We start from the raw sequence: 70,935 nt of genomic DNA on the forward strand, positions 1-70,935 counted from the left end.
GTCATGGGTAGCAGAGTTAAAAACCCAACTCATTTTATGAGATCAGGTGAGGTGTGTGTAGTGTGTCCTCTGGGTGTACTCCAGGGTGTCCAGTCAAGGTTAGGATCCACAGGATAAAAAATCATGGAATGGTTTGGGTTGGAAGGGATCTTCAAGATCATAGAGTTCCAACTGCCCCACCACGGCCAGGGAAACTTTTCCCTAGATCAGGTTGATCCAAACCCCATCTAAGCTGGCCTTAAATACTTCCAGGGATGGGGCAGCCACAGCTTCTCTGGGCAACCTGTGCCAGGACCTCACCACCCTCACAGGCAAGAATTTCTTCTTCTAAACCCATCCTCTGTCAGTCTGAAGCCATTCCCTGTCGTCCTGTCACCCTAAGCCCTTGCAAATTCTCTCTCCAGTTCTCTTGTAGCACTGAAGGTGCTCTAAGGCCTTCCTGAAGCCCTCTCTTCTCCAGCCAGAACAAACTCCCCCATACACTTCCACCCTTGGCCAGAGTTCAGCTCTGCCTTTGCCTCCCACATCCTGACAATTCCCATTAGCAGCACCAGGCACACAGGGATGTACAAAACAGTGAACGCTTTTTTATTTTGCTGCTGGAGTGTAACCACCGTAATTTCATAAAACTCAAAAAACCAAAAAAAAAAGTGATTACGGAAGGCATACATTTTTTTTTCCTTTTTACACAAGACATTAAGTAAACAGACAAGTTTCTTTTTAAAAAGGTTATAAAGTGTCAAGATCCTATACCTCATCTGCATATTCAAAGTGATGCCATCTGATACAAAAAGCATTGGGTACAATAATTTAGCTATGGCTCAGACCAAAAAAAAAAAAAAAATCCCAAAAAAAAACCCCCAAAAAACTCAACCAAAAAAAAAAGTCATCTGGGCTTAATCTACACACTGCTATGGTTGCTCAGGGGGTTAAAAAGGAAAATATGCAGTTCTTTGTTGCACAGAAAGGAACAGCAGGGAAGTGGAGAGTTCATTGGGAGATCATAGTCTGAAGGGAAGCAGCGGAACGCCCCCTCCCCGGGAATGTCTGCAAGAGGCCGGCCCAGGACTCCCCTCTGTGCCAAGAACCAGCCACATTTGTCTCCCACCAGACAGAATCCCATCCAAAGCCACCCGCCAAGCTGCACCTACCCAGCGTGCTGGCAGCAAAATAGATCCAAGACCTTGGAAACTGCATGGAAGTCACGAATCTCCCTGTGAGCTTTCCCACTGGGACTAATAAAAACCAAACAAACCCAATGAAAAAAAATAAAAAAGGAAACGACTCGTTCTGTTGTGGGTAGAGCCAGACTCTGCTTTCTCGGGAAATCTGTTCCACATAAACCTCTGAAGCTCCCAGCCCAAGCACCACAGTGTCAGCCTTACTGCAAGACTCGTAATATCAATTTACAAATGTGAAGTCTTTACATGTGTGTCACCAGAACTTTCTGAAATTAAGAGCTGGACATTCGTGATGGCCACATTTCCTGCCTTCCCACCATCCCACCCCCTCCACGTGCTCCATCTGATTGGAAAACAAACAACAGAAGGGATATTTGAGGCCATATGTGTGCTGTGTGCCACTGGTGAGAGGACACAGCTACAATTCCTGCTCAGATTTATTCCCTCACACGAGGCTCAGACATGACTGACTCCTGGGTAAAGGCTGCAGGCTCTTGGTTTGATGTTGGGGCACCTCTGCTTTGCCATCCCTTGGGTCTCTAAAGTTCTTGCACCAATTTGGAGCCTTGTCCCTGCAAATTGTGGGAATTCCACGGAAGGTGAGGAGGTGGATAAGAGGGGGATAGGGGTGAGAAATGATTAAAACCCAGTTTGAGCTTTTGCTTCTGGAGAAAAGGGCAGGATGAGGTGGCTGCTTTGTAGCCAAAGCCATGGGGGTGTCTGCTCCCTGTGACATCTGCCAGGACTCGATGGAAACAACCAGAGCAGTGACAGTGTTGGCAAATACATCAGGTTTTTAAGGCTCTCCTTTCAGCATCTTGGCATTTGAGGTGAAATGAGGATTAGTGCACAAGGAGAGAACCCAAGAGCAGCCCAAACCATGAGCCCTTGTCTGGTGTTGTCTACTGAGTTTCAACCTTCCCCCTTGCCAAACTGTCTCAAGACTTTTGAGCTCTTTGAGATTTCTAACCCAAACCCCCCTTGGAAGACCTCTCAATTTCCCCAGTCTGTTGCTTCTGTAACCTTCTCTAGGCTGAAACATCGAGGAGCTGGTACCTCAGAGGAAGGAGCCCAAGTCCATATTAAAAAAAAATCCCAAATATTTGGCAGTCCAGCCCAGAGAAACTTTTGAATTCAGCCCTTCATGCAAAACAGCAGCTCTTGGGCTGCCAAGGTATCCTTTCCATGGAAGCAGCCCATTTTAGGGTTAAGGGGGAGATATCCATGAAAACAAAAAAAAGGAAAAATATCTAGGACAATTAAATCGGCATGATTTGTTGGTTTTTGTAGTTTTTTTTCAGTGAATCATAAACTGAGGAGGATCAAGATGCCACCCTGCCAGCCAGATGCCCTCAGGATTTGGCCACATGGCCAGATCAAGGACTGCTTTTATACCAGAAGCTCCCTAATTTTAAGGTGATTGGGTTGATGCTACATAAAGCAAAGCCTGTCCCCCTCATGTTCCACCCAGGCTGAGACCTAAGTGAAGTCTTGCTCAAGAGTGGCCAAAGGAGGCTGAATTCAAATCCCTCTGTCCCCAGCCTGAGTCCAGCTCAAAGGCATCGTGGCTGAATCCCAGGACCTCCTGCCCCGGGCAACGTTCCAGGTGATGCTGCCAAGAGCATGGGTGAGGAAAACTCATCTTGCCAAGACAGAAAGGTCTGCAGGCCCATAAAGCAACAGTTCCCACAAGGAAGGGCATGGGATTGGGAGGTTTCCTGGCTAGCAGGGACTGGGGCTGTCACCACCACAATGCCAAGCCACCTCCTATGTCCCTGGGGAAGGAGCAGCGCCTATTTTAGCAGCAGGAGGACAGACCTAAGCAGGAAGGGGATGGTGACCCACCCAGCAGGGTGCTCTAATACAGGGTCAGGCCTGTTTATCAGCCCAATCCACACTATTCCCAATCAACACAGACCCTTAAGCCTTCTCCACGAGTCATGGGAACCAACAGCCTGGGATAGAGCAGGAGAAACTCAAGGGATTGAGGGCTGACCCACAATGTTGGACAGGCCCAAGGTGTGGGGTGTGACAACTCCAGGGCCACATGTGGAGGGTCCCCAGCTGACTCAGCGCCTTCCCTGCCCTGCAGTGGGGTCGGCCTCTATCAGGACCAGTGAAGTGGTGCTGGAAACAGCTCCAAACACCTCAGCTGCTCACCCATGTGGTGGTACAAAGCAGGCCCCAGCCTCCTGCAGGTACTGAAGGTGTCTAACCAGCCTTCCTCACCACCTGTCCCAAGAGATGAACGCCCTGAAGCCAATGTCTCTGCATATCTACGTTTTGGGAGGCACACAAACCTTTGGAGAGACCCAACTCAGGGTCAACAGGACACTGAGGGCATCTCAAGCTGCTCAGCCTAAAACCCCAAGAGGTGGAAGAAAGATCAGCCCTCCTTGTCCCAACAACTGTGATCCTCTGCAGCTGAGGTGTGAGCAGCAGTGGGCCCAAAGGACACCTGGAGCATCCCCTGGGCCACATGTGTGTCCTGGTGGTAGTGGATGGCAGCCAGCTGTGACACAGTGCTGGGGATCAGTCTGGGGGACCATGGGTCACCTCCTGGGCTCTACTGGGCAGTGACAGGAGACAGAATGGCCAGAGGATGTGTGGAAGACAAACAGGGTATTTTTTTTTAAGTTTTTTTTTCCTTTAATTAGCAAATTTCTTGTTATCCTCATTTAAAGAAAAAAACCCACCCCCACACCCCCTACGTGCCCACTGCTCCAGCTGCTGCAAGCGTTCAAAGGCAGAAAGTTGAGAGATGTTTCATGTCCCAGCTCAGGGGCAGCTCTGAGCCCACCCCAGCTGGGTGTGTGCCAGGTGCCTTGGTACAGATATGGAAAAGGCAGGTGCAAAATTAGGTGATGTGCTCTTGCCAGGAACACCCCAAATGCCCTAGGAGAGCTGCAGCCCAGCCCCTTGGCCAGCAAATGCAGTGGTGGTGGAGGACATGGATGTGCCTTGAGAGGCACACTGTGTCCCCAGGGCACTGCAGCCAGAATTGGGGTTTGTGCCACAGCTCAGGGGTGGGGACAGGGCAGCAGAGAACCCACCACCCTGGGCACTGAATTTGGAACCTGTAAATAAGAGCACCCCACACTTTGGGGGACCCAGTGCTGATCCAGCACCCAAGCAAAGCTGAGTGCCTCCAAGCCCTGCTGTGGTCCCTGAGGTTCCCAGCAGCTCTGCCTTCACTGGAGCAAGCTCCCAGCAAGCCCCATCTGCAGCATCCTGGCTGGCATTGAGGCAACAGGGAGGTGGTGAGCTGACAGAGGGGCCAGGAGAAAGGGAATGGTGCTGGGGGTCTTAGCTCAGCCCTTCCCCTGGTCACAAGGGTCACTGAGCTGAGAGCCCCTGTCACCTCTCCCTGCTATCACCACCTTTCCCCCCGAGGCCACTGTGCCATCCCCACCTCCATCCCTGCTGCTGCAGCCCTTATTTATGGGGAAGAGGTGGGAAAAGGCTTTTCTGGGGGTGCTCTGGCCCTTCTGCACCCCATCCCTTCTCAGCTGGCAGAGCCCTGCCTGCATCACCCCAAACCAAGCACCCTTTGCCCACCACTCTCAGTGCAATGGGAGGGGAAAGGGGAGAGGAGGATGGTGATGAAGAACAGTCACACGAGCTCATTGCCTGCTAACACCAAGAGTCTAAGGGCAGTGCTGCCTTCCCTCCTTGGGGCTGCAGCTGGAGAGAGCAGCCTTTTTTGGGGATCCAGCAAGACGAGTGTGCTGTGAGTGCTGGAACACACTGGAGATGCTCCATGTCCCCAGCCCAGCCCTGGCAGAGGGACAGCATGTGGGGAGTGCAGGGCTGGGCCAGGAGGTGAGGGGTGGGATGTGTGCGAGTGCCTGGGGGTCTGTGCACGGATTTTGGCAAGAGGTCATTGAGGTTACATGATGCAGCATTTGTTCTTGTGGTTATGAGGGTCCTTAAATCGGAGTCTCTGCTTTGGTCGGTATTTTTCCAAGTACGTCAGCTGCTTGCTGTTGATGGCTCCTCTGCGCTTCCTGCAGGGACAGAGAAATGCCAGAAGAGTCAGAGGTGTGGCATGAGATCCCTCCCACCCCAAACCACTCTTGTTGGGGGGCTGAGCTCCCCTGCCTGGAGCAGGAAGGGATTTTGGAGGCTGAAGCCAGGTGCACCCTCCAGGGATGGAGACAGGCACTGAGCCCAGCAGCTTTCCTTGCTCATCCACCCTTTGAGTCCCAGGACATGGAGAGCTGGGGAGTAAACACGTGGGGCAGAGGTGGGGCGACTGCCAAAATCCCCTCAGGGATGCTCCATGCCAATGCATTGTTTTCCCACTCGCAAAGGAGAGAAAAGCAACCCTGGTGTCACCAAAAAAACCAAACCCTGGGACATGCCAGATGTCTCCATTCCCTCAGAGAGGGACATTCTACCCTAACACCCCAACACTGCTCCACTTACTGTCGGATGAACTGGATGGCATCTTCATACTTCATCCCACTCTCGATCAAGGCCAGTGCGACAAGGACAGGAGCACTGAAAGGCAGAAGCAGTGGCTGTCACTCCCCAGTCACACAGCCCAGAGGCTGATATCCATCGTTTAAAGTTCAAGGAGAAGGTCAGGTAGAAAATCCCCCCCATCAACACCTATTCCCACTAAAGTTTCACAAAACCGTGCTCAAAGAGGGACTGGGAAAAGGAAGGAGGAGTACTGGCATGGTTGTCCCTCTCCTCCTTCCTGGGGAGGTGGCAGCTGGGACAAAACCCTGCTCAGAGTGGGGCTGGGGAAGGGGAAGAGGAGAGCTGGCATGGTTTTCCCTCTGCTGCATTCATGAGGGCTGGCAGCTGAGGTGCTGGGCTTGGACTCACCGCCCCAGGCCGGCCACGCAGTGCACGGCCACGCAGCACCCGGGGTCCTCGCAGAACTTGGTCTTCAACAAGTTGAGCCAATCTTCCACAATCTTGCTGGGAGGAGGTGCTCCATCATCAAATGGCCAATCCTGCAAGGTTGGGAAGAGAGAAATGTTGTCAAGTCTCTGGGGAAAACCTTTCAGGGGCTGTTTTTTACTCAGGGTGATGATGTTTGGGGCCTCAGCTGCAGGGAGGTAGAAGAGTGCCAGAACTGGGCTCACAGAGTAGCTCTGTGGGGATACAGTGGTTTTGTGGCATCATCTGGCATACAGGAATTCCCTGGCTGCTTTGGCTCAGGGTTTGAAGCCACACAAATCTAGGTCTGGAGTCCTCTGGACTCCTATGGACAGGTTCAGCCTGCAGGAGCACCTGTAGGATGTGCAGCATGGTCCCCATGACCTCCTGCTTCTGCAGACCAGGATGGCCACCTCATGCTCCATCCCCATCCAGATGAGCTCACTGAGCTTTGGGGTGATGCAGTTCCCATCCTCTTCCCTGCCAGCTCCTAATTCCAGAATTTGGGAGCACACTGTAGGGGATTTGAGCAAAGGTGGATTGAAGAAGGTTGAAATCTCAGAGCTTGATGAGGTGCTGAAATTCAGCTTCCTGCAACACATGGAGGGGAACACCAAAAGAATGGTCTGGGGACCCACTAACACAGCCCTAGAGAGAGAGTCAAAGGAAGGGAGATCACTCCAAATGGGGCCATTCAAATACCATCCTTCAGGAAAGGCTATTTAGAGATGAAAACAAAAAAATCTCATCTCCTTCTGAGCTTCATCCTCAAATTGCAGGGGTTCAAAATTGGAGCATGGTGAGGAAGTTGGTCAAATGGATTCTGCATTTGATATCCCTCAGCCCTGGGCTCAGTTATGAAGGTTAAGTATCCCAAAATGGGGATTTCTTTCCCAAAACAGATTTGTCAGGAGGAGCATGGCCACTGGCTATGCAGCACTGGCAGAGAGAGACAGGAAGGGAAGCATCCCTTGAGAGGATGTGGCTTGGTGAGCCCTGAAGGGTGGGGGGTACTGGGCCCTAATCCTAGATTTTGAGGAGTGAGTCACTAAGCTGCTGTGCTGGAGTCACCCTTGGTGTGAGATGGCAAAATAAGCTGCTTCACTTCAGTGTTTGAACAGGTGGTGAGATTTCTGTTGGGATTTGATAGCAAAGGAGCACTCTGGGCTTCAGGGTATTTGCAGTGTTTGAGCCAGCCTCCCTGGCTGGCCTGTGCCTGTCCTGCAAGGCCATCTCCTCCTGCAGGGCCATGTCCTCCCTGCAGCCTTGAGTGCAGGTCAGGGGCTCACACCAGGGATGACACAGCACCCTACAGAATCATCCCCTGATGGAATGGTTTGGGATGGAAAGCACCTTCAAATATCATCTAGTCCAACCCTCTGCCATGGCAGGGACACCTTCCACTACCCCAGCTTGCTGCAACCTGGCCATGAACACTTCCAGAGCTGGGGCAGCCTCAACTTCTCTGGGCAACTTGTGCCAGTGTCTCACCACTCTCATGATAAAAACCTTTTTCCTTATGTCTCCTCTAAATCTGCTCTCTGTCAGTTGAAAGACATTGCCCCTTGGTCTATCACTACATGCCTGTGTAAATAGTCCAGCTCCCCTGCAGCCCCTTTAGGGACTGGAAGAGGCTTTAAGGTCTCCCCAGAGCCTTCACTTCTCCATATACAGACCTATATATGGTCTATATATAGAAGCATGGAATTGTTTAGGTTGGAAAAGCCCTCTAAGATTGTCAAGTCCAACTGTTACCCCAGCACTGGGCAAGGCCACCACTAAACCGTGTCTCCAAGTGCCACATCTACAGCTCTTCTAAACCCCTCCAGGGATGGTGACTCCACCACTTCCCTGGGCAGGCTGTTTCAATGCTTGACAACCTTTTCAGTGAAGAAATTTTTTCTAATATCCAATCTAAACCTCCCATGGAGCAACTAAATGTCATTTCCTCCTGTCCTGTTGCTTGCTACCTGACAGGTAGCAACCCCCACCTGGCTACAACCTCCTTTAAGGGAGTTTTAGAGAGGAAAGATCTTTCCCAAGTCTCCTTTTCTCCAGGCTAAAAATCCTCAGCTGTTCCTCATCAGACTTGTGCACCAAGATATATTTATATGCCAGATATATCTATGAGGATACAGATAAATAGATGAGGATACAGATAAAAACATACCAAACTGTGTATATCAAATAAAAATATATACCATGATATCTCAAAAATATACAGAGATTTGATATAATTATAGAGATATTTCTGTATCTGCAGAGATACATCTATCTATAGAAAACCAGATTATAGATATCTCTTGATTTGCCTTATATAGTTTCTGTATGGTTATAGAAATGTTGATATAGAAGCTATTTAGCTTCTATACAGTGTCCTGTATAGTTTCTCTAACTCTCTATACAAAACACATCCTAGATATGTATCTCTCCACATAAGAGAGATGTAAGAGATGTAAAGAGGTACATATATCCTAGATATAGGAACTCAGACTGGAGGCTCCAGTTAGAAATGGGGTAAAATGCAGAATTTGGTGTGTAAGTGAGCAGATATGATCTCAAACATACAGATTCATATATGCAGGATACAGTGATATTTCCAAGATACATCCAGTAGAGACAGAGATTGCATCTCTATCTAGAGACATCTGCATCTGGAGGATCTGTATCTAGAGAGCCATGGGATTATCCACCCATATCCCTGAGGATCTAAGAGCCTCCTCTCTCTCTAGGATATACATTATACAGACAGAGCTATATTAAGAGGTCCTACACACAGACGACCACCCCAGGAGACACAAGGCATTTCCAAACCCTTCCCTAAATAATAAGCAGAGCCTCACTTCCCAGCTGGAGCTGAACTCCCTGGCAAGGCTATCACATCTGACATCATCTTCAATTACCTATCAGCCAAGATACAGCCCCGGCAGCTGCGTGCTCTGCCTTTCCCAGCTTGCTGCCTGCTCCCTTTCATCCCCCCCAGCTGCACCAACCAGCTGCTGGAAGAGCTCACAGCACCCCCCAGGATAAGATAACGCCGGGGGGAATGGGAACCACGTGCATCTTCCTCGTGGGATCAGGAGCTCTCATCCCTGGATGCTTCAGAGCCTGAGCAACAGGCAGGGAGGCAGCTGCCGACTCAGCCAGTGAGTCACAGTTTCGGCTGCGTGGGCAGCACGGCTCTTTTTAAAGCACCAGCCTCAGCTCAGCTCAGCTGGGCTTCCAGCTCTGCTCCTGCCTCAGTGTGATGCTGTACTGGGCTGCCAGGGTGTTTAACAGCCCCAGGGGATGAGATTTTTAAGGGTGGTGTTGGGGCAGCCCCTCGGTGCCCATCCTGCTGCCCACCTACCATGACAGTGATGCCGTCCTTCTCCAGGGGGGTCTTGTCATAGGTCACTTCACACACTCGCACGACCGTGGTGGCACCATACTTCTTCAGGTCCTGGGGAGGGAAGGAGAAGGAGGGGTCTGAACAGACCCTGCCAAATGCACCCCACTTAACCCTGACACATCCAAGCCCTGCTATGACCATGTGGAGCAGTGTGGACCCTTAAACAGTGCTGTGGCCCTTCTCTGAACCCTTGACTCATGGTCCATCCCTGGCAGGCACAAGGAAACACAAAATCCCAGGACACTGAAGCCACGTGGCCTTGTAGGATTTTTAAGCAGCATCTTCATGACTCCTCAGAGTCACGAGTACCAATGGGGCCATTTATTTTTAAGCCCTGACAGCCTCATCAGCAGGGATTTTATACCTCAGGCAAAGAAACATCCCTGACATGGGTGCCAGTCCTCTGAAGGAGAAATTGTTTGTGCCTGCTGAGGTCACACTCCTGGTGCAGAAATGCATGGAGGCAGCAGTGTGGGAGTCGTAGCATGCCCCGCCAGCCGAGCTCAGCATCTCACAGATGGCTCAGGGGCTCCTTCTCCACCTCGCTGCTGTATCCCATCATCGCTCCAACCCGCTGCAGGCTCAGGCGTGGGCCTTGGGATGCTTCCAGCATGGCTCAGTGCCCGGCGCGAGGATTGCCCCCGGATTACGCGCCCGGTGCGCCGGCCTCGCCGGGAACCATGAGATCATCCCCAGTGATCCACCTCCTTTGTTCCCCACGGCCGCTCACCAGACCGTGGCGAGCCCCACATGCTCAGCAGCCTGGCCAAAAGTCTAAGAGACTGGAGAAAAGGGGAATTTTTCTCCCTTCCCACTAGTGTGGTCCCCATCGCCCTCTGCAGCGAGTATGGGGTGGCTGTCCCCAAATTACAGCCACCTTCACAGCCACCCTGAGGAGTGGCACTCACACAGCTGCTACCAGTGCTGGCTCTTTAACAACAAGCTCTCCAGCACTACCCAACATACTCTAGGCACTGGAAATACCCTGGGATATTTGGGATCAAAAGCCATTATTGAGGTGCTGGGAGGGACGGAGCAGGTTGTGTGCACCCATGTGCATCACTACAAAACCCTGTGACATGATGTGCTAGTGGATCTGGCAAGGGATGCAACAGGAATGGGGAAACTCTGCTCCATCTCTACCGTGCCCAAACATCACACTTGGCCTGCTGAAAATCATCCCATTCCAAAAAGCTGGCAATGATTGGATCCACTGCCCCAGGATGCCACCAGGGGCTGTGGTACCAAAGGGGATGTGCTGCCCTCTCATCGACATCAGTTTTTAGCCCCAAAATATGCAATTGGACCCTGGTCCACACCTTCCAATCTCTCCTCCTTACCTCCAAAAAGGTGCTGAGCGTGGCATTGGTGGGGTTGTGGGTGATGAGGAACCTCATGTTTTTGTAGCAGACCTCCACAGGTGCAGGGCGGTTCATCCGGGCCATGGTGGGGACAGTGGGAAGGTGAGGTGGTGCTGACAGTGGCAGGGGACAAACCCAAGAAAAGAGTGGTGTGGAGGGGCAAAAAAAACCAAAACCAAACAAAAACCCAACGACCCCTCTGTGCTTCAAAAATAAAAATAAAAGAGGATCGAGAACTCAGACGTTGTGCAAATAATCCCAACTCCTGGGAGCGCACCAGCTTCCTTGACACACCACAAGCCTCCCAGGGGGAAAAAAAAAAGCCAGATGGGGGGGAAAAAATAATATTAATGAAATAATAATAATAATAATTAAAAAAAATCCCTTTGCTGTAGTGTTGGCGTCCTCTGTGTGTGTGTGACGGCAAGCGGCTGCTGCCTCTGGTGCCGCGCGCTCCCGGGCGCTCTAGAAAGGCCTCTGCATATGGGGGGTGCTTGGTGGTGGCGGGAGGGTGGCCCCGTCACGTTACCCCATCGGGGTATGTGGAGTACTTGGGGGCGGCACGGGGGGCCGGGAGCCTACGGGGCGGCGTCGGCGGCGTCGGGCAGCGGTGCCTCGCTGGGGCGATCCATGCACGGGAGCCTTGAATGGTTGAGTCGGAGGGTCGGGGTGCTGGGCGGGACGAGGAGAGGCGGCCGGGGGCTGCTGCTTCACAGGGCGGGCTGCTGGGGGTTGTGGGGCTCACAGCTGCTCCTCAGCACCTCCATAAATCCCAGTGCAGAGCGAGGCTGCGGGGGAGAGAAAGGGAAATGTGGTGGTGAGAGTGTGCTCCTCCCCAAGGAAGCCCCTGGCTGGTGTGGGCGCCCCTGAAGGCACCATCACTTTCTACATCCCCTGTGAGCCTCCCTGACCATTCTCATCTTAACAGGAGATCACAAATTAGAAAGTGAGGTGGTATTTAAAGCTAAAGCTGAAATATCGTCTGGAGAGCTGAAATGGCACTGGAAAGCCAGAGGGGGCAACTCACATTTCACCTGCAGAACAGAAATCACATGGCAGGGAAGGCCTTGCTCCCATATACCACCCAACACCTGCACCTGCTGGTGGAATTAAGCACCCAATTCATGCCAGCTGACCCCCCTGACACCCATCCAGACCCCCCCAGACCTCACCTTTGTGTCCCCAAAAAGCACGTTGAGTATCTCCACCCCAAATGCACGCTGTGCCCGAAACCAGCTGCCGCTGCTGCTAATCGGCCACATGCTCCTGGCGCTGGGCTCATGTCCACTAAATGCACCTCTAATGCTCTTAGGAGAATTAAGCTGCCTGCAAATGAGCTATCTTGGGGAGGGGGGGGGGGCAAGGAGGGGGTTGTGTGTGTGTGGTTTTGCCAGGGTTGGTGATGGATGTGTCTCCCTGCCTGCTCATCCACATTCCCACACCGCCGGCACATCGCTCCCAGTAACGGAGCCCGGCCCCTCCACCTGTGGCATCTTTGCTTTCAAGGATGGCACTGGGAAGAATTAAGAAAGAAATCAACTCCCACTGTGCAAATACTCAAATCCATGAGATGATGGGCCCAGCAGGGAGGCAAGGGCTCTGCCAGCCCCACTCAGAGCTTAGGGAAACCCAGCCAGAGCCTCCCCAGGTTGTTCCCCACTGGACTCTTGTTTTGAAGCTGGTCCTTCCCCAGGTCAGTGGCTGCTTAGTGCTGGGTGGCCAGAGCCTCAAAATAGACCATAAGCACATAAGTAACCCGAGCCAGGCCAGCAGGCACCCCTTTAGCTCTCCTCATAGCAGTCAGAAACTTTCCCCTCTGGATTGTTTAACCCTTATGCAATGAGACAAGGTGGGAGCAGGGAGATGAGCTGAGCCCTGATCAGCTCATAACAGCACCTGGGTGCTGACAATGGGTTTGTCCAGGCCTGAGCATCATTTACAACGTGTTTAACACCTCCTGCTTCTTCAGTGGTACCCAGGAATGAAAAAATTAAATAGCAACAGGAAAAAAGCCAGGTGAGGTGTCAGGGGAAGCAGAACTGCTCTGCTGAATGTGCCCAGTTTGGCTGCTAAAATCACAGACTCTTCCCAACAACCATTTTCTATCACACCTGACTTCACACTTTTTTGCCCACAAAGAAGGGGATAATGCTATCCCAGAGTCCTGCAAGGATGTTCTGCAAAGTTCAAACCCTGCCTGGGCTGCAGGGGATGAGTGGGACATTCAGGGGGGATTACTTTCCAGTCCCCATTGAGAAATCAGAGTTTAGGGTTCCATCAGAGCTGATGGAGGCTGGGACCTTGGCTGAGGCATGGAAGTGAGGTGAGGGCTGCCTCTCTGCAGCATTTTAGGTGTGATTCAGAGCAGCTCAGCCCACAGATGATGCTGAACCCCCCAGGGTAGCTGATCCTCCCCACCTGGACCACAGCAGGTAGAATTTTTCCTCAAAGCTTGCAATCATCCTGCAAGATGGGCTGGGAAACCTGCTTCCCCCACAGTGTTCACCCTGCTTTTTCAGTGATGAGCCCACCTATCACTTTGTCTGTGGGGTCTGCTTCTTCCCAAGACGATCTCACCATGGCTGGGTAAGAACCAATTTGTTATTTCTGGAGGGTGATTCTGGGCTGGTTTTGGCTGTGTGGCTCCTACATGTCCAGCTGCCAATCTGCTGGCCAACATAACCACAAAAAGGGATGGGAGGTGGGAGAGATGGGCAGCCACAGTTGCCTGCTGTGGGGCAAGGGAAGAGCTGATGCAAAGTAGGAATTGCCTCAAACCATCAGCTTGAAAGCCCAGTGAAACAAAGGAATTGAGGATATTTTGCTTTTACTTTTCATGCCTTTGCTCTTCAGGCTTCCAGTGTGTTTAATGCCATCTGTCCTAATGATTCGATCTGATCCTGATGATCAATCTGATCTGACATACCAGCACCAGAGGTGCACATGAGAAAGCATCAAAAAAATGACTTTTCTCCCTCCAACCAACCTCATACCTCGTTTTAACCAGCTGCCAGGGACATCAATACAAACTGTGGCCATGTTTACCCATGTCCTGGATTAAATCCCACCTGCTGAGCAGCCCCGTGGGGCTGGGAGCTGCTGCCAGCACCAATGCCAGCGCTGCCCCCTGTCATCATCCAGCACACAGTTCATGCTCCATTGGTGCTCTGGATCCTGGACAATTTTTTATTGGCTTGGGCGTGCTCGCTGCCAGTAAGGGAGGCTCAGTGGGAACCGCCTGCCTACGAGAACAGCGAGTGCTCCTTTCCCACAAGGTCTCCTCTCTCCAGTGGAAGCGTTTCAAGTATTTTGGCAATCACACATCCCAGCAATTCAGTCCCAAAGCCCATAAATCCCTAATGGGTATTCAATCACAAATCATCCCCGGCGGTTCAGGCTGCGATGCTGATCTCCATATTAAGCGTGGCAGAACAATGTGGAAAAGGGAATTTCAGCTAATATTAATAACCTGCCAAGTGGAATATAAATCCTTCTCATTTGAGCGCTCCGGGGGATGTAGAGGAAGCATGTGAGGACACAGTGAACAAGCCCTGGATGAGGATGCTCAGCAATGCAGTGCTGGCCTGTCAGGCTCAAACCCGTCTTGGGGAACCTCGATGAAGGGAGGCTGTAGCCAGGTGGGGGTTGGTCTCTTCTTCCACATAACAAAGGACAGGACAAGATGAAACAGCCTCAAGCTGTGCCAGGGGAGGTTTAGATTGGGTATAAGGAAAAATTTCTTCACTAGAAGGGTGCTCAGACATTGGAGAAGGCTGCCCAGGGAAGTGGTGAAATCAGTATCCCTGGAAGCGTTCAAAGATGGAAGTGTTCACAGATGTGGCACGTGGTTTAGTGGTGGACCTGGCAGTGTTAACAACTGATTGAAGGCTGCTGCTCTTAGGGAAAGGGACCACTGAGCCATCATCTCCTTGTCTTACACCCTCACAGCTGAGGGGATCACAGGGCTCTCTGAAATATTTGCAGTGTGGCAAGGCCATTACAAATGTCTTGGCCTCATCCCAGATGTCCAGGGACTGAACCTGCAACAGAGGAATGAGGCTGATCTTCCTCAGGGCAACTTGATGGAAAATAAAGGTCAGATCTTCTTCACCCGGTGACTGGAAGAGCTCGGTTGGAGCGGTGAGCAGCTGCCTGACCTGATGGCTGTGCTGCTGGTACCCGGCTAGCAGGACACAGATGGTGGAGTCAGGTTTTCCTAAACACAGCACATCCCCAAGAGAAGGAAAAGGAAGCTCTGCAGAGCCAAAGTGTCGCTCCACATGAGCTTTAGCAGCGGGACTCGGAACAAAGGCTCTCACTCACCCAAACAATGTGTATCTCACCCGTACATAAATACAGCGATCTCGGAGTGAGCACATCTCCTGTTCAAAGTTCATCTTCAGAGAAATCCAACAAAACATCCAGCTGTATCACACTTTCTTGACCTCTCTCCTGCTTTCAGCTCACGTAGCAAATGAAGTCCTGCTCTCCCTGCTCCCAACACGCACTTCCATCACCCTGAGAATTGAATCCAAGTTTCTGAGTATTTCCAGTTACGACCATGCAGAAGTTTCTGCACACATGCATTGCCACTGACATGAGTAACCACTGGGAGCAGGCCTGTGAGGCTCAGCTGCACACGTAAAATTTGTACCAGCAGTACCACCACTGTCACCATTGCCACCAGTGTCACCACTGCCACCACCACCACTGCAACCAGAATCAGCAGCACCACCACTGTCTCTATTGCCACAACCACCACAATCACCACTGCCATGAGCACCACCACTGCCAGCAGCGTCACCACTGCTATCAGTGGGAGGAGCACCACTGCCATCACTACCACTGCCACCAGCATGACCAGCACCACTGCCACCAACACGACCACTGCCACCAGCATCAGCAGCGGCACTGCCATCATTCCAAGCATTGCCACCAGTGTAGCTGCTGCCACCACTATGAGCAACACTACCACTGCCACACTGGGTTCCACCAGCACGAGCAGCATCACCACTGCCACCGTCACCATCACTGCCAGGGAGAACAGATCCCAGGACACAGAGAGCCACAGTGCTGTCCCCAGCCTGTGACTGCAGCTGGGACACAGCCAATGTGCTGAGATTTCCTCCAGTTGCATCCGCACGGAAGGAAACAGGAAAGGTCCGTGAGGAGAGCGACGGAAACAAAACACCCAGCAGGAGCCAGCATCTGTGGGGAGAGGTGCAAGCAGCACCAGCACATCCTGCTCCAGGGGCAGAGCTGGACAGAACAGATGGGATGTCCTGGAAAAGCCATGCTGGGTACCGTGGTGGCTGTGGGGTACCTGCTGCCAGGAGTAAAGCAGTGCCTGGCACCATCTGCCAGGGAAGCATTGTGGGGTTTTTCCTCCAAGGGGTTAATTTTTAGGTTGTTTTTCTTGCTGCACGTGATGTTTTCTGAGCAAAACACAACAAGGAGGATTAAAAATGCACAGGTGTTGAGGCAGAGTGATGGGGGGCTCTTGGCAGCCCATGAAAACACACCTGCAAGATAAACCAAGTCATGCATCTTTCCCCACATCCTTTTTGGTGTGCAGTAAATACTGGCTAACACAAAATTTTGCCAAAGAGAGCTGTGCAGCCCTTGATTTTACAGCTCCAGTTGGACTTAAAGAGTTTGGTAGCATTTAGAGCAGGGAAAGATGCCAGCATTTGCAAGCAGGAGGCACTCAGGACACCAGGAAAGAGAGAGGAATGGGGAAACTGAGGCAGCAAGCCAGCCAGCCAGATAAAAAGAAGAGCAAAGTCTTCCCAGCACTGTGCAAGCTGGGAATGCACCAGAAGCACTGGTAACATGATCAACCCTTTCTTATCTTGTATTTGCACCTTTTGTCTTTGAAGAGAGGCTGAGGCACAGAGTGGAAAGTGTCTCCAAAGGTCCTTTGGGAGTTGTTTTTCCCTCTCACCGAGATTCATAACCCCTGGACATGGACCCTGTGCTCACACTGGAATTCCTGTGATGCCACCAGTGTCAGGACTGCCTCTCCTGTCCAGAACTCAGAGGGCAATGCCCTGGAGGAAACATGATGCTTCAAGCACCCCTTCAACAGCCCTGTAGCTGGAATTTCAGCTTTTCCCTTCTCACGCAGCCCCCAAGCAACTCGAATTTGAGGTCTCCATGGACAGCTTTTTAACCTAATTCCATCTTGTACCAGAAGAGATTCAGCCACCAGAGAATCATAAAAACCACAAAAAGGCACTAAACCTTCTGCACTGAGGGGAAAAGGAACCCCCCCAGCTGAACAAAGTCCCCCATCCATCCCTCCCACCCTGTCCCCAGCAGTGGACAACTCACAGGCAGCCACCGGTGGCCCTGCTCACAGTGAGATCCTGGTTTTATGGTCTGGGATATTCCCTCCACTGCCTTCCCCCAGCAGCCACGAGGAGCTTGCAGCCGTGTGCCGATGTCAGAGGCTTTTCCTGGCTTGGATTTGAAGGGAAAGGAGAAAAAAAAAAGAAAAAAGAAGGGGGAGGAAGAGAGGCCAACTCCATGGGGAAAAGTAATAACAGGCTTGGGGCTGGCTGCCTCCCAAATCTGCAGAGGGTGTGCCCTAGAGGGTTTTTTTGGGGAGGGGTGAAAAGTTTGGTCATTTGGGGATGGATGGTCCCCACGCTCCGGCGCCCAACTCACAGGGAAGTCAGGCACCCCAAATACTGGGGGCCAGCTCCCCTCATCCTTCAGGGATTTCTTTTGGCCAGAAGAATCAGGGGAAAAAAAAGCAAATCTATGTGTGATTGGGCATTTCCAGGCTTCAAGCCTTGTCCAACAGTATCTTAGGAAAGAAAAGAATCCCAAAGCAGCATCCTCGCCCCAAAACACACACTGGGGGCAAACTGACCCCAGTGGTCCCCCCCAACAAGTGCCACTGCCACGTGTCTCTCCCACCCTGAAACTCTGGTGCACTTGAACATCTGTTCAGCTTTTTTCTTGTGGTTTCTCACAGTATTTTGAGCCAATTTAATACTTGTGGCAGGTGGCAAAGCCTGGGGGTGGGGGTGCAGAATGATGTGTTTTTTGGGGCAAACATGAGAAACAGCAGCACACTCCTAGGAAGGGCAGGGAGGAGCTGCCATGACCTCCCCTTTGAGGTACAGTTTGAGCCTGAACCTCTGTCCCACAAGACCTGAACTTTGCTATTTGCAATGTCCCTCCTCAGAGGGGGGATTCTGATGGGAAGTTGTCCCTACATTACCTGGTCAGGCCACCAGGAGCCCTGACCCAAGGCCACCAGAGCCCTGCCTGCGTCACTGGCGCCTCTTGCACAAGCCCCAGCCTGGACAGCCTGCGGTGGCTTTGATGGAAGTTTGCTGATGAAGGGGGCTCCGAGGGACTCGAATCTACCCAAAGGGTGGATTTTGACCTGCAGACAATGTTGAAATAGTGTTCTGTGACATGCTGGGCATGCAACACAGGACAGAACATGCTCTGCCTGTGATGTGTCCCATGGAAAGATCTCTGGTGGCATCAAGCTATGGTCAGGATTGTCCAGAGAAGCCAAGCTCTGGAGAAAGGCACCTCTTCCAAGTCAATGGCACCAGGTTTAGATGGTGTTTGTGGGTCTCTGAGCTTCCTCCACCATCGAGACCCTGTGCTGCTTGGGTTTGGGGTTGTCCTCCCAAACCATCTTGCTGTTGCTCTGCACTTTTTGTTGTACACATTTCACCCCATGGAGACAGGGTCACACAGATCATAACAGGCTGCTGGGACGTGGAAGCACCACCAGCCCTCTCCTGTGTGAAGGACATCAAAGCACTTCTGAAGGCAGCCACCAAGCCCATGGGGACAGTGCTGAAAGGAAACCCCCTGGGTTGTCTCCTTCTCATCCTCTCCAGCCACGGCTATTGTCACTTTAACAGCAGAAACTGTCTCTTAAAACAGCCCCTCCAGGGATGTCCCTTTTCCAGCAGGATGGGACAGAGATGCTCCATGTAGGTGAGAAATGTCCCCTCAGGAGTATCAACAATACAGAGAGGTCCTGCAGGAAACACAGTTGAGCGTCAGCCAGGGTAATTAAAAGCCATGGAGCAAGTGAAGGGAGATGGGAAAACAGGCTGCTCCTGGGTAGGATGTAGCAAGGTCTGGCGATGTTATCAAGACCCCACAACACATCATGCTCAGGTCCTGCAGAGATGTTTTTCCCTAAAACCCTCTTCCAGAAAACTCCTTAGCTCCAGCACAAAGCCACAGCAGAGCTCCATGGTTGCCACAGGACAAGTGCTCTGCAAAAGCAACACGTTGATAAAGCTCTAGGGACAAAGGTGGGTACTTCCAAGCTGCCAGTTTAGGATGCATGGCTACAGCATAGCTTGATCCTGTGCCCTCTCCTGTTCCCCTGCAGCCTCTCCTACCCTCCTGGGCCCAGCCATCCTCAGCAACAAGGACAAAATCCCTTGGCCCTGCCACTCCTGATCAAAACCCCAAAGCTGTGCTAAGAGTTGCCCTCCACCCATGGGAGCTCGCAAAGCAAATGAAGGTGGTTTTCTTTCAAATAAAAGATCAAAGGGCATGAAATGCTGAAAGTCACAGCTGTTCTTGCTGGAGGGACAGCAATGTCTCCACTCTCTCTGCCAAGCCTGCCTGGTGTGTAAAGCACTGCCTCATGTCCTCAGCCTGATTTGCACCTTGTCCACATGGGAGATGGGGGACTAAACTGGAAGGAGGAGGAAGGAGGATCAAGCATCACTTGGAGGAAGGAGAATAAGGCAGTGGAGAGCTCAGGGTCTACAAATCAGAATAACAGAACTGTTGACAGAATTAAAAAATCATTCAGGTTGGAAAGGATCTCCATGCTCATCAAGTCCATCCTTCAACCAAGTACCATCCTGCCCCACCAAACCACATTCCTGACTACCATGTCTACCCATTTTTGAACACTTCAAGGATGTTTTCCATCAGTTCCCTGAGCAGTCCATTCCAATGCTGAGTCACTCCTTCAGTGAAGAAACTCTTCCTGATATTCAACCTGAACCTCCCTTGGTGCAACTTGAAGGTCTTTTCCCAACTACAGAACTTCTGAAACCCAAAGCCCTTTGGAAATGCACCTTGCAGCTGGGCTCAGATGGGCATAAAAAGATGAGGATTTGGCAGTGGCTCTTTCTCCAGCTCAGGAATTGGTGATCAGGGAGACTTCACTGCAGGCTTTCAATGTATTAAAGAGAGGTTGAAAAAAAAAAAGATTCAAAAAGACTTTTACATGGGTCTGTAGTGATAGTACAAAAAGCAATAGCTTTAAACTTAAAGAGGGCAGGTTCATATTGAACATAAGGAGGAAATTTGTTATGGTGGGAGTGGTGACACACTGAAACAGATTGTCCCCAGAAGCTGGGGCTGCCCCATCCCTGGAAATATTCAATGCCAGGCTGGATGAGGCCTTAAACAACCTGGTTTCAATGGAAGGTGTCGCTGTCCATGGCAGCATGGTTGAAACTAGATAACCTTTATAAAGGTCCTTTCCATCCCAAACCATTGCATGATTCTCTGAGTGTCTGATGGCCAGAGTGGTTGGGTGTCACCATGACTCTTCCCCTGGGTTCTCCACATCAGCTCCCACCCAGCTTCCCACTTGCAACTTCATCACGTGGGGTTCAAACTGGATTCAAGTTTAACCAAGGCATTAAAAAACCTTGCTGGAACAGGACACTCAGAATTAGGAAAATGGGATGAAAAATTGAAAAATCCTTTGGGGTGGAGCCCTACAATGCTGCAGCTTGGGACTTGGTGGTTTTGGACTGCAGAAATGGGCTCCCCAATTACCATCAAGCCTGTCCCTTTCTGGGCTGCACACCAGAAACAGGGAGCAGCTGCTGCAGGCCCAGATGAGCAGATTTTAAATCACATCCTCACTTGTCACACAAGAGATGCTCTGGCATGCCAAGGCTGCTCCCAGCCGCTGTTGGAGGCGAAACCAGCTAAAAAAAGATGGCAAACTATACAGATCCTGGCACTTCTTGAACTTAAATGAACTGTCTTTTGATACAGAAGATGAAGAGTCATCCAATCCTGTTCCTGTCATTCACAGGAAGGATTTCCAGCGGTGGCTTTGTAAAAGCCAGCAAACGCCCTGGTATTTCAGGAAGGGAAACTGCAATGATTTGCATGAGCAAAAAGCTCATGTCAGAGCCACTGTTGGATGATGATACTTGGTGCTCTTCCCATCCTGTCAGGGAAAGCAAGGAGAAGGTCATGCAGCACAGCCAGCTGGCTTTGATGGACTGCACCCAGGTGATTTTGGAGATCACTGAATGAGAAGGACCACATTCTCAGGGGAATGGCAGGAAGAGGAAGAAATCCATCCTGTCTAGAGAGGAAACACCACCTGAACACCATAACAAGAGGGAATGGTGCACCCAGGAAAAGCAAATCCAACAGTGGGATGTCATAACCTCAAAGCACCTTTCCAGACTGATACCACTCTTGGGACAACATGGAGGTGAAGTGGTCATCACCAAGTGTTTTTGGGGCTGGAGGAACCTGCAGTCAGCATCACTTCTCCCCAAAATCCCAAAAGGTTGGAAGGAGAGGGTCTGACTGTTCAGGAAGTACCCAGGAAAGCTTACTCACCAGCATGCCTTGCCTTTCATCTAGATTTTTGCATAAATCTGGTGCTGCCTTTAGGGAAATGCAAATTCCCTGGAGAAAGTGGAGCGTTTGAAGGTGCTGGCTGCTCTGACGCGCCAGGCAAGGAAGCGACGCTTTTATCACCTGAAAACTAAATAAAGGCTGAGATGTGAAGCCTCCCCACCCTGCTAAGCAGGAAAACTTCCTCAGCTCCTAGGGCCGGATCCAGCAGGGATGGGACAGGCAGGATGCAGCGTTTCATCCGTGCTCTGCACATCCTCCCCAGCCCCAGGGGTGAGCTTTAATGGCCTGGAGACACGCAAGCTGCTCCAGCTCTGCTTGGCTTCCCGGCTCTGCTTGGCTCCCGGATGGTTTCTGAGGCATTTTGACACCCTGGCGTGGGTGGCATTTCCAAGCCACCCTTGCTGTGCTGGAGCAGGCTCTAATCAAGCTGAAAGCAAATGAGCTCCCTGGGTAAAGGAAGCTGCAAGCTCAAATTCATCATTTATGATGAAGCCGACTGATGATAGTAAATGTTTCTGGGAATGCACACACACACACACACATGCTCTGCCTCTCAGCAGGGAAAAAGGGAAAGGAGGTGAATGAAAAAGCAACACCAGTAACCAGATGTCTGGGTTAAATACTGGCTTTGAAATCCGTCCAGAATGGTCCCTGTCCCTCTGCTCCCAGAGACACATAAGAGGGTTTCAGCCTGGGGAGGAGGCAGACAGACATTCCCTGTTCTGTTGGCCATGAGTGTATCCTGGGAGGGTTTTTCTCCACCTCTTTTTCATGCTGCTTCCTAAAGAGCCAGGCTGCTGCAAACAGAAAACAAAACATCGAGGAATATCTATGGAGACTTTGCAGAACACCCAGTGCTGAGTTAAGGCTCAATTAATTCCCCCATTGTAAGCTCCTTTGGTACAGAGAAAAAGCAAAATTAGGGCATTCCTATTAATATACCTGGTTCCATGCTAAAATCCATACTATTTCACTATCCTAGAAGAAAAACCCTACAGACACAGATGTGTACAGTACTTCAGCAGCCAGCACAAAGGATGTTTTGCTGCTTCACAAATAATTTAAATTTGGAATTGCACATGACAACCAAGAGCAAAACAAGCCTGGTGTGGGCTGGACCACAGTGGGACAGAGGGAGTGGAGAGGGACTGAAGATGTCCCTTCCAGCCACATGACATGGGGTTCATCTGCTCCAGTGAAAAATCAGCAGGTACTGGTTTGGCTCAGTTCTACCAGCACGAGGCTGTCTTGGCAAAGGCACCATGGAGTCGATCATGCCTTGGGGGAGTTAAAAAATAAATAAAAAAGTTTATTTTCAGCTTGATCCGTTCCCAGCCCATGTCTCTACAAACAGGCAGCTGTACTGGCAGGGCACTGTGGGCAGCACTGGGACAGGCAGCCAAGGGTTGCTAAACGAGCACTGTAATTCAATGCTGAGCCATGGGGTGAAACTCTGTCGTGTATTCCCATAGGGGAATTTCCCTGGCATTTTCTTTTATCAGCTGGTCAATAAAACATCCCCATCCTGTTTCCAGATCTCCTGTAAGTGTCATTCGTCACACAGATGGAGCACATCCTCTCTGCTGTCATTAGCACGTCCTGGTCTGGCATTTACTAGAAACAGAGGGACTTCCCTCAAGCTCCACCAGATAGTGGCACCTGAAAGGTTGTGGGGACCTCAGCAAGAGACGTCCCTGCAAGGTTTGGAAATTCCAACCAACCTGTCCCATGTGGCTGGACCCACAGCCTCCCTGTCTGAGCCTCACAAGCTGGCAGGACTGTGGTGATCTGCATCTGGCTGGGTGCACCCATGGAGCCATCACCTAACTCAAGCACAGAGGAACTCCTGCCCCAAATCTGCTCCCAGGAGACTGGCACAGTGTAAGAAGAGGAGCCTTTAGTTAATACTAAGGATCAACTCTGAGCTCACCCACTTCTCCAGCAAAACTGCAGGCAGGAGCATCATTGCGGCATCGCTGCCTCCAAAGCTGGTGACAACACCTCCAACTCCTCACCAGGAGCACATCCCAGCCACCCTTCCAGCTTGCAGCCACAGCACCCAGGATGAGGAACATTCACAGCATGCAGGACCAGTAGTGCATCCCTCTGATGCCAGGGCATTGATAAAACCCAGGTCTTCAACCCGTCCCCTTCAATAAAACAACAGCTCCATGAAATTCTCCCCTAACTTTAGCAGATACCAATTTTAGCCCAGCTGCCTGCATGACGCCTCTGCTGCATTTTTATGCCTAGCTTCAGGCAATATTCTGATTTTTGTAATGCCTGAAGACAGTTGTGGGGAATACACAGCCATTTTTAAAGCAACGGCAAAAATAAATCGGTGTTTTAAAGGGAAACAGAGTGGAGGGAAAATAGCCTTGTTCTGAAAAAAAATAAAACTACTAAGATTTGCTGACAAAAACCACCAACATGTGAGACACTCCTATTCTGATCCCCATCTCTGAGCCATGAAATCACAAAGCTGGACCATGGGCTGCCCCACTTGTCCACAGCTCACTGCCACTCTGTGCTTGTTATCTTGGGGGAATGGAGTGAGGTTACATGGCTGTCCTGTGCAAAAGCTTTTTACACATTTGTTGTCATTCAGATGAGTTTAAAATCTGATTTGTTTTTTTTTCAACTTTCATTTTTGGAAGTGATTTATCATGCCTCTGCATTTTAGCAGAGAGCACTAAATGGATGGAGGATGCTCAAGAGCAACTCTGGGCTATACAGAAGGTATTTCCATGTCACATTAACCCAGCCTTGTACAAGATGAGAATTTGAGACAAACTTTGTCTCCAAATCATGCCTTTCTCAATGAGTTCATTTTCAGGAAGCTGTCCCATCCACTAACCTCAAAAAATGTCTCTGGCTCACATCCATGAAACCAGATAAATGAGAGTTTGTAAGTTCATAACTTGAACTGAAGTCAGAAAGTTTTGTCTTTCGTTTTCTAGAGCTGATTCACGGCCAGCCTGACCCGAAATGTGGGCTTGCTTCAAGTTTCTTGTCATTTCAGGGTTCATTTGCAGTTTAAAGTGATGCTCTTTTCCTGCCTGAAGTCTCCTGTGCTCTCATCCCAGCTCAGTGCTGGCACAGCTTCTCTCTGCACTCCCCAAAGCTTGTGTGGACACACTTTTCAAACTTGATCAAGTGAAATGCCACTGGATTTGCTTCTTTGCCAGAAATTCAGAGGGATGTCAGGCAGGAGAGAGCACCACCTTGAAATTATTTTTATCTCTAGAAAGACATTTGAGCTTTTCCAAATTGAGCTTTTCCTCTCTTTTCTACACCAGTGCAAGAATTGTGAGCTTCCTTATTTCACTGAACCCAGCTGTATTTCTGGTCTGCAGAGTCAACAAGAGGAGCAGCCAGCTTTTTGGCTTCCTTGGAAACTCTGCAGTCCAAGAAAATCAGACGAAACATTTGAATGTGCTCAAGCTTGTTCGTCAACAGTCTGATTTCTGAGGGACCTGACCCCGCGCCCAGGCCGGCCGACGCTGCACCGACAGCAAGATTTTTGGGTCCTGTGTGGAATACTCCTGCAACAGCCCTGCTGCCAAGTCTTGCAAAAGTTCCCAGGCTGAGGAGCTGGACTTGAGGAACATCCACTGCAGGGTTCATGTGAGTTGCTGAAACATCTCAGCTCACGGGGAAGGGTCAGAAGTAGGGAAGGACGTGCATCGTGTTGACTACAACTCAATAAAAGCAACAAAATGCCTACAGAGGATTGTGACATCTCATATTGACTGTCACAGGAGGGCTGAGGTTGGAAGGGACCACCTCCAACCTCCCCAAGGGGTGAAGCATTGCTATGGGCATCTCACCCCTAATGCCTTGGCACCCTCATGGACATCCTGCAGATCAGATGGTCACTGCAGTCACACATTACCACCATGCCTGGATTGATGGATGAGATTCCTGGTCTTGGCCACTTGAACTGTGCTCCTCCTCTGAGATGGAGCATCTAAAGCACACTTCTAGAGTTAAAGGATATAATTTCCTCCCTTTGCCCTGCCCAAGGTCACTGAAGGACATGGACCTGCATGGAGACACAGATCTCCCTTCCCAAATGCCCTCTCTCAGCCCCAAACAGCACCAAACTCTTTCGCTAGGGTCCTTCAGAGACAGGAGATGCACCCTCAACCCCAAAATGTGGTGATCGCTCTGGATCCTCCAAAGAGGCTCATCCACAAGGCCCACCTGAGGTGCAGTGCCTGATCATGGCCCAGGATGAGGCATCTGGCTGAGCCTGCAAGGTGGAAAGTTCAAGTGGCTGTTGTTTATTTGGCTTTGCAGAGAGCAGTCGCCCAGGCTGAACGTGGGCCAAGCACCTTCCCATGGCAGGAAATGCTGCTGGAGTCTTTAAATAACCACCAGTGGTCAGGGCTTTGGTTTACAGCTGCTCTGGATGGAAACCATCCCTCACTCTGTGTCTGCTCCAGCTCTCTCCTGGGTGTAAATGTCAACACTTCTCTCATTACCTCCTAGGTCCTCATGTCCATGTCCACCAGCCCCACGTGGAAGCTTGATAGAAGCAGGAAAAGTTCTCCAAGCACAGGCATAAAAATACATGTGGGCTTCTCATCCTCTGTGAAAGATGAATTTTATGTCCTACGGTCAAAGCTTCCCTTTGCTTTTGTGTAAATTTGTAGCTCCCTGGGGCTCTCCTCACCCTCCCCATCCTGCTTTAAGGTCCACACACATCTCCTCACACTCCAACACTGAACCGCACCACCATAAGTGCTCCTCACTTTCCTGCAGCTGCACTGGTGTGTTACCAGTTCATATGATTAAAATCAAGAATAAAATCCTTCCTCCAGGGCAAGTAGAAAATGCCAAGATCTCTCCAAAAAGGCTTTTCTCAAGTATTTCCCTGGGGTACTTGAAATCAGAAATCTTGCCAAGAACCTGGGTAGAATGGGTCACCCAGCAAATCCTGCTTTACTGATGGAAAGTTCCCAAAAGCTGTTTCACTGGGAAGCCTGGCTACTTGGAGATTTTGGCTTGCCAAGACTCTGGGGAACATAAATGTTGTTTGTTGTTTTTTTTTTTTTTTTTTTTTTTTTTTTTCTTTTTTTACCTATAGCTGTTGTTAACATACTAACCTAAAATGATGGCTGGTGAGAGGAAGCTCTGTAAGTAAGCAAAATAACATTTTACAGTTGGAAAACAAGACCTTGTCCTGACCTCCTCTCTTGGGCAGATTCACTGGCGCACAGCAAACCAGTATTTTATTTTAAACTCTGCTTGTAAAAAGTTAAAAAAAGCTGCTTCCTTGACACTTAAGTCAGGTAAGGACACAGCAGGCCAATCTGCCATATAAATAAGCCTGCTCTTGTATACACATGTGTTTTAAAATAAGCTTATGAAATGTAAACACATGGGCTTTAACAAAAAATAATTCAGCCTCACTGAACCCATTTAAGTGGGACTGAGCCAGGCTTCAGAGATCTGCACAGGGCATGCTAACTTTGACCCAAAAACCCCTTAGAGACAAATAGAACACTTTCATAAACATGCAAAAGGGAGCAAAATTCAGTATTTTTCTGAAGGATCGTCCCTAGAGCTGCATTTCTGTCTTGGTTATAGGAAGAAGAGATTGGGGGAGCGGGGGGAAGAGTTTCTTCCAACCCATGTGAGCACGTTCCACACTGCTCACCTTCTTTGTACCACTGAGATGGGCAACTTTTCTATTTATCCCTGGCCTGTGCACTCCAGGAGAGGAGCCAACCACCAAGAAACTTAGGTTTTAAAAATAAAACACAGCCTTGGCTTCAGAGAGGCAGGTGCAGGGGGGAAAAACTACTTTTAACTCTCATTCTGCAAGAGGGGGAAGCTGGGACCCCTCTGAGTGGTGCTTGTCTGAGTTTAGAAGATTTATTTGGAGTCGATGGAGACATCTGACTGGTGGTTAATCCTGGTGCTGGGCACTGGGGCTGGGGAAGTGGACATCAAAGCATTCCTGCATCTGCTGGGGAAATGGGAGAGGCGGCAGACAGAGCCCTGCCTCCTCCCTGCACGGCTGCTGGGGCTACAGGCAGCACAGACCTGAGCCTGGGGCTCTCCAGGACCCAGAAAAGCTGTCTAGATGTCTGAGCAACCCCCTGAGGATGGATCTCCCCACTTGATTTGCTGGGGAGATTTCCATCCTGCTGCAAACACAAACATGAGGAGATGTTCCAGCCCTTTGATCATTTTTGTGGTCTCCTCTGGAGCCTCTCTGACAGGTCCATGTATTTCTTGTGCTGAGGACCCCAGACCTGGGCACAGTTCTGCAGGTGGGTCTCACAAGGGCACATTCTGTGATTCTGTGAAGATGAGTTCCCAGCAAGCTCACAAGATCTAGTGTCCCTAGATCCATCCATCCTGGGATCCATGGTGGAAGCTTTTCCTACCACTGACAGAAGATAGTTCAAACCTCTCGTGAGCTGGTTTGGCAGCAACCCAAGAGTTAGCATCTGGTCTGGAGATGAAGAGCACATTAAGGATTTAGCAGGACCTGACAGCTCATAAAGGGCAGCTATGGTAACTTTGTCAAAGGCTGGCATTCAGGACTTCTCCATCCAAGGAGCCAAACAGCCTCAGGCAAGCTGTCTCGGAGGAGTTCTGGGTACACTGCATAGAATCTCCAACCTTATTAAAGCTCCAAAGACCACAGAATGCAGCTCCTGACCTTCCCCAGAGCAGAAAACGACAAAACGTTTCCTGTTATTTATAGCAGCTGGAGAGCCTGATGGGAAAACCCCACTTGTGAAACGTGGGCTGCTTGCCATGGCTGCTCTCAGGGAACGGTCAGGCTGCTCTGAACTCCAGCCTGGATGGACCATTTCATCCCTGGGGCCACTTCAGCCTGGGCAAGAAAACGTCCAGAGGCTGCACAAGAGGAACAGGCAAAAGGATCTTGCTCCAGTTGGCTCTTCCAGGTCATGTTTGCGTGGCCCAACTTGAATTAGACACGGCTGAGCATCCCAGAGAGGTGGCTTCATCTGTGGGCTACAGGCACATGGCCAGCTTTGAGGAGCACAGGTAAACTGTATGAAGCTCCACCTGGATGTAGCTGACCTCACCTAGGAGGCAACTGTCAGCTTTTTAGGGAAACTGAGGAGGTGGGCCCCTTTGCCCACCTCCACTAGGTGCCACTCCCTCCTCAAAGCACGGCAGGACAGGCACAGGCATGTTTATCTGCTGGCAGTTGGATTTCCACCACTCTGGCATGCATGGAAGGTGCTTTCCAGCATGTTCAGTCACACAGGTGCAGGAAACCTCTCAGCCCAAGGTGAGCTCTTCCTGCACTGGGATGGGCTTTGCTCCTGGGAGCCTCCCAGCACTGGCCCTGCTGGAGAGGAGCATTTGCTGTCATGCTGTCGAGGAGGATTCCCAAAGCTTCTGTCTTGGGCCAGTGCCAGTGCGGGTGTTCTGCTCGCTCCCAGGCTGAGGGAAGCAAGCTGTTCCTCACACAGGGTTATGGGGTGCTGTGAAGGAACTCACCAGCCATGAGGAGCACCAGCTCTGGAGCTGCCATGATGGTGGCTGAAAGGCTGTGGTGGCACCCAGGGACATGCACTGACCACTGCCCTGCCACAGTCAAAAATAAGCCACCAGGCTGAGGGTAGGGTGACAGTGAGTGTCATCAGGGTCAATGCAGCAGTGAACTGCTGCTGGGATTTAGGAGCACACTGGGAACAACACAGGTCACACTCTGGAACTTCACCTTCATCATGAAGCTTCTGCTCCTGTCTAGGTAATGATGCTTTGTATAGGATTCAACTTGAGAGCAGAAATCTAAATTTAGGGACAGAGGAGCCTCATTAGAGTCATCACAAAAATCACAGAATGGTTTGGGTTGGAAAGAACTTCAAAAGTTGTCTAGTTCAACAGTATTTACTCCTGCAATGAGCAAGGAGACCTTCCAGCAGATCAAGAGACCATTTCAGTCACCTGGACTCAGGCTTCTTGACAGGCTCCTCCTGTCCTCCTCTGCTACAGCTCTGCTGTTGGTGAATCTGTGTGGCCCCACGGCCAGTGTGGAAGACTGAGACCCTGACACATCTTATCCTCAACAACAAAACCCCAAACCAGAGCCATGGCCAAGGCCTAGGTGCATCTCCAAAGAGCCCAGACAGATCTTCTCCCAGGGAGATCTCAGCCCTTGTGATGGACAAGTTCCTTCTAAATATCCCCAGGCAGTTTGCCTGCAAGTCCAATTAATAACTATATTTTGTCAACAAAGTTGGGTCAGCAGCAATTCATAGACTTCATGCTGGTTAACCTTTTCCCACCAAACAAGCCCAGGGATATTTTGACTCTCTGCCCTCGAGAAGTTTATTTGTGTAGGATCCATCCACTTACCAGCTTCCGGCAATGAAAAAACACACAAGGAGCATAACTGCTTTCTAATAGTTGGGGAAAGATTTGATGGATGTGGCCAAGGCTCCCTGGCACTGGCACTAGAAAAGCAGAACACTTGCCAAAGCCACCTGAGAGAGTCCAAAGAGGCTTGTAATTAGCTCAGGAGAGAAATCCGAATGAGTGCAACAGCCCAACCATCGCCCCCAGATGCAACAGTATCTTCTGTGGAGAACCTGGAGGTGTTTTACTTGCTGGAGGCAAAATGTGTGGTCTGGGATTGTGGAATATTGAAAGAAGACTCAACAGAGAAGAAACATCAGAGAAAGCCATCCCTGCTTTCAGCCTTGTCCATATGCCATCACCCAGGAGGAGATGACTCAACACCAAACCAGTTCAAGATTCCCCACTGCTTTTCACTGCCCAGGACCACATCTCATCATCTGATGCTCACTGGATTTTGAAGCAGAAGCAAAAGCAGAAAAGAGAGATCAAGGAAAAAGGCTAACTTAGCCTTGGCCTGGTGAGGATTTTACACCTCTCAGAAGAAGGATCAAGGGGAAAGATTTCTCACCTTCCTCCTGAGACGTGTGGGCTGCATCTCTCAGCCCAGGATCACAGACTGCTGCAGCTCACAGGGTGTTTCAGCTCCAGGTAGCCCAGAAACCTTCACTGTGATTCAAAAGGATTGGCCAAAAGGGATTCAACTTGAGACTCCCTCACTGCCTGGGCTCTCGTGGCAAATGATTAACAGATGCTGCACTGGCTGGGGAGCTCTTCACCCAGACAGAACAGCATCTGGCAGGCCCATTACTGCCTTGTGTGGCGGGTGTGCCCTAGAGAGCCTGGAGATTTATTGCCCAGATATAAAGTGACTGAGCTCTGTCCCAGGAGCACCACGAGGGAAAAGCAGAATTTCTTCATAAAAGAGCCTGCTTATCACAATTTCAATTATTTGCACATGAAGGGGAGGCCAGGAGGGCAAAGGCACCCCAGGGTGATGTGGGGAGGTGACACAGTGCTGGCTCCAGTGGGTGCTGCCAGCTGGAGGAGGGTGTCTGGTTCAGTGAAGGAATGGCCATCCCAGAAAGGGGTAGGGAAAGCTGTGCCTTTTAACAGCAGTTGGGATATTTTCTTCAGCACATTCCTCTCCCTCCAGTAATCTTGTGGGAGCCTGGAAAGACGGGTTGTGAAATGCAATTTCTCCCTGCTGGCAGCTCTCTGGGGATGCCAGGAGCCAGAACAGCCTTGCAAAGAGGCAGGACCAGTGTCCATCATGCTGCAAACATGAGACACTGATAATTAAACTGGGAGGTGAGGAAAAAGCCTTTCCCATCATACAGCTCCTCCCTGGCCTGGCTTGCCCCTGCATCAGGATGGACTCAAGAGTGTCTCAGACAGGGTGAAAGGATACAGGGCGTGCTCATAGTGATGCAATATTTACCTCTTGAGATCTGGGTGAGGTCACGCATTTGCATCACTTTGGGCTGTATTTGCTTATGGATAGAGAGCAAAACCCTTCAGGTTTCAGAGTAAATCCCAGTTTGGAGCAGTAACTGGGAGAAGAGCACAGTGTGGGATGCACTAGCTCCTGGGTGGCTACTCCAGGCCACATGGGTCCTTATGTGGTGTCTGAAATCTCAGTCCACCCCATGGATGGGCAGAACATTGGGCTGTATCTGGCAGCAGTTTGAGAGGACACTGGTCACAGCCACGTGCTGGGCTGAGCTGTGCATGCTGTGGTGTGTCTGTATGACGTGCCTTCATTCACCTCTGCTTTCAATTAAAGCCACTAATGATTTTAGCAAGAAAAGACTGAACCAAGTGCATCCCTGGCAGGCTCGCTAACGCTGGCCAGATGTGCTGCTCCTGGCAGGTGCCACAGTGGTTGCAAGTGTGCAGGTGGCTTTGCAGGGGGAAAGTAAAAAAAAAAAATTTAAAAAGTAAAAAGAAAAAAAAAGTTATGGGTCATTGCCATCAAACCAAATCTTCCAGACTCAGAAAAACTGAATGGAGCCGGTCCTGGATGCTTTGCGGTCTGGGCTTGGGTGAGGCCCCAGGGCTGTAATGGTTTTATTTAGGGCATGCAATAACCTTTGGCTCCTATTGTATTTGGGTCTGCCAGAAAGGCAGTTGGTCCGGCTGGATTAAAGCTGGTGGCAATTACATGCCAATGCCTCCTCTGTAGCAAGGAAGGGCGAAACCTAAAAAGAAAAAACTGTCATCCCCCTATTTGCCACTTCATGTGGGGACACCCCTTAACCTCCCACGAGCAGAAATCCAGCTCATACTCAGCATTAATGCTTTGAAAAGTTATTGGCAGCACAGTCCAAAAAGGAGGAGAGATGTGGGAATGCTCCTGGTGTCAAAATGCATTTTGTAAGCAACCAGATTCATCCCCTGAAGGACACCCTCTGCCTCGCCCAGCCACCAACCCACCCAGCAGCCTTCCAGCCTTCCCTGCTTCCCCCAGTGAATGTGCCAAATACGAACCAGATGCTCCAAAATGCCTGCTTGAAGACATTCCCTTTCATCTGGTAATTGCTGCTTCCGAGGGAAAAGATTTTAAGTGGTCCTCAAATCCTCTTGAGTGACCCAGACACCTATTTTTGTCCCTTTTGGGCTTCTGAACATCTTTGGCTCTGGCATCTGAGGCACCCTGCTTCTCCTCATCCCCTCTTCCCGGCAGCTGATGGCCAGTCCCAGCCTCCTTGGCAGCATTTGCACCCTTAGGACTGGTTTATTGCCATCCACTTGCCATCAGCCACATGCAATCCAATCCCACTCCATGGGTTGCCAGGATGCCACTGAGATGGGCACCACTGCTCCCCCAGCATCAGATGGGCATGGTGCAGGAAAGTCAGGCTGTGGGGTGAAAAAATGAGGTGCAGAAGGCAAAACTAAGATGCTATTTGCAATAAGGGCAGTGATAACAGCTCCATCTAAAACTGCAGCAGGAGGAAATCCACACCCCCCCAAATCTGACCTACACAAGCCTAAACTTAAATGAGGTACATCTGCATTGAGGATTTTCTCTTGTCCTCTTCAGTCACTGCATTTCTAGCTTTGACAAATAAACAGCCAGTCCTCAAACCTCAGGCTCTTTATTGCTTGTGGTTCCTTCCCCTTTGTTTCTAAGAAATTAATAACAGGAGGAGAAGGTTGCAAAACACACGCTGACCTCTCCTTTAAATACAGTGAGAAATGAAATAAATAGGGAAAGAGGAACAAGGAAGATCCACTGCAGGCAGAAAATGCCCAGCTGTACCCACTCTGACTGCTGGAGGCTGTGGATGCTGATTTAGGCAGCGAGAAAATGCAATGCACAAAGCAAACCCAGCGATGAGTGCAGGGTGTGATGCACTCCTGTGCTGGAGCTGCAGCTGTGAAGGAGCCCACAGGCTGCTCAGAAAAGATTCAGGAGGGGAAGTTAATGCCCACCATGATGTGCTAAACAACCATGGCCTGGAGGAGAGGAGCTGGGGGTCAAAAATCACTTAATGTGGAAAGATGCGATGGGGTCTGCTGGTTTCCTCCTGGTATCCACTGCTGATGCTCAGTGCCCCATCAGCATCACTCTCCCTGACAGTGGAGATGAGCTTTAGTGGGAATTGTGTTACACCAGCCCAGCAGCTTCACTGGAAATCAGGAGATGAGAATAATCCTGCTAATAAACGGCAGAGGCCAGCTCCTCCTCAATGATGCCAATTTCCGCGCGGTTTAACGAGGGCACAGAATGATGGAAGGACACTGCAGGGGAACATGAAATCCTGCCTCAAACAGACACATGCTGGTGCAGTTTAGATTGGAGAGAAGGAAAAAAAAAAAGGTTCATAACTAAAGGGAAACTTGGAGGAAATAAGGAGCTGGTGAGTGATGGCACCTGGAGCATCCTTCCTTCCATCAAAGGTACAAGTTCTATCTGCCAAGGTGAAGGCAGAGGTCTAAATTGGGATGGATTAGCCAGCATCTCAGCATCACCAGGAATAAGCACAGAGATCCCAAAGAAAGCACATAAAAGGCAAAGAAAACCCATGGCAAAGATGCAGCAGTGAAAAGTATGGTGAAAAATTATCATCCTGGGGGGAAAGCAAACACCTTGCAGCTCTTTCCATATCATCCTGCATAGTCCTACAGCTCCAAAAGGGGCCAGTGGTAAGGAGCCACGTGTGTATTTTGACCTGCTGAACTTTCACATTTTAAATCCACTTCAGCCTTTGAGCAAAGCACCTGGCACAGCTGTGCATGCGAAATGTCAGCTTCACAACACCAGGGCTGAGATTGGCAAGGCCAGGAACATGAGCCCTGGCACTACCAGAAAGGAGAGGGAAAGGTGCTCCTGAAGGCTGCATCAGGAAAAAAAAAGCTCATCTTCTGCCAAAATGGTGTTTGCATTGCAAAAGAGAAGTGTGCTCATGAAATTAGATAACGGTTTCAAATCAGAGAGCCTTTGTCAGTGGAGAGGATGGTTGGAGTTGTCCTTCTGCAGGCTGGGACCATCCCCCGTGAGGATGTCAAGAGGCAGCATGGTGGATTTTCCTTTTCAATGGGTGAGCTGCAAATCAAGTTGCTGGGGCTGTCTCCACTGCAGGAATGAGGAAGCCTAGATGCCCTTACATCCCTCCCAGCCGTGCTCCACCAGGAGCTCTGGGGTTATTTAGATTGGCAGACCCAGAGCACTTGGCAAAGCCTGCCAGAGGATAAATACCAGAGCAGGGAAAGGAGCCATCCAAGCTAAAAGCCAGTGTGGGTACAAGAAGAACAAGGCCAAATGGGTACGAGTCATCCACAAATAAATTTAAGCTGGAAATGAGAGCAGTTTGTGTCTGTGTGAGCAGCAAGGCTCTGGCAACAGCTTTCCCAGAGGACTTGCCAGGGTCAAACAGCTCATTAGTTTTAAGAAGGAAGCTGGCAGGGGGCTTGTGTCATGGCTGCTTGAAACAGCAGGGGGGGACCAGCCAAAAACTGGTGGTGGCCCTGGAGCTGCTGCCTTCAGCAGGACATGGGTCTGCAGCCACAGCCCACATCCCACCTGTGCTGGTGGGATACAGAGGGATGCGAGCGCATCCGCTCGCTCTCAGAGAGGAAAATAAAAATGCACAGCTCCGTTTTTCCAGCTGACAGGAGCTTAAACACCGGCTGGGAATTGGGCTCAGGGCCCTGTGTGAAATTCAGCTTGGCTTGTCTTGAGACAGCAGCTCTACTCCCCAAGCACCCTACGAGCATTTCGGTAATAGCAGGGAGAATCAGACCTACTTGTCAAGCGTGTTGCTATTTGTGCAAACGCTCTGTACCAGAGGGAAGCTTGAAGAACAAGTCCCCTTTTTATAGTGCGTTGGATGCTGGCAGTGAGCCTGCAAATTAGAAGGAATTCAGAGAGGAGCAATAACAACAACAACAAAAAAGCCTAAGGGGCTGGAGGGATTAGTTTGGGAGGAGAAAAAAAAAAAAAAAAGGAGCTAAGTGTGTGGTCCAGTGGATGTGACTTTGGGTTGGGACAGCACTGGGTTGTGCCCCATCCACAGCAAATCTCCCTGTGCTATGTGCAGGTTTCCCTGTCCTTAAGAGGCAAGACGTGTTTTCTGCCACCTCAGGAGACAACTCTGTCATGCCCACACAGAAAAAAAAAAATTATTTAAAAACTATATATATGATATAAAGTTCAGTAAGAAGCTGCCAGATTAAAGGTCAGCCCATGAACGAAGTCAGTTTGAGCTGGAAGCAACTTAGCCATGCAATGAAGAGTGTGTGGGGGAAAACTCCCTACTGCAATGTTTTTTTTTTAGGGTGGTTATACCCCAAATTAGCTCAGTTCACCTCCAAACCTACGGAACTGTGCAGAGAAGTGCAGCATCCCCATCTGGATGTAGTCTTGCTATCAGCATCCTTATTTTTTGGGGCACTGAGAGGGGCAAGAGTGACCTGGATCATGGGTTTAATCATCAGCCTTCAGCCTGGCTGCACTTGCACTGGTGCCAGGGCCCTGGAGAGGGGACTTGGGCAAGAGCCCAGAACTGTCTCTGCAGGGAAAAGCTTGGCTGTCCCCAGCTCGGGGTACTCAGCCTCATGGGGACATTCCTGTGACCAAGAAGTTGCACCAGTCTGGATGCAGCAACACATCACCCTGGGGAGCACCAGCACAGGGACATCCAGAGCCTTTCAGGGATGAGACCAACTTTGCAGTTTGTTGACCAAACCTCCTCCTTTTAGTGTCTGTCACACAAGCACAGATGAAGCTGTAATTTGCCATGACGGGATGTACGAGAGGAGGGGACACAGAGGATGAGACAAGGCTTCCCTTAAATGCCCCCTAACGCCACCTTAAAAAATAATGAACAGGGGGCAGTGGAGGTTACTAGTTTGGTATGAGAATTTTCATGAGCATGAGAAAAAGAAAGACTACATTGCTCCAAAGCTTTTTTTTTTTTTTTTAAGCAAGCTTCAGGGGCTCTGGGAGAACAAAAGTTTGCTGCAAAGTTTGTTTTCTGTTGTGCCCACGTTACCAAGCAGGGCCGGCCGTGGAATGTGCGGCCAGGGGCACCCGGCTGTGCTGCACCCCTGGGTAAGGCTGGTGGCCAGGTAGGATGGCACAGCGAGGGTCACTGAGCCTTGGGCATTGCCTCCAGCCCACGACATTGCCCAGCCACCCATCTTCCCAGTTTAGCACAACTCTGCTTCCAGCAGTGCTCCATTTCCAACAGTTGTGCTGCACATGCAGCTAATAAATAAACATCATATAGACATCAAAAAAGTGTCTTTTAGATGTTGGGATAATCAGGGCAATCCCCGGCGTGCCAGGGTGCAGTGCGGTAGCCGGCAGCTCCCAAACCCTTCTCTGGAAAAGTTCAAACCCTCAAATACTTGGAATTACTCTTTGAGGGAATTTATTTTAAAGCCGCTTTAACGGCAGCTGGGAATTACCAGGGAGGCACTTTGCTCTGCTATTTCCCAGCTGCTGACCCCGTTCACATGAAGGGGGCCCCGGGCAGCCGCCCAGCTGGGACGCTTGGGGACATGTGCCGAGCCAGCACTGCCTGGAGTTGCACCCAAAATTCCCCTTGTCCCAGCTCGCAGCAAAAGCACAGAAAGGGGCTGCTGTGCATGGCAGCAGTGAGAAAAATTAACTCCCACATCCAGCAGTGAGGGTGTGAGCTGTGATGTGGTAGGGTTATCTTTTAAGCCCCTGTTCCCATGGGGGCTAAAAATTGCACCCAACCATGTTGCTTCCTCCCCAGAGCAAAAGTAGAACTGGGAGGCTGCGAGCCTCCCAAAAACTAAATCAATGTCCCAACGCGTTGGTGGCATGCTGTTTTTTAAGGAACATTTTAGTCTTAAAAAGAAAAGGGTTACTGAGCAAAATCAGTGACAGCAAGTCAGCAGCTAAATGTCATCAGGACTGTGAGCGACAGGTCCTGATGGAAGGTTGGAAAATGCCACCACCAGAGCTGTGGTTACTCCTCCTGCAAACCTTCCATGTCCCCATTTCCCTGAGAGGGTTACAGAGCCCTTCTTCCCTCCACACCTACATAGGGACACCATGGCCATCCCACCTGACCCAAGCCCTGGGGATGAGCTGGGAGCCTTGGAATAGGTGCAGGTGGCTGGGTTGGGTCTGGTGGCAGACAGAAGCAACTCCAAGCCCAACAGCTGCCAGATGTGAACCCACCTGCAGCCACCAAGACACTGAAGTGAAGGGGCCCCAAAGCCACAGGCAAGGGTTGACCTGATAGGCATCAGCCCCCTGCAGCACTCGTGGCTTTCTTCTCCCTGCTGTCACGCTTGAAAAACATTTGTGGAAAAACACAGCAGAATGAAGAGGGTTTGAGTGGCAAGCTGGAGAAGGAGCTGGGGGAAGAAAACAACTTGGCAAGAAAGGAGGAGCTGAAGGACACAAGTGTTCCCATTTTGGTTCCCAACTCCCTAGGGTGCCGCTTGGAGCGTTTATTGACCAACTCGCCTGCCCTCGATGAGCTGGCCTTGCAAAGTGTGGCAGGAGGGAGGCTATTCCTGGTCAAGGCATGTACAGCAGCAGCATTTTCTTAACTCTATAATCAACCAGTGACACACAAAACACGCAAACACACAGTCAAGGACTTTCCTGGAGAGGGCTCTGGCTCTGCAGCTACTGCACCTGCAGCTTCACCACAAAAAGCCATTAGGTGCTCTCATGAAATGCTTCAGTGGTCCCCAAAAAAGAAGAAAAAAAGAGCTAAGTCCAGACAGGCAGACACAAGCTGCTTAAAAAAATCAAGGTGCACCCTTGACTCCAGCAGTGCAGCAGATAGAGAGGACTGAGTTGCCTCTCTCAGTATTAGAAGGAAAATAATCATTGTCACAATAAAAAAAAAAAGAGATGCAGCCAGGTCAGGTTCATTAAGGGTGAAAGGCAATGGTTTGACTCCAAAGCCAGCTGTTCTCCCCAGCATTGATATGATCTTCCCAGCACAAGTCTGCGCAGGAACTCGTCATCCCCCCGTTCCTTGCAACACGATAGCACAGCACAGCACATCGCCCCCAGCTCCCAAGTTAAACATCTTATTAACTGCAGTGACGTAAAAGAGGAAATCTCCGAGAACTATCACAGAGATGAGAGGGAACACATTTACCATCAATAGGCAATGATACCGCTGCAGAGAGATCTGCACATAAAGCAGCACCCAGCCCCTCCTTCCCCTCCCTCCTCTAATCACTCCATGTCATGGGAAACTAAACCTGACATCCAAACAGCCCTGATACGAGACGCTTGCTGTAAAAATATTTTTAAGATTGAAAAACAACAAAAAAACTTGCCTTCCAGGAAACCATTTGGATACAAACCCTGCGCAGCTGCAGCCACCCTCGGTGTCGTATTCATCCCTCCTGCTTCGGCTTAGAAAACAGGCAGGGTGGGGAAGGGGAAAGGAAATAAAAAAAAAACGGGGAAAAGAAGAAGCGATATTGCAGCTGATGAGCTGCGAGAGGCTGTTGGCAAAGTGGTCCAGCAATTATCTGAAATTCAGACGTCACGTGTGGGTTCTGTCTGCAGCTCCCGCGCAGCCCAGGCTCAGCACTTCGCCCAAGTGCACACGCAGCAATTCCCCGTGCCGAGCTCTCCCGCCCCACTCCCACACGCTTCCCAGCCCGTGACCCATCCCAACCATACCCAGCAGGTTTTGGCACTGCAAGGTGACCCAGCTGCTCTGGCCACAAAAGTGGATTTCTGCCATGCAAGCGCAGGGCACGCTGAAAAGCATCACTAAGCTGCAAAACCACCCTCCCTTGCAGCTTCTCCACCTAAATCCCAGCCCTGCAGGCAGTGCTGTCTTCTCTACCAGAATGTGTCAGTGGCCACCACCCCACTACATCATCTGGGGCTGGTGGGGGGTCCCACTGGCCTGGAGGGGTGCCCAGAACATGCTGTACCTGCTCCCGAGGCCAGCCTGTCCCTGGGCAACCCCGGGCATGTCCAAAACCAGCCCCTGAGCTCCCTGAGCTGCTGTGCTTGCATCAGAGAGCAGTGGGTGAGCCCAGACTCCTCTGGGGTGAGGTGGCAGCCAGCCTCTTTCTTTCTTTTTCTTCCCTTTAATTTTCATCTGGGACATTGCTTTAGAGCCAAGGGATGCTTCAGGCTCCATCCTGCACTTCCCCACAGTGCAGCAGCTCCTGGGAATACACCAGGACCAAGCAATGACCAAAGGTCCCTCTCCAAAAGGCCATGACGTGGATGCAGAGATCCAGCCCCACCACCCCATCCCCAAAAATCTTCAGGACAACTAAAATGATTTTTTTTTCTCTGCTTGCACCCATTCTTCACACAAATTAGCAAGAGGAATCAGGAGACTGAATGTTCCACACCGCCTCGGCTTCACCGCCCGGCTGGAGATGCATCGCATGGCACTAAAGTCAGGCAGATACAGTGGGACTAAAAAAAGAGCATGGTTGCTTTTTTTTTTTTCTTTTAAAGCCGGATTGCCTTTCACGGTGACTATATTTATAGGTAGAGCTGTTGAAATTTTAAGGGCTCCTTGCCACAGGAATCCGGTCGCGTCTCGTGTTCGCAAAGTGGCGTAACTTGGCAAAAATGAACATTTAATAGGCCAATGGGTGCTGCTTCCCTTCCTTAATTTTGGGTTAAATCAGAAAGGGAAAAGGACAAGATGTAAAATTAGCCACGCACACTGCTGCCATGTGCCACAGTCTGTATTTTCCAGATTAGGAGCGTAACGAACACGGGACTTCACACCCTCCCCTAGACCGGCACTTTCCTTTTCTGTCAATGACCAAAAAAACCCAGCTTTCGCGGGTGTTTATTTTTGCTTTCGGTTTGGCTACCCATGGAACACACAAAGCCTCCTCTGCACTTGGTTTTATGGTTGAAAAACTCCGTCAGGGTTCAGCTGCAGAGTGGTAAAACTCGCTCTCCCCGTCCAAAGCTGCCCGGGAACACCACCCGCCAACTCGCCGCAGCACACGATGCCCAGAAACCAAGCAGTCTCAGCCCAAAAGTTGGCAGTTTTCTTACACAACAGCATGCTATGCTGCTAAACCCCTTTTTTATTTTAATTTATGCTATAAAAGCGTGTTACACCCTGTCCAAAGACGCTACCACCCCACTGAGCACGTCTGGATGCTAAACTTTGATTCCTGATGACAATGTGTGCATATTTAAGACAAAACCCAAACCATAATTAAAGTTATTGATAGGAGACGATGTTTACTGTTTGCTATTTTAACATCAAGTGCTGTTGGATTTCAAGCCACTGATTTCCATGGCTTGCAGGGGATGATGAAGCTGGAAACACGCCCTGATGTTGGGGTTTTTGATGTCTCTCTGGGCACTTCTGCTGTCAAATCAAAGAAACTCACTTAACAGGCCAATCCCAGTGGATGCTTCTCACCCAGGATTGCCTTGACTGGAAGCTGAGTGATTTTTGAGCCATCAAAGCACACATAAAAATAAAAGAGCTGTAACAAAAGCTTTTTGCTTCTGCAAGCAGCCATCTCCCTAAGCAGACCCAACAGGGCGAAGGCTCACAGCACACACCTTTGACACAAGTTAACCAAAGTTAAAGTTTTAATATTCCCAAAAGGAACAAATTTCAGGTTGGAGCACTTACCAAAGATAAAAAGTCTCTTCACTTGCCCAACAGGCAAATTTGGTGGCAACTGAGATCCCCAGAAAGTGGCTGTGTCAGGGACCATGCTGCATCAGCCCCTGCCAGCTGGGCACTCAACTCTGAAGCCAAGTGACAACACCCTGTTAAGCCCCTGGATGTGTATAAATATTGGTGCAGAACATTGCTGAGCCCACAAGACCCTCAGCTTTAAATCCACCTGCAGCATTTTTAATATAAGCTATTAGCAACGATGTGATTAAAAAAATCAGCGATCCTTGTAACAGTGGAATTTAAATCCAGCTCACAACCTGGTAGGGAGATTCATGACATTTCGTATACAAAGAAGCCACTAGCCCCATTTATCCACTCTTTTTCTACTGCTGCCAATAAATATACGACTTCATTAAGGCTCAGTCTTCTTGCTGATCCTCCTTTGGCCAGAAGGATGCACATAAACCCAACCCAACAGCTCCAGACACTCAGTTGCCCTGCTTACACATTTCAGTTCCTTTGAGCAGAAAGATGAAGCTGTAACCAAATGAACCAGAGAAATTGGCAGCAGCACAAACTTGACAGATTCCAGCTAATTGCTTGGATTAGTAATTCCAGTGGCACGCAAAAATCCACTTTACCTACGGCAGAGAAAGGCACGGCATGGGATGTTCTCCAGCTATGTGACCTGCCTGCCCAGGGAATGGGAGCCACTGGCATTCCCAAGCCCCCATGCCATAGCAAGGCCAGGAATGGCTTGTCAGCCTAACGAGACACGTTAAAATACATAATCACTGAATCATCCAGGCTGGAAAAGACCTCCAAGATCACCAAGCGCCACCATCAATGCACCACAACCACGCTCACCACCGAGTGCCATAGCCACGCGTTTTCTGAACATCCCCGGGGATGGTGATTCCACCACTTCCCTCGGCAGCCTGCTCTAAACACGAGCCAGGAGAGGCCACCCCCGCCGCAGCTATCGATGCACGGCAGCCCCATCCGTTTGACGGAAACATCCTCAGGGATGGCGAGACCGGGCAGCCGGGAACACGGCGCTTCCCCCCTCGGGCCCCTTATGACACCGATCGCTGCGTCCGGCCCCGGACGGGGGTGGAGAGGCCCCGCGGAGCCCTGACGGTGCCCACGCTGCATCCCACCCACGGAGATGGGCTCTGCCGGGATGCTCTGGGGCCGCACACGGGGTGGGGGACTGCGGCACCGCGCCTGGGCTCCCAGCAGGGAGGGAGCAGCGAGCGGGACCCCCGCACACCGGGGCTGTGGCTCCCCTCCCTTCATTTTGGGTTCAATCCGAAGGTGCCGTAGCCTCGCTGGGGGCCGGGGGGGCACGCACGCTGCTGCCCCCCACCAAAGCCCCAGGATGTCTGCGGCGGAGCCATCACCCCGCTCCGGTGGGGGACATGGCACGGCGCAGCCTCCTCCGCACGCCGCGGTGGCCCCGCAGCCGGCGGCGCACGGACCCCTCCCGCCCGCATTGTTGAGCGGGCGGACCCACGTGCGGCCACCGCCGCCGCCGCTTCCCCTCGCCCGCCCGCCCGCCCGCCCGCCTCCGCGCCCCCGCACTGACCTGCCCGCGGGCTCCGCTCGCTCCTCTGGGCTGCGCTCGCCCCGCGCCCGGCTCCGCTCGCCGCCCGGCCGGCCCCGCTCGCCGCCCCCCGCCCGCACATGCAGCCACCGCCGCCGCCGCCGCCCCGAGCGCACCCGCGCACCCGGCCCCGCCCCCGCGCGCGCCGCCGCCGCGTCACGTGGTGCCCGCAGGAGCCAATGGGGAGGGAACGGACGGCGGAGAGGGCGTGGTCTAGTGGGAATGTGGGCGGGGTTGGAGAAGGGGCGGGGCTTGTGGGAGTGGGCGGGGTCAAGGGGTGAGGGGAGCGTGAGGGAAGGGAAAAGGGAAAAGAGAAAAGGAAAAGGGAAAGAAATGGAACCGGAGGCGCTGGAGCAGCTCTGCTGTGGAACCAGGCTGAGAGAGCTGGGGTTGATCAGCCTGGAGAAGAGAAGGCTCCAGAGAGAACTTAGAGACCCTTATGATGCCTAAAGGGTCTCCAAGAGAGCTGGAGAAGGACTTTGGACAAAGGGCTGGAGTGACAGGAGAAGCAAGAATTGCCTTAAAATGCAGAGGGCAGGTTTAGACGAGATATTAGGAAAAAACTCTTCCCTGTGAGAGTAGTGAGGCACTAGCACAGGCTGCCCAAAGAAGCTGTGGATGCCCCATCCCTGGAAGTGTTGAAAACCAGGCTGGATGGGGCAACGTAGGATAGTGGAAGTTGTTCCTGCCCATGGGAGAGTGTTGGAACTGGATGAGCTTTGAGGTCGCTTCCAACCCAAAATGTTCTATGATTCTGGGATTCTAAGAAGAAGAAAATGAAGATGATGAGGAGGAGGAAGAAGAGGAAGAAGAAAGAAAATGGTGATGACAAGGAGAAAGAGGAGGAGGAAAAGAATACATATGAAGGAAGAGGAGGAAGAAAGAAAGTAAATGTAAAAAAAGTGATGAGAAAGATGAAGAGGAGAAAGAAGAAGAAGAAGGAAGAGGGAGAACAAAGAGGAAGGAGAAGAAGAAGGAGAAGGAGAAAGAGAAAACAAAGATGACAAAAAGGAAGCTGAGGAAGACAAAAAAGAGCCTGGGGGCAGAGTCAAGGGGACACAGCACAGGCCTGGGCTCAGTGCAGCAGTGTCCCCTGTCCTCTGGGGTGAGATGCCCTTATCCCCTGACCAATGAAGGGCGGAGGCTGCCCATTCCTGAGGGTATACAGGATATATTTAACATCTCCCATCAGTGGTTCTGAGTACGTGTGAGGCACAGGGGTCACCCAGATTGTCACCAAGCTGGCACAATTCAGGAGCTGCTGTCACTTTACAGCCAAGGCCCTCACCCCAGATTGTCAACCTTTGTGTCTACAACCCGTGTCCAGATCTGTGGTGTAAAGAACCACCATAAATTCAAAGGAACAGGAGCAGAGCACCTGATGCCATCACAGGTTTTCATTTATTACTAACTTGCTGTGGACTTTCTTAGCAGAAGTCACCACAGAAGCAGCCAAGGGCTTCAAAAAATGAAAAGAATAATAGGGGGCTTGGGGTCACAGGCACAGAGGGATGAAGTGATTCCTCAGGAGACACAAACACGTAGAGATGAATACCAGGAGACCCTCAGATGTTTTTGCATTTTAAGGATATTTTTACCTCTTCCCTGAAAGGCACTAAACTGGTGTCCTCTAAACCAGAATAGTCCGAGGGTGCTTTATGTTTCTGAGAACATTGTTCAAAGAATGCAGTCCTCCTCTCTGGTTAAGGGATGGCCTGGAAGCAGAGATCATAGAATATCCTCAGTTGGAGGTGACCCACAAGGATCATCGAGTTCAACTCCTGGCCCTGCAGAGAACAACCCCAAAAATCACACCTAAGAGTGTTGTCCAAATGCTTCTTGAACTCTGTCAGGCTTGGTGCTGTGACCACTTCCCCAAGGATCCCATTCCAATGCTCAGTCATGCTCTGAGTGAAGAACATTTCCCTAATGTCCAACCTAAATCTTCCCTGACATAGCTTCAGGCTGTTACACAACACAGCCTTGAACTCCCAACCTGTTAGGACCTACAGCAGGACTTGAGAAGGGCTGATTTGGCATATGACTGTTTCAAAAGAGTAAAGGAAATAAAAAAAATTACCAAATATTACCAAAAATGTACCAAATTTACCAAAATCTCTTAACACTTATGAATCTTATGCAGCTACAGTGTTATATGTGTAAATGTATAAAATGGATCCTCGGATAAAAACTTTGGAATCTCTTGATTGATTTCAAAGGCTATTCAACACCTTTGGTGTCTGCAAGCTTGAAACTAGCTGCTGGATGAAAGGGATTTTCATTCTCTCCTTCCCCTTCCCCTCTCAAGGCAGAGCATAAGTTTAACCTTGGTTAGGCATCAGCAAATTCACACCTTGGAAAGAAGTCTGCTGAGAACAGAAAAAAACTTGTGATTTCCCTTGCTATTGACATTTAGGTTCTGCTGTCTGACTCCCTGCTACTTTTTCAAAGTGAGAAAATTAACTGGTTTTCACATCGACTTTTTTTAATGAAAACTCAGAGTGTGACTTTTGGTGGTGCTAAAATCAGTCTGGCAAAGCCTGGGGAAAGCTCTGGGGGGCAGAGGTCCCTCTGCTAACACTGGTGATGGTGGGTCCCACAGAGAAGTCTGCCTGTGACTGCTTTCTTTAAAACCCAAAAAAACCTGAGAACTGAAACAAACAAACAAAAAAAAAAACAAAGAAAAATGTTGCAGTTGCTGCATTTGGTTGGTATTTTTGGTCAAATCTTTTCTTGTTAGAACAGCATTTCCCTTCCACGGGGATTCCCAGGCACGATGGGGAACTGCGCTTGGCTCTGAGGGAATAAGTTTGTTTTTCTGCATCCTTTATTGTTTGTAAAAACGACAGACCCGCCTTTCTCTCAGACACAGCAAATGTCAGGAATCTGGTTTTTATTTTGCAGAGAACCTGAGAGTGGTGGTTGGCACAGCCATTCTTTTTGCTTCCCATCTGAAATGTCACATGACAAATTGTAGCGCTCGAGCACAACCTCAGCTTGACAGCTCTGGCAGAAGAAAAAGGGCCAACAGCATGAGGCTCCACCACATTGCCTCAGAAGTGCTGTCAAACCCAGCTTGATCCCTCTTGCATGGGTGAGGCTGAAGGGTTGCTGTGCCTGGGAGTGTTGCTTCTTGGCCGGGGGTGTAAATTCATACCAGTTTGGCTGATGCTCTTGGGCACCACAGAATCAGAGAATATCCTGACTAGGGGAGCTTTTGTCCATTGTGAGCTGGAGGGGAAATGGAGGCATTAAAAATTGATGAGCGATGCAACTGGGGAGCACCTTCAGGCCTCCTGGCAAGCCTGAATCCATCTCCAGTCAAGCCTCTGCCTTGCTTCTTTGTATTTTAGAAAAACAAGCAAAGAGAAATGTTTCCACAATCAGGTCACAGCCTTAAGAGGATCAAGTAGGCTTCATGTTAGCTGTAATTTCTGAATTTGAATGGATTTTCAGCACAAATATCGACAATCTCCTGTGCACGTGAGCATCCTTGAGCATGTTTTTCAGCCTAATCACTGAAAAGCAATGTGGAAGGATTGTAACCTCTGCACAGATGCTAATCCCAGCGGGCTGTGTTTGCCTTAGTGTTAGTGCAAAGCTTGGCTACGTTTTCATGTGTGCTTGTCAAAGTGCTTGTATTACAGCTGGGACACTTTCCTGCATGTAGCCTACGCAGCCTCCGTGTTTGCAGAAAGGATAGACATGCAATCCATACACCTGCTTTGTCTAAATTTCTGTAATCTTTTTTTCCCCTGCCCCTTCTGTCATTTCCATTTCAGCCAAACTCAACTTTCTTCAAGCCAGGACACCATTAACAGTGAACTGATGGAAAAAACAACTCTGTTTTTTGCCACCTGCAGACAGCACTTCTCACAGTCGCTGTATTAGAGGGGGAAGCAGCAGAAAAGTGTTAACTCTGGGTTGGAAAGCTTGCAGGAGGAACCACTCCTCCAGGGTAGGAAGTGAAACATGAATTCTTGAGATGGCAGTGTTGATGTTCCAACTTCCTTTCCATCCACTAAATGTTCAAATTGAGCAAGTCCTCCACTGAATTTCTCAGCCACTGGAGCTTGTGTCTTGACCCTCTGCACCAGGTACTTCTGGTCCTTTGGTGAGGGAATTATCACATCGTGTTCCTCTGGGGCTACAACATCTCAGTGAGGTTTCCTGACTCAGACATCACATTCATGGGCATAACAAGTGACCCGGATTTCTCCAGCCAGCAACTGCTGTGTGTTGACTACTGGTTACTTTTTATTTCTGGGAAAGATCAAAAAGTTGAAAAATGCAAAAAAACCACCCCAAAACAATGCACCCCAAAAAACCCAACCCCAAAGCCCTTGCAATAGTTCTGATTAAAATATTATTTTTAAAATTTAGTTTTCCTCCAGTAAAGGCTAAAAATGGAGCACTTAGCTCTTCAAGAAGAGTCATTTAATAGCTAGACCAGCACTTGGAATTCACTTGAAGGCACTGACTAATTCAGCACATGAGTGAAACTGAAGTTCACTCATACATGGTAACGCCTTTCTTTTTCCCACACTCATCAAAACCTTGTTTGCCTGCTTCACAGATTCCCCAGGTATTAATAGCCAGTGAAGGCTTCAGAGCAGAAAGAGCTCGGTCCAGAGACTCCAAGGTTGCACTTGCATGTGGAAGAGATGGGGTAGGCTATGAAGGGAACTCTACCATAGCTGTAGATATCCTGGTTTCTTACAGCCGCCCTCCTACACAGCTGAAGCTCAGTCCTGCTTTCTCAGGCACAGGGCATAGTCCAGGGCTCTCCTCTGGGCTGAGAACATCGTTAAATCCTTGCAGGCACCACAATCTGGAATGGCATTTTAACCACATCAGGGAAGGAGGGATGGGTCTCCCAGGGCAGGGCTTCTTCACATGCGGTCCCTGCACTACTGGTGGTCCCCAGCGTGCCTGAAGGTGGTCTGCAGGATAATTGCAATTAAGAAAATGAAACCATACACGTTGCATTCCCATGCACACGAGCCAGCAATCAGAAAGGAGGATGAAGTAACAGTAGCAGATAAAGATTTTGAGTTTCAGGTCCTGGTGATGGCTCCTTCATTGATGTTCTCAAATTTTGTGCTTTTTTTTTTTTTTTGTGAAAGGAGCTCAATTGATCATTTGGTTTAGGGAGCAGCTGATTGCCCCACTTCGTCTGGCACTGGAAACCAGGGCTGGTCCATGCTGCAAGAGCCCTGCTGCTGCCAGAGGGTACCTGCAGCCAACCCCACATACCTATTCAAAGCACCTTCCTTATCCTCATTACAGGACATTCTTGCATAATCTCCTTTGTAAGATAAGGAACAGTGCCTACTTTCTGTCTCACGCCCAGGCTTCCAGACTTAGGCAGGCCTAAGGAAAGGACTATTCTGTGTAACCAGCTCCACCTGGCAGTGTAGACACATCCTAAGGACATGATACTATCTGGATGGGGGGAGAGGGTGCTGCCCCAGGCATTCAGCACTGGGGCTCCCAGGCTGGTGTGGAGACAACAGTTTGAAAAGGGTGAGAAACACAGCACAGAAATTTCTCTGTGCTTCAGAGGAATTTCCTATTTGGTTCTGTTAGAGAAAAAAAAAACCCACAGTGCTTCATTTCTTTTGTTTGGGGTGACTTTGCTGCTTACGCTGGGGAGGATTTTCGAATGGTGCTGTTGAAAATGGACTGAGAGAAGGGGGCTTGCCCACTTTCACCTCAGTAATGAAGTGTCTGGCAAACCAGTAGAGTCCTGAGGCTGTACATGGGGTAGATCTGTGGCCCCAGCCATTTGTTCTCCTATGAGATCCATAGGATCCCACTTGGCTGGTCCTGCATTCATCCCTCTGTAGAGGACCTCAGTATTGATGAAAGCATCTTTGATGGGGCTTAGCTCAGACTACTTTGATGAAACCTAAAACTTTGGTAAAAAACCAAGCACCTGGAGCAGCACCTGGCCTTTCCCAGGAGGTTTGGTTGCATTCAGTGATGAATGCAACCATGAGTATGGTTCCTGGGATGGTCAAGGCAGGGAATGAATGAATCAATTTGCACTTGGGAGCATGGTGGGGAGTAACAGGGGCTGTTTTTCCTAGCAGAAGTGCTGCAGGTGATCCAACACAGACCTGCACTGTTCAGGAGAAAATAGCAACTTGTCTTTAAGTTTAAATTGGAAAGAATTCTACTCTCAGTCTTCAGGGGCCATGGTTTAATACTGGTGGTGGCAGCAGAGTGAGCAAAGCCTTCTGATGATTTCCTCTCCATTTCATGGAAGGTGGAGGCAGGCAAATGTTAAGTGACTTTCCCAAGGTCATGTAGGAAATCAGTAGGGCAGGAGCCGGGTCATTGGCGCATCCTTTTTCCAGAATTTAACAAGAAGTGGGCCAGAGGTGCAGAGAATGAACAGGACTTGCCCAAGGTTGTGGAGCCATCCCATCTCCTGAGGCCCTGACAGCAGGATTATCACTCACTTCCCTTATTTGCACTGCAAAAGGTGAATGGGAAGGGGTGTGTGGGGGAAACAAGCCGATTGCCATTAATTCAGTTGAGCCTGACTGGACATGCACAAGCAATCTGGAAAAGGAAATAGCTCTAGTTCTGTCTGGTTCAGCAGAAACTCCGCCCACTGAAGCTTTCCGGCAGGAAATCAAGTTACAAACATGAAATGATCTGAGCAAATTCTCATACACTGATCCTACCCTGGGGACAGGACACTTTTGCGAGCTGCTTATTGAGGCTGTAGTTTGAGATACCTTAACCCTTTCTGCAGTGGCACTTGGAGGGCATCACAGTTTCTTGTGCTGGCCAAGGAGGAGAGATCGCAAGCGAGAAAAAAAAAAATGGATTTACAACTGTTGGGGGTCATTCTTCAATAAAGAAGCCCTGAAAGCTGTCTTTATGTGGAGAAAGAAAGGGGAAGGCTGGAGAGTCATTCTTCTACTTGCTTTTCCTACTGAAAAATTGAGATCTGTTGACAATATGTTTCCTGGAACACCCTAAAGATGACCAAAAAACGTGTGGTTTCTGGCACCAGCCCGACTGTGCAAGTGAAACCTCTCGATGGAGAAAGGAACCAAATTGTACTTGGACTGTTTCAGACCCTTTGTTTTTCATTAGGAGAAATGCCTGAGAAACAATGAGTTGTCATCATAAAAATCCACCTACTGCTTCAGCTAAGGGTTAAAATAAGTTGTAATCTGCATTTTAATTATATGATGAACCTTAAGGAAATAGACCTTGATGCTTGGTAATAGCCTCAAGATTTAAAACAAAAAAGCACAGAGAGGAGGGGAGCTTTTCTTTTCATGGAATGGGAAGCAAAAAGAAGCACAGTTCATATTTTTCTCTTTATCCAATTACTGGTAATATAGATGAATGTCTGACACTGAGCAAAGAGGGGAGGTGGAAACTGCCTGCAGAGAGAGCGAGGCTGTTTTTCTCATGCTGGCTGGTTTGGGGGGCTTGCAGCCCCTCAGCGCATTGCTGGAGAGTGGGAGGGGTGGGGATGGCCCCTGCAAACAGTGCTTCCCTCCCGAGCCAGCCGTGTCTCAGGTTTCCTTTCTTTTTGCTCGAAGAAGCAGAGCATCTCCTGTTGAAGGTCACAGCTTTGATCCCCACGGCTCGGTCTCGTGTTTATGGATGGCCATTATTAGTAACACAGGGTAGTGCATGCACTGCTCCGTGCTTGCCCTTGTCTGGCTGCAAGGGAGCAGGGGCAGGATAACAAAAGAAAGTATAAATAGAGCCTTTTTAAAAGCCTGTTAAATGGGAAGAGACTTTTAGGGAGGAGAGAGAAAGAATGAGGCGTGTTACCATAGGAACTGCCAATAGTTTATTTAAGAAGGGCAAAGAAACAAACACCACAAAAAGACAAAGCCAAGAGGACCTGGGGATTACTGAAGGAATATGTCAGGATACAGACAGGAAGGGCCAGGTAAGAGCTGTGAGCTTCTACAAAATTGTGCTGAAAAATTTCGTCTCACTTTACCTCTTGCAAAGTGGTCTGGAAAATGTTACTATGAAATGTGTGTTTCCAGTTAGGGAAACTGCATTTCCAGGTTTTTTGAGGGAGATGGAGGCTGGAGAAGGGCATGGGAACAAATGTCGTGTTGGTGAAATCATCAGGAGCAAAAGGCCATGTTACCTCTGACTAATCTGAACCCACTTAGTGCAAACTCATGCTTTTGGTCACCCTGATGTTAGAGGAATAGCAGAGGATATTCTGATGTGTTGAGGATGAGTAATATTTTTGATGATGATGATGATGATGGTGATGATGACATGGTTGCCCCATCTCTGGAAGTTTAAGGCCAAGTTGGATGGGACCCTGAGCAATCTGGTCTAGTGGATTTGTGTCCCTGTCCATGGCAGGAGTTGGAACGAGATGGTCCCTTCCAATCCAAACCATTCTATAACTCTATGATTCCCTATTATTTATTGCTCCTTTTCCTCCACAGGAAAGCTTTCACTGGGTCAGGAGCAAATACTGAAGAGTGAGAGTGCTTCCAGCTGTGATGGACAATGATGCTGTCTGTCTTCCTTATCCCATCTGCTCTCTTCACTTCTCAAATGTTTACTCTGGGTTTATGTATTTTGTAGGTAAAACAGCTGACTGTAACAATTCGCCTTCATTTTTCCCCATGCCCAGAAGATGCATCCTGCTTGAAGACCACTTTGTGCTAAATGCTGCACATTCATAGGACACAAAGATGCTTTATGGTCTGAAGAGAACTCAACACCAGGAGAGAAACAACAGATAGAGGAGCAGGTGTGATGATACTCGGAAAAAATGCAACGGGACTGTCCCACTCTTGGTTTCAGAACCTCAAAGACCAGAAGCAACTCAAAAGTCCCTGCAGTTGAGGTCTCTCTTGCTGTTTTGTTTTTAATCTTTTAGTTTCTAAATCAGTGTAAGGATTTTCTAGTTCCTGACTTGTAATTTTGAAAACTTCAGGTCTGGTACTACTGGAAGAGTTCAAATGATGGAGAAGCCACAATGAGAGAGCAAGGGAAGAGAGCTAAGAATTGCAAAAGTTGTTCTTTTAAGAACTGCACCAACAACTTCCTCAGAAAGAGATAAACAGTTGCAAAAGCCTCCTGCCTCTCTGCAGTGGAGGAAGGACACTGGAACTTCTATCCTTTTTGGCTTCATGATACCATGTAAAGCAAATTCTGTATTTGTACAACAGAAAATCACAGAGCAGGAGACTTTCTGTTGGGTCTCTATCAAGAGGCCCCTTCCTCTTGCTGAAAAGGAAGCAGATTTTTTTTAAAGCTGTGGAGTATGAGCTGAAAGCCCTATTTCTCCTTAGTGTAATCATAGAAGCATAGAATGATTTGAGTTGGAAGGGTCCCTAAAGATTCAAACCCCTCTGCCAGGGACAGGGACAGCTTCCATAGACCAGGTTACTCAAAGCCCCATCCAACCTGGTCCTGAACATTTTCAAATCTGAAAGTTTGTTCTCAATTTATTTCTCCAACACCTCTCTGCTCACTGAGTGCATTGCAGCAGCAGCACCACAGCAGCAGCACCACATTACTGATCCTCTGGGTGAAGTCTGAGGTACAGCTTGAAGGGCTGATGTTCTGTGAGCCCATTAACACAGACATGTTTGGCAGGGGATGAAAATTAATTCATAAAAAAAATGCCTTAGGTTACCTAACTCAGGCCAGTTTTTGTGCAAAGCCAAACCTATGGGTGTCATATTTATTTTTAGGTTTTGAGCTAAATTCTCTTCATTTTCTCCCTCAAAGCAAGAGGCGAATTAGAACCCGACTGCTCCACTTTCTACATTTCCCTGACCCTATGGAGAGTTATCCCATATGCCCACCCATGCATGAGAAATTCAGGGTGAGCATTTTCGGAAGGTTTCACACAGCCTTTGATGTCTCCCAGCCTGGGAAATTTGTCCTCCTCCTGCTTCCCAGCTTGGAAGGTCTCACTGTGGTATCTGCAAGAGATAACGCTCCCTTTCACAGTCTGCTCTCCGGGTCAGCCTGACTGCTTGTTGTGGGACTGCAAAAGGGATATTTCCCTCCAGATATTGCAGAAGGGCCCTCTTGGAGAGGCTGGCCAGCCTGCAGAGCTGGGCAGTCCACGCTGCCACTCCTCCCTTCTCACAGAGATTGAGTTATGCCAGGCTTTGACCTAAGTGAAACTGCTGACGGTCACAGGGATTTGACTAATCTCCTTAGGTCGCTGTGAAATTTGTGATTCCTTTTAGGGAATAGAACTTTTTTATGATTTTCTTTTTTTCCCTTCGGGCTAACTTGCAATGTAAAAATAAACTGGAGCCCATGGTGGGAGATTAATTTCCTCCCAAACTCAGGAAGGGCAGTCAGTCAATGCAAGATCCTCCTGGCCCATCCCAGGAGGATGCTGCTCCTGGATTCATTCCTGGAGACAGCTGCTGTCCGACCTTGCTGTAAGACTTCCTTCTCCTGTGCTCTCCTCCTGGCCCTGCCATAGCCCTGTGGGGTCTGAGTGCAGCCCCTGGGCACAGCCCAAGTCATTTCCTTCCCTCCTGGCTGTGCTCTGCCTTAGGACCCTCAACTAGCAATACTTCAGGGGCTGGGGAGCTTAAATGATAAAAATCCTAATTTCTAACCAAATTTGACCTATTTCCTAGTGAAGGGAGAGCCCACATCTTCACAGGTATCCAGCATCCAGGGGCTTGTGAGTAATTTTGTCTCCATTTTCATGGCTCAGAGAGCTTCTTTGCAGCCTCCTCCCAGGGTAGCTGTGTCCCTTCTGTGCAGAAACCCCCATTCCTGTGGTTTTCCCAGTATGCTCATGCCCTTTCCAGAACTGGGGAGGGTTTGCCTCATGCCCATGATACATCTCCTTCCTGATCAGCATTAGCCCACCTTTTCTGGTGCTCTGATCCTTCCTGACCCAAATTACATTTAAGGTGAGTTTCATTATAAATTCCTCAAACACCCTTAGTAGAGTTGTAGTTTGCCATTGTGCTCTTGTACCCAAACCTCTGCAGAAACCCTAGACCCTTGTGGAGGTTTGTACATGAGTGACAAAGAAACCTCCACGAACTGCTCAATGCAATATAGTTGCTGCACAATGCTTGTATTAGTCAAATAATTAAGAACTGGTTGCTCATAGAAATGCCAGAGCCTGGCTCATTTTTTTGCTGTCCTCCAGGGGTTCCTGTTTCTGGACATTCCCATGAATTAAATTGAGTGAGCTGGCAGGGAAGAAACAGTCTCTGAATGTTGGCATGAAAAGCCCACCACAAATTCAGCTGTCATTGTCCTTCTGCTTTGAAAGTTTTAAGCCCTTCAGTTAGGGAGAAATGACAATACCCAGAGTGGGATTCCTTTGCTCTTATTTTGGCATATAGAGTTGAGATATCTGGCTTTGGATGAACTAGTCACCGTCGGCTCCCTTCACTGCCAATGCAGAAAAATAGGAAGAACCAGAGTGTGATTCAATCTACAATAGTGTCTGAGAGAGGTCAGATGAATCACAGACTGTAAAGGAAGCTGAATCTGTGTGGCCAGACATAAGATTCTACATTTTAGAGGTCAAAATTTAAGGGGAATGAATTCTACTCCTGTGACTCAGGTGGTAGATCGTGCTGCAATGACAAACTGACCGTGCTGAGTAATGCAGCTCTGATTTCGTGACTTTTCTTCACCTCTGCCTCTTTGCCTTGCCTGTGTAAAGGTGGAGCACTGTGCTGTTGATTCATTTCTTGGTCCTCAGTGGCAGGACTGTGCCAGGTAGCATCTAGCTGGGCACAGAGCATGTGCTTGTCTTCTGGGGCTGCAAGCATGTGGCCTTACCTCGTGCCTTCAGATTGCTACATATTCTGTCCTCTAAGACAAGGCACCTCTGAATTAATAAAAGTGCTGAAGCATAAAGTCACAGGCAAGGTCTGAAGAGCTCAAGACTGCCACTCTGAGAGGTCAAGAACAGGCTGAGGGCTCATGGTGTCTGGGGAAGCTGGGGAGAGGGCCTGGGATAAGGGTAAGGAGGTGAATGCGGTAGGGATGAACATGTGAACATGAATAATTAAAGGCACAAGATAACAAGAGAAAATATTGGACTCATGAAAAGTGGGGTTGAAAGGCAGGCTTAGGACCATCATGTAATCTACCCTAACACAGGGGGTCACATCTGGGTTCCTAAAACCAAATAGTGAAAGAGGTGATTTTACTGGAGACTTCGCTGCTTGTTTCCTGATCCTTGGATCTGTGTCCAGTGGTTCACATGGTTTATTGTGCAACCAGCAGTGTTGCCTCCCTGTGAGCTGTAGCGATGGGGATTTTATTCTCACAGTGCATTGCTAGAAGCTCTTTTAACATTTTCCCTAGAATTCCCTGGCTAGGTTATCCCTAGAAATCACCAGCTGGGAAGCAGGATTAACAAGCAGTTGTGTCCTCCTTCTCTGAACCTCAAGGGCATGTCATTGACGCCACTCTGCTCCAGGGCCCTGCTTCCCCGGTGGGAATCTGTTTCTTGTTCCCCGTGATATGTGGCAATCCTCAGCATTTGAAATAGATGTGCCAGACTGTGACAGGGAAAAGTGCCTTGGGCAGGGCAGACTGGAGAGAGCTGGCAGGGACCAGAGTCACAGGGTGTCTCTTGGGTGCATTTCTGCCTCTCTTGCTTCTTCTGACAGGGAGAGGAGGACACAGCTCAGGGCTGTGCTTCTCTGTCTGAGCCAGGGACATGGAGAAGCTGTGCTTGTGTCTCTGGGGATGTGTTCAGAGCAGGAACATGACAGACAAGGGGACAGCAGAAGCTGTCTGGGTGCTGCTACCAGGTGGCACCCAGGAGGGGAAGGTGGTTTTGCAACAGATATTAAGGGCTCAAATTCAGATGTAACCTGTTCAGTGATGAGCCTCTGGCAGGATGGAGGGGACACTTTCCCCTATCCCAGGTTGCTCCAAGCCCCATCCAACCGGGCCTTGGAACACTTCCAGGGATGGGGCACCCACAACTTCTCTGGGCAACCTGTGCCAGGGCCTCACCGCCCTTACTGTTAAGAATTCTTTCCTAGTGTCTAATCTAAACCTATTTTGGTTCAAATTAAAGCCACTTAAATGTCCTCTCTATTCACTGGGTCCTCTCCTGGCTTGTGCCACTGCTGTCTGCAGGTCCTTGAGACCCACCTGGAACTTCTTTGCTCATGATCTGGGCCAGTCCTGCCTAGAAGTTGTAGAGTCAAGTAAGTTCAGTTGTTTGTCCCAAGTGCCCAGAGACAGGGCCAGCTGGGCCAGAAGGATGTTCCACAATCTCCTGTTGTGAAGTTCTTAAAAAACCCAGAAGTTTTTATTCTTCCACAAAGCCTAAGAGACCCAGAATACTTTAATTCATGCTAGCTAACAGTGATAATTAAATAATGATGAATGCTCCAGAGGGAAGTGCTCAGTAGATACATGACCTTGCTGCTAGAAATTGTCCCTTCCTTTCTGCTCATATGCTGGTGTAGCTCCAATTAACCTTTGAACTGCTGAATAGATCCACATAATCCCAAAGAGATTTCTATGCCAATCTGGTGGAGACTTATGGGAAAGAGCAATGCCTTAAATTGCAAGCTGCTTGGTATGGGAAAAACTCCTTCTCATTTCCTCATTCTTTGTAGCTTTGAGTTACTGATTGTTTGGTGTAAACACATGTTGGGTGGTGCATTAGGCTGTGGTGAAGCTGGAATTTTATCCTGAAATATGTATGTGGTGATAGGATCATTATTCATCCCTGCATGCCATACCTGCTCCTGTGGGCACAACTTGTTTTGTCAGTGGATGCTGAAGGCGTGGAGCAATGAAGAAGTTTGGATCCTGGAGGAATGGGTCAGCCTCCCATGAAGTGGTTTGTGGTACTCCACACCTGAAATGGACTCTGTTTTCAGGGTGCTGAGATGATGAGTGCATCAAGAAGTCAAACCCTTTTATCACAGAAGGACAAAGGTTAGGAGGTCTGGGCTCTGTGTCCAAGTGCTCTGCTGCTGGCTGGATGATGTGTCTTTAAAAGGCACCAAGATCCTCGTCCAAATGTTCTTGTCTCACAGCAGTAAAAGTTGAGTTATTCCTGGGAGTGCTTTGCTGCCTAAGGGAGAGAAGGATCTGAACCACAGATAACCACCTCCACCTGAAAGTCCCAGCCTGTGCAGAGGAGTTCAGCTGGCAGGAGAACCCTGATGGAGGCAGTGAGTTGAATGCAGGGATTTGGAGCCATTCATCCTGTGCTCCCATGTGTTTGTGTCTCCCCTTGGTTCCCACGCCTCTGCACTTCCTTGTTTAGCCCAGGCCCGGAAGCAAAACTGCTGAAATGCAAGGAGGAAAGTTATTCTCATGGTGTTTCCAGTCCAAACAGAACCAGGAGGGAGAGAGGAAATCTCATGAGAAAGCTTGACAGATTTTCAGCCCGGTCCCACTCAGAGCTGTGGAGCTTCTGGTGTTTCATCTGAGCCTCTGGGCCCAGAGCTCTCACCACATTTCCATGTGCCTGGAAGTCCCGCAGCACCAGAGGGGGATGACAGCAGAGCTGATGTCCAGGGTCCTCCTGCAATCCCATGGATCTCAGCTTTCCTCTGATCTAGCCCGGTTCAGTGAGGAGTGATGTGCTTGCTGCTTGTTCCCACCATGACAAGGATGGTGAGGCTGTGGGTGACTTCTGCAAGTGGGAAATTTTTCTGCTGGAAATGAAGCTCCTTCTTTCCTCACACTCAGGCAGGATATCCAAGATAGAGCCAGACACTTCAAGCAAGCCCAGTGCTCTGCAATAGCACCAGACCATCCTCAGATATCTCCACATTTCCCCATGTGAGATATGTGGTCCATCAAGGGAAGATGTGGGATGGAAGGGCTGTCCTGGAGCATCTCTTTTGAATGCAGAGTCCTAGAAATTGGCACCAATGCAATCTCCTGGCAGTGTGGGAGAGGATGTCAAGGAATGAGCCGGATGTTGCATCCAGGCACTGTCAGACATCATACTAGGTTGTGGGAAGAGGAAGAAGCAGCTGTTCATCCTTGGATGGTGCCTCCTGGAGCCAGGATGGTCAGCTCTGGGCATTGCTGTTTTACCAGTGCCACCCTAATCCCTGTCCTTGCTCACATCCTTTGGATGCCTGGTCTTTTTTACCTTGATTTCCTCCCCAGCAGTGGTCTGTGCTGGTTAATTGCAGACTGTGCTAATCAAAGAGTCTTTCCTGTGTATTTGGCTGTAAATTTGTCACCCCTTGTTGAATGATGGTGGCAATCAGGAGCTTGCTGCACCCCAAGCTTTTGCTTTGCAGTGCAGCTAATGCAGCAGCAATTAATCCCCCAGCAAACACAGCAGAGGTGAATTCAGCTCTGCTGGGGACAGAGATAATCTTGGGCTAATTTATAATTGTAAAGCTATGCTCAGAGCAGGAGAGACCTCTGGGACTTGCTTTGCTTTTCATTTCAGAGGGAAGGCTGACTGACAGAGAGCTGGCATTAGCTGGTGTATTTGTCCTGTTTTCATTGGACCACTTCCATCTTCTGGCAAGGAGGGACTGGCTTTGTGATAAATTTTATCTCACACAGAAGAGATGAGCAGCCTGAAGACGGTCTCAGCTGAGCAGTGAGAGAAAGGCAAGCTCTGATTCTTCCCTGTTGTAACTGTGAGCAACTTCCCTCCAAATGGTAGAGAATCCCTATCCCCAACAGCAGGGATTCATGCTTGCTACCTTGAGGATCCCTAAAGACCCCCCGGAGTGATGTTCTGCCATTTCTTTGGTAGTATAAGGACCCCAGGGAGCAGCTTTTAGTGGAGGTGCTTCAGTCAAGTGTGTTTTAAAGTCCCCTGGGGCCACCTTAGCACAGGTCTCAGTCGCATCATCAGGTACGAACAAGCTCCTACACAAAAACCCTCTGGGATGCTGCTGGGGAAGAAAATTCTTCATTGAATGTGGATTTTCTCCTTGATTCTCAGCCCAGCCTTCATGGGAACGCTTTCCTTCCCAGGAGGACAGGGGTATGGGCTTGGCTGGGAAGCACTGAAGAAATCTTGGGTTCTCATTTCTCCAATGAGGTGAACACAAGTTGTTTCAATGTGTGAATCCATTTCACAGGTGTTCCTTGGAACAGATAAACATCACCAGCATTTTTTTAACCCACGGATGGAGACATTTAGTCTCCACAATGCTATGAACCAGAGCCAAAGCTCTGCAGACCTGTGGGGAAGCTGGTGATGTGTTGTGTACTTAAGGTGTTATTTTAGGGTCTAATGGACTAATATTAGGAATGGCACCCAAACATTCACTGAAGGCACTGAGAATGTTTAGCAGATATGTTTTGGAGGGGCTTTTCTCCCCTTAGTGACCTGTAACAGGGCTGTTTCATGCTGAGGATCAGGGGTGGTGAGGCAGAGCAAGACTGGGTGTTCAGACCTGTACAGTCAAGTGGGACAGTCAACAGGGTAGGAAACACACACTCTTACAAAAGAGAAGTGAAGGACAGGTAATTAAATGACCATTTTACAAACACATGACAGGTAATGAAGGAAATTAATATCAGCCATTAAGGACTGGTCAAGAGAAAACTTTTGGATCAATCAAACTCCGTTCTGCAAAGGAGAAATGCAGTAGCTACCTTGGCTCCAGCAGGGCTTTCATCACTAATCTTATTATGCAGCTGAAGCACAACTCAGATGCTTTTTAACAGGACTTCTGAGAAGGATAGTGATGGTGAACATGGGTCTTCAGGGTGGGTGGATGAATCTAGAGGAGGATTATTCAATCCACTGGACATGCAGAGTCAGGAATAACTGAGAAAAGCACAGGAGGATGAGATTAGGAAGGAGAAGGACCCTCAGTTTGTGGAATAATGTCCTTTCCAAAGTAGGGTGAGATTCAGTCAGGAGGCATGTGGGGTGGAATAAGGCAGGAGGAACAGTCAGCTGCACAAAGACAGGATGGGGAGCAACCGGTTTGGGCAATGGGTTAGAGGCACTGTGAGTCAGGAAATCCACCCTCTGGAGAGAGCAGAGAGAGTACTGGGAGGTGTAAACAAGCACATCACTAGTAGTAAACTCAGAGTTTACTACTTAGAAGTGGGGCAAGGCATTTCTGGATCTGAGTCTAGAATAGGGTGATGGAAAGATCTCAGAAATTGGTTTAAAGAACTGGGGTTTTAGCTGAAAAGGAGAAGCACAATTTCCCTGGGTCATTGTGATGTTTTTTGTGATGTTAAAAGGCTGCTGTAAACAGAAAAGAAATGTCAATACTGTCTGTTGAATTTCTATTAAAAATGTATGCTGAATTCTCCTGAGTTTAAATATAGCTCAGATAACAGAAAAGGACATTCTTCTGGGAACTGGGATCGCATACACTTAATTAATGATAATGAACACTGTGCAAAGATTTTGACTGCAAGGTATTTCAGCAACACTTAATCCAGTCTGGACATCTGTAATTTGATAAAGTGATTGCCAAACAGGGGTGGAGGGAAGGACTAATTATATAGACTACAATAACTTCTCTTCCTGACTATGTTCAATATGATATTCACTGTCAGATGAAACCTCTTGGAAACTTTGCTCTTTTCTTTTATTAAATCTGTCTCTTTAGTGGCTTTTAAACAAGAACTATATTATTCATTTTGAAATAGCATGTCCAATAAATGAACTTGTATTTTTCTTTAGGTCTTAAATTCAGTCTGTTAGGAATTAATTTGCAGTTCTGACTGGCTTGAGCAATATGAGGCAATGTTTTGGTAGGTAGGTTGTTTTTCTGCCTGTCTGTACCCCTGCAGGTGTTGATAGATAAATCAGGGTGTGGAGTGTCTGTCCTCCTCAAACAAGTGAAATGGTGAGGACAGGGCTGTGCTGAGTACTTTGGGGAATGGTGGTTTCTCTGTAGATACCTATCATAGAATACCAGAATAGTTTGGGTCAGAAGATTCCTTAAAAATCATCTCATTCCAACCCCCTCCCATGGGCAGGGACACCTTCCACTAGACCAGGTTACTCTAAGCCCCATCCATCCTGGCCTTGAACACTTCCTGGGATAGGGCAGCCACAGCTTCTCTGGGCAAACCTGTTCCAGTGTCTCACCACCCCCACAGTAAAGAATTTCTTCCTAATATCTAATTTAAACCTACCCACCTTCAGGTTAAAGCCATTATGAGTGCAAGGTCTTCACCAAGGATGCAGCCAAAGCCACCAGGAGTGTGAGATTGTGGGAGATAAAGAAACATCCTTGACTGCTGTAAGGCTGTTGTCCCTAATGAAATGAAAAGGAATGTGGAACATGTGCTGAGCTCAGCTGCTCAGCTGATGTCAGCAGAGGAGACCCTGGTGGTGCCCAGTCTCAAGAGCTCATTGCCATTCTAGGATGTATTGGTAGGGGTGTCCAGCACCTTCTGATCAAGGAGGAGCATCTTCAAGCTGTTGCCCAAACCTTTGATAGCCTCACTGGACGAATGGCAAGTCACGGCTGTGAGTGGTGGCAGAGGCAGCAGATGCATAAAATCATGGAATGGTTTGGGTTGGAAGGGAACATTCAAGATCATGTAGTTCAAGCTCTCATGCCATGGGAAGGAAAACCTTCCTCTAGATTACTTGTGTGTGTGGACAGCTCAGCTGCCAGCCCTTCAGAGAGATGCCAGAACCCCACAAGGTGGCATTCCTTGGGTGGGTAAACAGGGTGCAGCAGATGAATGCTGTTTAGAAATCATTAAAAAAATATGCTAATACAACTGAATGTCGGCTTTCTGCACGGTGAGCTGTTGGATGCCATTTCTGAGTCTGTTCTCAGTTGCCACAGCCAGAAGTACAATGAGGTGTGCTTAACTCTAGAAGTGTGCAGAAAAATTACCTATCTCTCAGGTGCTTTTCTCCCCCTTTGCTGGAGGACTTCACTTGCTGAGCTGCTCTGAGATAAAACAGCAAAGGGAGAAGACTCCAGGCCCTCCTGCATCCCACATGGCCGGGCACAACAGCACTGCTGTGCTCTGGCTTTTGTTTGCCAGTGGCAGTGGAGAGGAGTTGACAGAGCCTTGGCCACATCTGCCTCCTCCTCCGCCCATTCTCCATCTCCAGGAGCTGGGACTTCCTGTGGTTTGGCAGGAGTTCTGTAAACACGCTCCCCAAAGTGCCTCCCCCTGCCTGCCACTGCCTCACGCTCTTGCAAGAGAGGAAACACCGCAGCCGGGAATGTGGAAGGGGATTTCCATGGCTTTAATGAGGTCGGCCTCCTTCTCCAGTCCGTGGCATTCCTCCTGCCGGCTCCTGTCAGCCCTCAGGGAGATCCTGCCCCACTTGGTGGAGGGCTGGGACAGTGCCCAAATAGCACCACGGGTGGTTCCCAGCGTGGGGCTGCTCAGCTGGCTCCTTCCCAGCTTTCCAGCCTGGTGGCCACCTTCCCAGGGTTCTGGTTCCCCTCCTTTAGCAAGGGAACAGGAGGGTGAAGCAGTCCTTGGAGGAGAGGGTGTGTGAAGGAGACCTTGAGCCAGGGGAATGGGGGCTGCAGAGCACCCTGGCTGCCTTACATGTTCCCTGTACCTCTGTGCAATCTCCGGCTCCTGTCTCCTCTGGGGACCCATTTCCTGGCCATGGACGTGTGTGTGACACAGAACATCTAAGTTCCACACAGCTGTACTCTCTTCTGGCTAAATTAGGGGTGCATCCCAGTGGGGACTCGTCTCCAAACCCTTCAGCCACCTCAAGGTTGCCCAGACATGGGCAGTGCTGGCTGGCACGGGTCAGGGACTGTACAGAGTTAAACATCTGCATCTTGGACCTTCTCCTGAGTCCAAAGACCCACCCCTGTCCTGCAAGGCCATGGGGACATGGATACTGCTCCTATCCCACCTTTTCCAGGCTGAGGTATCAGATCCAGGCTGTGGGCATTTCTCCTGGTACTCCAGGGGCCTCCCTGGTGTGATATCCTGAGATCCCCTCAGCTTGAATGACCAGCCCTGGGGTGAGGGGGGAATGGGCTGCTGCTTTCCCATGTGGGGACCAGGATCGGGGGACAGGCAGTAAATGCAGTGCATGGGTGACATCTAATGTCATATTGGGGTAACACATGCTGGGTTTTCCAAATTATCTTACTAATTGTAGGGGTTTTGGAGTGAACAGGATGATCAGGCCCATCTGGCTCTAAAGGGGCACCTTTTTTCCCAGGGTTTTGTAAGTTTGAACCTCCCATCTCCAAAGCATTTTGGGAAGTTTAAAAGGGACTTCAAAGGCTTTATACTTAAAATTTTAATCTATAAATGACTCTGTACTTGGAAAGCTGAGGGTGTACTTTGAAATAAAACATTTTAGAGTCTTGTAAGGGAAATTTCAAGATTGAAGATCGTTTACTTGATTAGATCCATTTTTCAGACCGTAAGATTTGACTTTTTGCCTTGCTTTGTGAGGGTAGGTACATGAATGCATATATACATATATAAATATTTAACTTGAGAAACTGTTGCCAGAGAGGAAAGAACTGTGAAAGAAGATTCCTTCACACTGTCTCTTCCTGTGGGAATAGCTCTTTGTTTTTACTGCTACCACCTTGGAACATGTCCAGACCTAGGACTATTCCCATCTCCCTGCTTTGTTAGGTCTTCACAGATAGACAGCAGTCAGCAAATCTATTTCCCTTCAATTGTCTAAATAGGGAGTGCAATTAAATCTGAGCTCTGCACTTGGCCTGAGCATGGTTATCCCTCTTTCAAACCTGAAGAAAGTCTTTTCTCAGTCTGCAGGCTCTGCTGGTGCCATGGCCATGGGGGATGCCCACCCCTGGAGCATCCTTTGGGAAAGTCCCTGCAGAGAGTTGATCTCTGCAGATTGCAAACAACAGCTTTGTTCTGGACCCTGCTGTAATTTCATAGAATCATAGAACTGTTTGGGCTGGAAGGGACCTTAAAGATTATTTAGTTACAACCCCCCTGCCATGGGATCAACAATTTCTAGTTGATATTGACCCAGCAGCCTCTCCTGATGCAAAAACTGGATGACAGAGAAGCTGTTGCTCTCCCAGGCAGAGAAATGTTTTTTTGGACACATCATAGCTTGGGTCCTCTATTTTGTAAAACCTCCATGTTCATGAAAGGCCTGTCTGCACCAGAAGTTCCTGTTCCATAGATGAATTTGGTAATGTCCCTATCTCTGATTCTTCCACAAAGCATTCCCAATTTTTGGCCAGATTTTTGACCAGAAGGTGTAGGGAATGCCTTGACTCTTGCTCCTCCGGCTAAGTTCTTCTCTTTCCCTGCTTTGAAAACCAGTTGCTTTCCCCCATCCTTCCTGCACCAGCCTGGCCCCATTCCCAATTTCCTGCTCCCCAGGGCATGACTCCAGGTGCTGCATCAGGGCCACCACAGTGCTGGTGTGACCACATTGAATTTGCAGGACAAATCAAAGGGTGAATGGGGATGTACAGCTCAGCCCAGGCACTTTATCAGCCTGGAATAGCAGGAATAACTTTTCTTTCCTTTTTCCTCAGCATTCCACATTGTGAGGGAGGCTTCACTTTCCCAGAGGCTGTTGGAGAGCTAAATTAATTTGTGGATGTTTATATTTTCAGAACCTGCTGCAGTGCCTTGAGGAGTCACTTAGAGCCCCATCAGTGGCTCATTGGTGCTGTGGCTCATCTAATCCAGGAAAACAAGCATCACCAGGACCAAAGCAAACCCCACTGCTCCTCTCCTGCATAATGATAGCGATTAGTGCTGACTGGCACTTTGCTAGCATTAGTTAATTACTCCTCAGAGCTTCCTCCAAGAGGAGAGTTGCTATTTTTAGCGTGTTTTACACTGAGGGAAACTGAGGCAGCAGTCTGAAGGTTGTTGAAGGAGGGAAGGAGAAGAGGACAGAGGCCAGCACTGTGGCTGCAGCCCTGAACATGCCCAAAGCTGCTCCCTTTGCCCCTCAGTCCGCTGAGACACGTTTGACTTGCACAATCCAATCACATAATTTCTAATGCCAGAAGGTTTGTTTGCATTGGGAACAGCATTTTTTTTATTTCAAAATGGGCCATTTGCCTTAACCCACCAAATAAAACTTTTTTTTTTCCCCCTCCAAACTGGCCATTTTTGGAAAATGAAAATCAGGGGTATTTTTGGCTTTCACATTGCTGCTCTCTTATTCTGTCTTTTCAATGTAAAACTGAATAAATTGAGAGAAGGACACAACTAAAAATGTTGAAATGCACATACATAAAAAGGGGTCTGTAAATGTTTCATGTGCAGAAGGTCATTGGGATGCAAACCCTTGTTCTTCCAATGCCCACTGACTGAAATCAGCTATAAAGTTACCTAATTCTTCCCTGATGGTTTTAACAGCTCCAATATTTTGAAAGACAAGTATGTTCTTTTTTTTTTCCTAGCCAATAATGTATTGCTTCTTATCTGTGTTTATTAATTCAGTTTTTACTGCCCCATAAAGTCCCTTAGATGCTGGTGAGGAAAGATGTCTGGTAGATTTGTCTAGGTAAGTGCAGAAAATAAGAATATTCCTGCTTTGTAAAGATGCCAAGCACAATGCTGTTGTGTAATTTTACTGTTTGTTTTGCAATAGATGAGGTTTTTCTTCTGATGCATCCAACTTCTAGGGCCTTCTAACCCATTATATTCTCAGGCTTCATGATCAAAAATAAGTTCTAGCTGAGAAATACAAGCTAGAAATACAGCAGAATGCCAAGAGTGAGATACCAAGGTTGTTGCTGCTGCTGTTTTTGTTGTTATTATTCATAAATGTCAAATTCTCTTGTGGTTTTCAAGCGGGGCATGTGGGTTTTAAGGCCTGACTCAGGATTTTTCAGTGTCTGGGGCTGACTGGAATGCCAGTCACCACGGAGGGAGCAATCAGCACAACCAAGCACAGGTTTTAGCTTCCATCAGTTAATTTCTTTCTTGGCCCATAGGTTGATAAATAGGATGTTACTGATCATTAATAAAACATGTAAATCCTAGGCTTCATATAAATCTGAAAATTTTCCAGTGATACGGGTTTGTTTATGAACAGGCAGCCTTAAATAGGGCTGCTACTAATTTCCAAAAGTATGAAATACTTTCTATAAAAATAGTTTTTTAGTTAATTGACAGGCATTTTGCTGAAATTCTTGTATGTCCTACACCCCTATCAGGCAAATATACTTGGAATTCAGTGTATATGTCTGTCTTTCTGCTTTCTCCCTTCTGTGGTCTTCATGTCTCGGGTGCCAAAATCCTGGAATCAAACATCTGCCTCCCTGAGGAACTCCAAGGCCAAGCAGGGAGACTGTTGTTTCATTTTCCTTGCAAAAGACCCATCTCTTTTCAGACTTGAACATCTTCATGGTACAGCCCCAAATCATGACTTTAGTCTTGAATTCTCTTAGTTGACATCATGGGGTGTTTGGAAGGTCCTGTTTTTGCTGGTAAAATCCAGGGAAAACAAGGAAGGTGCTGAGCTATCCCACTGGAGAGCTGGCACACCCCTGGCTCCTCAAGAGATGGGACTTCTCCAGCCTTGAAAACATCCTGTCTCTTTTGCTCTTTCTCCTCCCTCTCCCATCCAAGCTTCTTGCTGGAGTTGGGATCGTTTTCCCAGTTTGTCCCAAGTGCTTTGGTCTTTTCCTGTTCATGGCTCAGCTGGGGAGAGGCCACAGCTCATGGCTGTGGTGTGATGAATCCTGTCTGCCTTCATCCTCACTCAACACCACCACTGTACCTCTCTGGAGTGCCAGCAGACCTCCCTGGACACGCCTCCCTCTGTGTCTTCCCAGATTTCCAAGACCTTTTCTCCTTGCTGATGGATTCTCCTTGCTGATGCCGCTTTTTAGGAGCATGGTCCTGATGGGTTCAGCCACTGCTCATCTTCTGAGCAGGAGGGCTGGAAGGAGCTGCTGCCTCTGCTGGGATGCTCTGCAGTGCATGAACACCTGGGAAGACCTGTTCTCTGAATATTTTCCTACTCCCAGGGCTGAGCTGCAGGGCTGATGGGGGGAAGATATCACTTTTCTGCCTTAAATGTTCTCTTTTCTTGTGCATGAACAGAGGTTGCAGGTTTCCAAGGTTGTCTGTGCAGACAAATGTATTTACAAGGGCAGTTAGTGATAGAACAAGGGGGAATGGTTTTAAACTGAAAGAGGAGAGATTTAGATTGGATGGTAGGAAAAAATTCTTTCCTGTGAGGGTCATGAGGCCCTGGCACAGGTTGCCCAGAGAAGCTGTGGCTGCCCCATCCCTGGAAGAGTTCAAGGCCAAGTTGGACAGGACTTGGCACAACCTGGGATAGTGGAAAGTGTCCCTGTCCAAGGGAGCAGGTTGGCATGAGATGGTGTTTGAAGGTCCCTTCCAGCCCAAACCATTCTTTGATTCTATGACTTTCAATAAGTAGTTTAGCCATTTGAGTGCTGTTCTTCAGGCCTTCTGCACTGGGATGTCTTTGCCCCTGCCCTCTCCACTGGAAAGCCCCCCAGACTAGGCTGATCTTCCCAAGGACAAATTATGGCCCAAGAAAATTCATGTCTCTCGGAAAGTCTCCCCCAGAAATTGTTTAATCTTGCAGAAGATACTTGCAGCTCTATAAGGGAGATGATCTGGGACTAAACACCTCACTGAGAAGAGGGTTTGGCCAGTCAGCCAAGGGATGGCAGCTGCAATGCAAAAAGGACTCATTAAAGGACCTGTGCTGGAGGGAGGAATGAATTGGCATAATGCAGTTATCACCTGATCAGGTTTCTTTAAACTCATTTTCTTCCACCTCATAAGCAGAGAGAGGCTAAACCACTTTTTTTTTTTAATAATGTTATTTTGCAAAGTTATTCTGCAATTCAGTATTTGTTTATTTTTCTCCTCCGCTGTCCCAGAGACAGCAACCTGGTCTAGTGGAAGGTGTCCCTGCCCATGGCAGAAGAGTTGGAATGAGATGACCTTTAAGGTCCCTTCCAACACAAACTTGTCTGATTCTGTAAATAATAACTTAAATAATGGCTTTTCTTACTGCAAAAGAAGCCTGCTTCTATCTCTGTGCAGATGGAATGGCTTTTATTGCTTTTATTTATTTTTTACACATACATTTGGGTGTAGAGATAATCCTCAGACACAATCTGTTCAATTCTTCCTTGAATATTTTTATCAGTAGGTTTCTCACAAGCTGCTGAATGTAAATCAGAATTCCCCAGAGCACATTTTTTTTTGTTATCTCCAAGAAATGAGAAACAATCCCTGATATTGAAATCCAGGTATCTTGTTAAAGATAAGGACAACTCTCAAATAAATAATTTCCTTATTTATTTTAGGTGAAAAATAAGAGTAACAGAAGAAAAAAAAAAGATAAAAACTGAACTCTGTAGGACAGAGGGTTTGGGCTATAAAATGAGGTTGCCAGTACTTAATTTTAAGTCTCATTTATGGATTGCCCTAGTGAATCTGCAAGGTGATTTTTGTCTCCACAGCCCTATTTCAGAGGTGTAGAGGAGGTTTGCAGGTTATTGCTGGAGCATTGTGCATCAGGCTGTGCTCATGTGTAGATGAAGCCACAGCCCAAGGCCGTTCCCGGAGCAGGTTCAGGGATTCAGCAATTCCAGCTGATGTGTTTTGGAAGGGGGACAGCCTTTGGCAGGCAGGCCCTGGCCCCGTGCCCAGGACTGGGGCTGGGTGGACGTCAGCAGCTTTGGTTCAGGGAGGAAGGTCGTGTGAAACTGCTCTGCCCACCCTCGCTGCCGTCTGCGGCCGAAGCCAAGGACCTGGAGCCAAGGGCAGAGCCTCACCCGTGCCCTGCCTGGGATTTCCATCCTCCCCTGGGAGCCTGCTCTGGGCAGGGAGAGCTGCTGATGCCTGGGGTGTGGGGGCTGTCACCCCACAGAGCACGGGCAGGGCTGTTTTAGGGCTTTGCTTGAGCACCTCTCTGGGGCACGGGGCTCTCAGGTGGTTCTGCACTGCCTCTGCCCTCCCCAGGAGGATATTTCCCCCTCCAGTTTCACAGCACTGTGTGGGTGCCTGTTGGAAGCCTGCATGCTGAGAATTTTAGACTTTCTGTGCTGTCAGGCAATGACCCCCAAGAGAACACTGCATTTGACCTGAGGCTGTGGAGAAGGCTTCTAAAATTGAATGACAGAACTGAGATTATGAGTGTGGAGTTTGAATAGAAGTGTGTGATAACACATGGTGGAAAACTTAGAGTTTAAGGTTTTAGGATATAGTAATATATATGAAGCAAGATGAAGGTTTTAGGGAGGAGGCTGTTAGTAATATATATGAAGCAAGATGAAGGTTTTAGGGAGGAGGCTGTTTCTTCTTCTTTACCTTCTTCTTCACCTTCTTCTTCACTTCTTCTTCACCTTCTTCATGGGTTTGGGTGGTTTTGTGTAATTGGATAGAAAAGTCCACATTTCGGGGCACAGGTGATTGGTTATTGGATTAAAAGTAAAAATAATTTAGGTGTCATTTCTTAATTGGACAGTTTATCCTTAAAGGCCTTGTAGAGAGAGATACATTGGCATTTTTTACCTTGTTAAAATACTGTAGAGCTCACAGCTTGTGAGACATGGATGGGAACTGGTGAACATCTGAGTCTGAACAAGAAACACCTTCTCATGATTTAATCCTGACCTTGGCAGAAAAGAAGCAAAGAATCCATAAGATGCCTGCTGGTTTGATTTCCATTTTCACCTGTTTTCCAGTGGGTTTCACTGCAGGCACAGCTCCTTTTGCTCCTTTGCCAGGTGTTGGTGGGCATGGCTCAGAGTATTGAAGGGATGGAGAAAGGCACAGCAGCTGTAGGATGGATTTGGTGAGTAGCATACAGGGGATGCTTTCTAAAGTTTCTCTGTGCTTGTGAAGCTTAGTGGACATGTTCAAGAGAAGAAATATGGGAAGTGTTTAGCCATCTATCATCCTTTGGTGAATTCTGGTTACCCAGCAGTGCATAGTCTTGCCTTTTTCTGAGATGAATATGGAAAGCTGAAAAATTACCATCTCTTTCCCCCATTATAATTATTTTTCTTTTTTATTAACTCACTACTCCCTGTTTATTGCCCAGTAAGAGAGTACTTTCCTTTTCCTCTTTTAATTAGGCAAATTAACTTTATTTGCTAAATAAACCTTTGCAATGAAATCACAAACTACCTTTGATATAGATTTCCACACCCAAAAAGCTGATCTATGATCCAATAAAAAATCATACAAATGTTTATTCAGTGTGATTGTTGTTTTTGCCATGGAAGGGAGCTGGAGCTCAGGTCCTGGAGGTGTAGGCTGTCCTCATGCCCCTCAGCTCATGGGGGCTGGTGGGTGACCCCACCCCACTGCTTGGCATCAGTGAGCCACTCACAGTCAGGAATTTCCCTTCAACCTCTCCTCTGTAAAAAAAAAAAAAAAAATCCCCTCTCCCACCTCCTCTATAAAAAAAAATAAATTGTCACATTTCAGCAGATTCATGTGGATGAGTGCTGGAGTTGTGGGGTCATCTCTGAAGAATCAAGTTTTATAAATGGCTTTTTTGGTTTTCTTGGCTCAGATCTCTGGGCTCTGTCCCCTCCTTGATCTCTTTGATGAAAGATTCTTAACTGCTTTTCTTCTTTTTATTGGAAGTGTAGAATATACCATAAGTTTCTGGGCCATGAGAGATTCACAGTCAGGCAGAAAAGCTGCCAGCCACAAACCCCTGAGCTGCAGCTCCTGCCCCTCTGGGCTCCCAGCAGTCCCTTTCCTTGCCACCATTTCCCTCTGTATATGATGGAGGTATTTTTTTTCCTGCTATTTTTTTACCTGTCATTAAAGTGGATTTTGGCATCACTACAGCCATAGAATTGATAATTTTTCACTTATAAGACAAAATGATTTCCAGAGGGAGGGGTTAATTCACGTTCCAGTACATTTGAAAAACTTCTTCCTGCCAGGAACTGTTTTTTCCCAAGATAGAGAAATTCAACAATACCAGACCTTTGATTTCAAGATGGTTTTTTTTTTCATGTCCATCATCCAGCATTCCCTCAAGTTCAGCTTAACCTCCAGCATAACCTGACAATAACCTGGTTTTCATGTCGCTGATGCCCATTTGATGCTGAATTTGCAAATCACGTGCTCTTCTTTTCTAAGATAGAAGAGAAATATGTTTTTTATGCTCTGACTTCTCCCCCACTGTGCTGGGAGGCCATGCTGGGTTATCCTGAACTGCTCTGTGAAGCAAGGAAGTGAGAGCAATTACTTCAGCCATATGCTCAAGAACTGCTCACCCTTCTGAATCCCAGAGGTATTTTCCAAACCCTTCCCCTCGAGGGTCCTGACTCTCCATCACTTGCTCTGCAGTTATTTCTGTCATATCAGAGCTCTGAATGCTCCCCAAGATCAGAATAATGGTGGTTTAATCATATTTTTTTGCTGGTGAAAATACAGTAGAGGATTAGTTTTAATTTTTAAATGGAGGTACACAGGCTCCTTGGATAGTGATTCTCCTTGAATTCTAGAGGCAGGGTTGAAGAGGAAATGGCATATTGACTGACAAACCAGCTTGTTGCCATTTCTTTCTGTGCTTTGT

The 70,935-nt window shown here is 48.9% G+C and overlaps 1 protein-coding gene across 3 annotated transcripts; it reads right to left on the bottom strand.

Annotated features, from left to right (window-relative positions):
- Positions 1-567: 567 nt before the first annotated feature.
- On the bottom strand, positions 568-42,559 carry PTP4A3 (protein tyrosine phosphatase 4A3). Of its 3 annotated transcripts, none has more exons than XM_066566836.1 (6): positions 42,474-42,559; positions 10,806-11,614; positions 9,424-9,516; positions 6,018-6,148; positions 5,610-5,684; positions 568-5,188 (listed from the first exon to the last, which is right to left on the bottom strand). In XM_066566836.1, the coding sequence occupies exons 2-6, from the start codon at positions 10,908-10,910 to the stop codon at positions 5,071-5,073; spliced, it is 522 nt and encodes a 173-aa protein (XP_066422933.1). In that variant the 5' UTR covers positions 10,911-11,614; positions 42,474-42,559; the 3' UTR covers positions 568-5,070. The 3 variants fall into 3 exon arrangements, with proteins under 3 accessions (XP_066422933.1, XP_066422951.1, XP_066422943.1); XM_066566854.1 differs by lacking the exon at positions 42,474-42,559 and adding an exon at positions 38,616-38,758; XM_066566846.1 differs by lacking the exon at positions 42,474-42,559 and adding an exon at positions 14,296-14,447.
- Positions 42,560-70,935: the final 28,376 nt, after the last annotated feature.

This window comes from Molothrus aeneus, chromosome 1 (assembly GCF_037042795.1).
Source record: "Molothrus aeneus isolate 106 chromosome 1, BPBGC_Maene_1.0, whole genome shotgun sequence".
Classification (NCBI taxonomy): Eukaryota; Metazoa; Chordata; class Aves; order Passeriformes; family Icteridae; genus Molothrus; species Molothrus aeneus.

Bases quoted from the DNA above. Each gene is read 5' to 3' on its own strand.
- PTP4A3 (XM_066566836.1), bottom strand. From the start codon at position 10,910: ATGGCCCGGATGAACCGCCCTGCACCTGTGGAGGTCTGCTACAAAAAC. The intron at 9,517-10,805 runs GTAAGGAGGAGA...TTCCCTCCCCAG, and splicing joins CGCTCAGCACCTTTTTGGAG to GACCTGAAGAAGTATGGTGC. The intron at 5,189-5,609 runs GTAAGTGGAGCA...CTGTCCCTGCAG, and splicing joins GCCATCCAGTTCATCCGACA to GAAGCGCAGAGGAGCCATCA.